The sequence below is a fragment of the Pleurodeles waltl genome, chromosome 7 (assembly GCF_031143425.1).
Source record: "Pleurodeles waltl isolate 20211129_DDA chromosome 7, aPleWal1.hap1.20221129, whole genome shotgun sequence".
Taxonomy (NCBI): domain Eukaryota; kingdom Metazoa; phylum Chordata; class Amphibia; order Caudata; family Salamandridae; genus Pleurodeles; species Pleurodeles waltl.
The window spans coordinates 194111933-194184021 of NC_090446.1; the positions used below are offsets into that span (position 1 = coordinate 194111933).

At 43.3% G+C, this 72089-nt stretch overlaps 1 protein-coding gene across 1 annotated transcript; it reads right to left on the reverse strand.

Annotated features, from left to right (window-relative positions):
- Nucleotides 1-7754: 7754 nt before the first annotated feature.
- On the reverse strand, nucleotides 7755-56759 carry TTPAL (alpha tocopherol transfer protein like). The gene is made up of 5 exons (XM_069243560.1): nucleotides 56560-56759; nucleotides 31647-32099; nucleotides 26930-27123; nucleotides 19904-20014; nucleotides 7755-9183 (listed from the first exon to the last, which is right to left on the reverse strand). The coding sequence occupies exons 2-5, from the start codon at nucleotides 32083-32085 to the stop codon at nucleotides 8908-8910; spliced, it is 1020 nt and encodes a 339-aa protein (XP_069099661.1). The 5' UTR covers nucleotides 32086-32099; nucleotides 56560-56759; the 3' UTR covers nucleotides 7755-8907.
- Nucleotides 56760-72089: the final 15330 nt, after the last annotated feature.

The window sequence follows — 72089 nt, forward strand, 5'->3', positions numbered from 1 at the left end:
GGCAGGTAGCACATTGTGCTTTGCAGCTTGATAATTAACACACTATGCACTACATCATGTGTCAAGATTGTGACTAAAGATACCACAGATGTACCCCTCAAGTGCATTAGCCATCAGAGTTACCATGCTGTTGTAATTATCTACCAAATAAAGCATCTCAGGCCCAAATCAGGTTGAAATTTGGGTTTATGAATCAATTAATTGTAAGACAGGGTGCCTATATTAATGGGTTAAGTCATCTGGTAGTAGATGAGTTCAAACTCAAGTACTCCATCCCGGGTATAGTTAGACCAAGCATTAGATGTTCTGGGGGCCGGGAACTTAGCTCTCAATACTTTTTTTTTTAAAGTATTAATTGTAATACGAAGAAAAAGTCTTTGGCTATGGACAAGGGTTTTTTGGCTGGCAGATCTCGCTCCTGGGTTATAATAAATGAGTATAAAATCATGAAATAGCAGCTGTACCTGGAGTCGGGATGGTCAAAGAAAGAAAAAGATCTATTCATTAAATATCAACTTGGCCTTCTCCCAGGAGGTTCTGCTCCTCCCCCCCCGGGAACGTTCTGGTTTAAATTCCACCTGTATCCTATGTGGGTGTAGAGTTAAGAACCTGTATACACTGGATCTGCATATGTCAAGGTTTAAACCAAGATCGCAGAAGATATCTTAAGGAGGCATTCAACCAAAGAAATATACTTACGTGTAGGGGAAGCGGTAATCACTAGTTTTAAGTCATCCGACATTATTTTTAATGCTAGATTAACAAAATTTTAAGTCGGGTCCCCCCAAAAATGGATGCCCAAAGTAAGATAAATTCAAGCGAGGGTACGGTATGCGGCTGTGGCCTTTTAGTATGTTAACCGATGATGTATAAAATCACATGGCCAAAAGGCAATAAGGTGGTTGCGGCTTGGTAGCTGCCCTTTACAGTATCTGGTCTTAAATTAGTTATTGGACAAGTGTATTTCTTACGAATCAGTATTAGAGGTCAGGTTTTATAGGTATAGGCAAAGCCCGGCTGACTCATATTTATATCCAGAAAGGATTTCGCACTGTAAAAAGTTTAAGTGTTTTTATGTATGTCATCTAGAATGAGGTATTGTAAAAAAACTTTGTGATTTTATGGCTTCTTATGAAATTTGTACAGTGAATTTTATCTTATGGATAGTGTAAATGTTTTGATTAACCATCATGAACTTTAACTAATAAAATAAAATAAAATTGTCTCCTAAAAATGTCCTGAACAGAAAGATCTCTGCATGCTGCTCATATTTCAGATCAGTCTGTCGTGCAGAGAGCGCCCCTTCGACCTCAGTGCCTGGTGCAGCGGCACCAATAGCATCACACTAAAGCCAGCACTGGGTAAGCCCAGGTTCGTCTTGTTATGTTTGTGCTTGGACTTCAACTTTGACTTCCCTGAAGACTTTGAGGAGAACGTGGACCAGTTTTGGGAATGGCCTCATGATTGGGTCCAATTTCGTTTGGGTGCAAACTTATTGCAAAATTTGTGACCGGATCCCAGGCACCAAAGACACACCTCATGCAGATCTGTGACTGACATCTGCTTCCGGCTGGATCTACATGGTTTCAGGCCTCAGTTTTTAGAGGGGACATTGTTCCCTACCACACTACCTATTCATGGTGAGAATAGGTTGGGAGCGGAGCTCCAGATCAGCACTGGAAGGAACCCAAAGGAACTAACATTACTATGCAGATGTGGAACTTAAATGCAGCACCACTCTGCCACTTCTGAGGTCGTATAGAACCGTAGGACCACACCTGCTGGCACATGGGAGCACTGCTGGTGAACCTCTCCAGATTCAGCTTGGCATCTGGGGATATTCAAAACATGCGGAATCTGTGTTTAAAAGTATCCATTAGAAACTTGCCTTTCTAACCGTTTCCCTCTGATTTGAAGAGTGTCCTCTCACACTTCTTGTTTAATCTGTATTTCAAGTAGTGCAAGTCCTCGTAAAGGTGTCATCTGATATTTTGTGTAAGACATTTTGATAGTTCCAGACAATGTGATAATTTTGGCATCCAGTAAACGCAGCTTGTATAAATTGCAGAAAGCCTTTTGATTATTTTCCCACGGGTGGGATGTAGTTTCAAATGCTGCTAAATTCAAGTTTATTATTTCAGGCCAGCCTTAAAAGCATAATTTACAAAGGCAGTTTACAGATTTAAGACAGCCTTCAGTTTGTTGCAAACGAGTCCGACCATTCCCCTAATTTAAGACAATCGTATTAAATATTAGCCATTCTGATTGAAACTGTCGGGGAAAACCCATTGTAAATCAGACCCATCCGTTGATACAAATGCCTTAAGATAGGAAAGGCAGTTTTACTAATCTTACTTTATGCCAGGGCAAAACCTTTTGTTAAAGATGGCCCTCTTTGTAAACAAGCCGTACAGATTGAAAAGCGAGATTAATTACGCAAGAATTACTACCACTTGCTCCCTATTTTGAGCTTCTGTAGTGGTACCATGTAAGGTACGAAAGTTGGGGAAACGTGGTCACAAATAATAGCTTGTTTCAGCGCTGGATCTTGGGGTAAGAGGAGTAACCCCTAATTTATCTGGGTTCAGAGGGAAAGCTGTCAGTCAGCAAGATAAAGGGGAGGTCCTCTGAGGAATCCACATGGTGCCGTCTCGTCAGGTAAGCGAGAAAGTTTCAAAAGCAACTTCATAGGGATTCATATTCTGCTTGAAATATCTTTGACTGTTTCAAACAGAAGCGAGTTCTGGTGTTTGATGAGTTGGAAGATCTGCACCTTTTGTACTCCTTGAAACTCCAGATAAAAACTGATTGAGAATCGGTACACTTTGTTGTGGAATATGAGACCCAAGTCGCTGTGTCTTGGGGCTGGTTTTACTTTCAGGTTGCCAAGGGGCATCCCGTAGGTGAGACTGCACCTATGGAAGCTTGCCATAAGAAAGAGTTGATGGTGAGACTTTAGAGTACGATGAACAAGACTTGCAAAAGTTAATATGCAAATTTATGTTTAACGCCACACCAGAACTGTGATCTGGCCTGCTGAAAACAAAAACACATTCAAACCTTTGTCATTGTTTGTTTTCCTTTTTTAACGAAGGGCATCTGCTCTATTCATAACTTTGTGTACCCTCAGATTCAAGGGGCAGTGGTGCACACCTGCTTAGGTTCACGATGCCTGATAATGTCTGACTCCAGGGAGCTCTAGTAACATACTAAAGTACTGCACCCTGTTGAGGAACCGAGTTCTTTCTGACTCCAGGTACTTCTGGTAACAAACTAAGCACAGCGGCCTTCTTTGCAAAACGTTTTGTGTTTTCATTTCATTGAAAGTGTTTTAATGAGTTGCATCCTTTGACTGCTGAGATCGAAGAACTAATTTTCTTTTTACTCACTGCTGCATCATTTCATTTTTAGCAGGCAGTGTTTCTTATCACTTTCTCTCTATTCCCAACATCCTTTTTGTACACACACAAGTATGTACGGTTAGCTGATATTAGGGTGACTTCTTCCACCACATATCGGAACGTGTTTAGATCCGTGATGATTACTATTATCATAATATTGCATGTGCATATTGATGCAGGACATGAGCAAAAACTGAAAGACTTATGAAAGTGATTAGACACATTTATGTGGAAGCCACAGCGTCTCTGTGATCTGGCCATCTGAACACAAAAACAGTCAATTATTTCGTTTCATCAACCAGACTCACAGGCATCTGCTGTGCTCATAATTCTCTAGTATTTGGGTTCGAAAAGGCGGCGGTGGACACCAGTGAGAACTTGAGTAGTTGCATAAGGTGCTTCACCCTGATCTCTGACTCCAGAGTCCTCTAGCAATTGCCTAAGGTACTTAAAACAACTGTTTCTGACTAAGGGGACCTCTGGTTACAGTTTAAGATACTGCAACCTGCTACGGGCAAGGTTTATTTCCGACAAAAGGGATTTCTCATGAACGTGCTAAGGTACTGCAGGCTGCTTTGTAAAAGGCTTTGTATCCGACTCCAGGGAAGGTGTTCTTAATGGGTTAGTTCGATCCTTTAACTTCTGAAATATTTATTTTTAATTTTGCACACTGCTGTATCGTTTTACCTTTAGCAGATGGTAGAGCACGTTATTTCTGACTTCCGGGACATCAAGTAACGAGTTTGCTACAGGAAATACTCTGTGCCTGACTCTAAAAGTGTTTTGTTTGGTTATGCGACATCTTTCTACTGCCCACATCAAGCAATTGTTTCTCTTTGTGCACATTGATGTATCATATATTTTTTTTCAGACGGCAGTACAAGTTCGTTGGTCCTCATTTCTTTGTGTGCACGGTTGCCAGACTCTCCATTCCCAAGAAGCTCGTTTATACATAACTTGCTGGGGCCCTGAGATGGAAGGGACAGTGGTGGACACCTGTGGGACCTCAGGCAGGACGTTTGGCTGACTTCACTGTCCTCTAGTAATGAGGTACTGCGATGGCTAAGGAAATATTGCTTCTGCCTTCTGTGACCAATGCCTAAGGTGTATTGTGCCTGCTAAGGAAAAGACTGACAACGCAGGCATGACATAACGACCAAAGGCACTGTAGCTTTCTACAGAGGTTTTTTTCCTGACGGTGGACCTCTGGTAAGTACCAGGGTTACTAAGGTAATGTGGCTTGCCACAAAAAGGATGTGTGTCTGACTCCAGGGACAGTGTTTTTATTGCGTGAACTGTGTCTTTTTATTACTGACAACAAAAAATAATTTTTCACATTACATCATCATTCTAGTTTTAGCAGATGCCAGAAACTGCCTGCCAGGACCAAAAGTACAGTAAGGTATTGCAGCCTGATAAGGAGATTTAGTTGTGCTTCATGCCTTTTTCCCTGGTATTTCCTGTCTATTCATCTCACTCTCGCAGATTCTTTCTCACCCATGCTCCTTCCCTATGTCACTGTTTCTTTTCCTTGTCTCTTTGTTCCTTTGGGTGCAAGCAGGGTCCTAAAAAAATAAGGGGCATATTTATATGAGGGTTGCATGACGTTTGCACCTCGCAACATGATCTATGCTTGACGTAAACCTTGAAGTCAGATTTGAGAAGCCATGCAAAGCCATTCTGCGTGGCTCCAAAAATCAAGAGTGAGGCAACACGGCACAAATTGCTGTTGCCTTACTCTGGCAAGGCATACCATGTGCGTTGCATGGGTGTTCCAACGTAACTCCAATGGTTTTTGATGCATTCCTACATTTATAAGAACATGTAAACCTAAACGAGTGTGCGAAAAAGATATGCCTCCCCAGGAAAGGTGTAACAAGGAGAAATCTACTTCTTGTTACTTCCTCTTACTGTGTGTGTGCTGCACAGCACACATAGATAGAGGAAGATGGTTTACAGGATTGGTTTTGTGCAGGAAGGTGCCCCATCCTGCACGAATACAATCCTACATGCAACACAGGCACCCTTGCACCATGGTGCGTTGGCAAAAGGGCGCCAGCAAAGGGGGAAAAGTCATGATAGTGCCGTATGCCTGAAATACAGTGCAGTCCTGCCTTTTCCCAAGTGACATAGTGCAGCACAGCAAGAATTGCTGCAACACATTTTAATAAATCAGCCCTTAACTCTGGGGCGACAAAATTGAGTACTGGTGGTTAGTTTTTAACCACAGCCATGACACGAATTAGTGAAAAGCATGGATGCCAAATGACCAGGAAGGTCTACGATTTGGGAATTTAAATAAGGATGTATTTAAACGTACAATGTATAAGTGTTGGGGATGATTTTGGGCTGCACTAAAATAGATGGTTGAACTGTTCATGCACATTGCAGGCCTTACAACTAAGAGATCCATAAAAACATGATATAACATTGTTTTAAAATACACACTGAAAGTTTAAATTAAGAGCGACCCCGTTTTAAGAAATTATTATTTGAACTTTTTAATAATTTCCAAATAGAATCTGATCCGTATTTTTTTTTTAAATGAACACAATATATGCATATATCTTGCTGTGCAAGCACCAGAGATCTTCAAAACTAACATCTAGACATGATAGCGTTGCGTTTACATGAATAATAAGATGTTGGCCCAACACGATAAAGTGCCCACAGAAATAATCACGTACTTACAACATTTTGCACATAATCCCCTTAACAAAGTAGATAAAATGTTTATAAAAGATTCCAGTTTCCATCAATTACGATTTCCCCTGAAAAGCATTGATTTTTACGAAAACAATAAGTGCCCGTGCTCCCGTTCTCAATGGCAGACTTCAGTTTTTTTCCCTTTAATTGTTCAGGTTTCAGAGCCACAGACACTTTTTCAGAACATAAGGATAACAATCACGTTTGAGGAAATCTTGCTGCGTCTCTTCGCTTGTATTTAACAATATGTGGGAACCTTTTGCCACCTTGTGGCGGCAAGGGAAATTACTGTAGCCAACTCTACAAAACAACCTCTCTGGCTGAGTAGTTATGAAAATGGCACGGTGCCTTGTAACTTACAGGGAGCGCCACGCTGGTGCCAAAAAGTAAAGAAAGTCCATGCGTTGAGGGACCTAGAATTAACTAGTAAGGGCACATCCTTTGCCACCGACCCCTTCTACTCCCAGCTTGTTTGAATAAATTCCTCAGCAGCAAAACCTGAGCATGTGACTGCATGGGCGGCCGCACAAGGAGGCAACAGATGACACCAGAGGCCATCTGCCTAAACTGAACATCTCCTCTCAAGAAAATGAGTTACCCCACTGCGGTCTGAATTAGGCCATGCTTTCGGAATGTAACAAAATCCTCTTTAGGTCCGGTGGAGTTAGGCTGAAGGCCAAGAAGAAAAATATCTGTCACAAAAGAACGAGACCTGGTCTCAATGGATGAAAATAGGCAGCCACAACTTTATATCTCCCCCAGCCAGGGAACAAACTGAAGTACAGTAAAACTTTTGAGACCTCTATTCAGATTATTTAGTCCTTATAAGAACAAGCGAAACCTGTTCAAGAGTCATTTGGCAGGCAGACTGGCTCTTCATATGGACTCCTGAGGAGAAATTCAAGAAGCCTTTGTTGCACTTGCAACTCTGATAACATTAAAGCAATGTATTGGTTTGCGTTACGTAAGAATATTACAAGCAAATCATCTTTACCAAAATAACAATTAAGTATCAACTTCACAGTTTTATCCATGTGGCCCATTCTAGGCTCTGGGTGCGCACTGCGCTAGTGGAGTAGGTTAATATAGTTCACGACCTTTTTGGAGCAGCCTCGATTTACTGGACACTGGTTTCCCCACTAAGACTAAAGATGCACGCCTTACCGGAGACTACTGCAGGCGTTATTGCTGCATTGTGAACCTTCAAACCTTCCAAAGTCAAGCCCTGCAACAGGTGAATGCAAGCCAGTCTTCAGAGCTGCCCTTTCTTAAATTGACAACATGTATTTTAACTGCTTTATTTCGAAAAGTAAAAATATTATGTATTTTAGCGACTACAGCATAAAAAAAAATGCAATTTTTCTTAGTATGGCCCACTCCAGGTGAAAAATCACCTTCAGTATTGTGCTGTAATACTTCTACAAGATAGTCACAATCAAGGTGCCTTGTTAAAAAAAAAAAAAAAAAAAGTATATTACAATTCTTTAAACCCATCACCAACCAGAAATGAATGTAGCACACATTCATACATTCACAACGCTGGACAATGAAAATACAAACGATATATAAATCATTTTTTCAATAGCTGAGCAAATAAACAGATTATCCCACATTGGGAAAAAAGTTATTGTTCTTGAAAAGATCAGCGGTGTTTCATATTGCTGCTAATATTAAAACAAAAACTGAAATCAAAAACGTTCAACACTCTAACCCTGTAATTTCATCTGAGGTATTTGGTACAGGCGGAAAAATACTAGGCTGTCGCTCTGAATAGGTTATTGTGCAATCGTGAATCATCACCATTGGCAAATTCAGGTAGATTTATATTTGTACTTGTGTGAAACTGACATTTTATTGTCAATGTGCTAGGCTGTCGGAATATTCCTTGCTTACATTCAAATAGGCGCGGCAAACCTACTTTCTGCCATTGGACACGTTGATAAAAATTCACATTTTAATTCCCAAGTAATAAAATATACAAACATTGAAACCGTGATGAAATAATATTTTTTTATAACACGAAACACCTTGAGGTTTATTTGTGCAGTGGTTTTTTTTTTTGTTTGACCTTAGGCAGCGCTTATTCATTTGTCCGCAAACCTTGCCTGCAGGTCGCCCTCTGTCCGGATACTTAGTTTCCTGCTGACGTATACAGGTCCTCCGCTTCTGTCTGACACTGTCCCCCATGAAGTGTGTTTGCTGCCTTGAGGAAAATATTCTGCGGTTACTGTTGCAAACAGACAGGAATCCAAGGGTTGCACAATCTTAATTCCAGAAAAAAGAAAAATGTGGTTATAGGTGTTTTCCATCCAAGACCCAGGTAATACTTTGGTATTGATGTCCAAACGAGTTCTCTTCTGTCAATTGCTCGGAAGTGGAAATCCGAGTTAAGCGAGTGGCACTCTAACGTGAGAAGAGCGGCCTTATTTACTACACAGAATAACCTGATTTTAGTAAGCACGAATGGTACTGGAACATGACATTAATGTTTTGGGCCACTCATTTTAGTATTTTATGTAATACTTGAAGGGCTCCAGAAGAGGGCGCCTGTGCCAAGCAGGGTGTATAGACACCTGTTCGATCAGAAGCAATGTAGTTGAAGTGATGGAACTTACATCTAGATGTAACACACTTCTCACATTTATGCTGCTTTTAGTCATTCACTGGTTTGCTTGTTTGTGCTTCTCTGAACAGCGGTCTGAGCAATTTATCACTCGGACTTCAAGGTTTTAAGAATTAAAATTGTCGCTTAAAAAGGTTTATCCTAAAATTGTTCCTGCAAGTTTAATGCCCCATCAAATCAGTAACAGTAATACAGCTGGGATTTCACTCCTCGAAGAGCGTCTTCACACTGTACTTCGGATATCTCGCTCTCGCTTAAAAGCCCACACACAGATGCGTCACCCAGGGGGCTTGGTTGGCAGAACTGTGCAATAAATTCATTTTCCGAGGCCAGCAGGGTCTCGTTCCAGGTGGATATGTCCAGAACCCCGGCAGTTCCGCCGTACAGGGAAGGAAGGATGTCCCGGGGAATGTTTCTGTGAAGGGAGTTCAGGTCCGACCCATGAAGGAAAAACTGGATAAAAAGCCACAGAAAAAGGAAGAAACGTTATTTCTTAATCAAGGGATAAATATACAAAACTGGAAAAAGATGTTCAGAAATGTTAATGGAACAAGGGAATAACTAACAGAAGTATAGAGTAACTATAGAACAAACAACACTAAAAACTCCTGACCTACTAATTACAAACAGCGCAAATGCTTGATCGTTTAACTAAAGATTAAAAATTGACTTTTTTGCACTATTATTTTAATTTAAAGTTTCTTTATTGTTCCCCGGTTTGTGTGCAGTCTTTTGTTTTAAATCAAGCCAGTTTTCACTCCAGTAAGAGCCTCTGCCTAGGAGGTCTATTCTCCTCTTATTTTTTTTCTCCATTTTTGAAATCCTTTCTTATTGTGTTTTACTTTGCAGTGACAGACGGAATTAGAAAAGGCAACATAAGCAAGCACTGGCAAAGCCAATAGTTTTCACCTACGTGAGAGCTATTGCCTTTGCCAATGTCCTTTAGTCATGTTGTAGAGAAGCGTGGAGTGGCTTTGCATGGAATGGCGCATAATGGTGTGGAGCAGTGTGGCCTGGAGTGGTGCAGAGTAGCCCGCAGTGGTGTGGGTTAGAGAGGTATAGAGTGCAGTTCTAAAGACTGAAAATGAGGATGGGGAAAATTTAAACTTGTAAACAAAGTACAAGGAACAACGTGGAGAAAAGCATTACAAAAAACGTGACAAAACCATGTAAGTGTTCAGAGATCCTACTCACACGAGACAGGAAACTGAGCCTTCAATGCAACTGCCAGTGCAGAGAATGATGGGGATATGGACACCACTGGCTCCATAAAGGAACAATATTTAGCAACACAAAAGGATGATGGACGGAGTGATGAACAATGCAAACACTTACCCCCAGTCACAGATTTGGGTTTAATCCATTGTTCTATTGCTCACCATGCCACCCCAGTTTGGACCCAGCCATATGCAAATCAGTCTTGACCCTGTTCCCCCATGGGAACAGTCCAGCCCGAACTGCCAGGCCAGGTCCTCCCTGGACCGCAAACAAGCATCCTGAGACCAGTTTCAGGATATCACCCTAATTAGCCAGGCTAGCTTGAAACTAGTGGCAAAGTGAACACGGTACCCACATCTGGGCATACCCTTCCCACTTAGGGCAACTTTAGCAACTTGAAAGGATGATGGACGAAGTTCTGAACAATGCAAACACTCACCCCCAGTCACAGATCTGGGTTTAATCCATCGTTTTTTTGCTCACCATGCCACCCCATGCTTGAATCCTGTCCAGGGGGGCCTGGATTGGCAGGTCAGGCTGGACTGGTTCTATTGGGAGCAGGGTCAAGACTGGTGTGCATGTAGCTAGGTTCAAACTAGGGTGACGTGGTAAGCAAAATAACAATGGATTAAACCCAGATCTGTGACAGGGGTGAGTGTTTGAAAAGTTTCAACACTCCGTCCATTTTATTTTGTGATATTTTCCATAAAGGAACAATGCATGTTTTAGCTTTACTTTACATGCTGCCCACCAACCCATTTTAATTCCATGGTTGACTCCATATGGGCTTAGATTCTCACTTTTTAGAAGGCCCAAGGTGTGATGCAGAAATGTTTTGTAAGAAAAAAAGGATACTTTGAAAAAATGGCCTGCATAGCTTATATTTGCATTTAAAAATGTTAGACTTTGACCTTGTCTAAACAGATATGGTATTATTTAAAACTGACGTGTTCCAGATTCCCTGCACACAGATGGGAATATTCTATTTTATGACTACTAATGAAGATCCTACAGTAAAGAATAACCATGACTAAAGTGGCCCAAATGCATTGATCCATCCTCAAGAACTGTTTTTTGAGCTAACAGGTTTTAGTTTCATGCCATGAAATGTCCACCTCAGATCACTCAACATTCAGGATGCAGCTCGGTCTGGCTGAGAATACAGAGGTAGAGGGAAGAATAAAACGTGTCTCATTGTATGTGGATAATATTCTATTTATTGTATGTTAATCAAGCACTTTTCCATTTACGCAAACAGAAAACTGCTGTACATCTGACCCAATATAATTGTTAAAATCTGTAATGCTTTCAGTACTATTCAGATAGATGTGGTGATTATCCCCACTGCGATAGGCTCTAAATGGCTTCAAAGGCCTGGCTTTAATATTCGTTGAAGGGCATAGTCTTACAATAGTTGACGATAGAAGAGCACTACCAGTGTATATTTTACCTTGTAATCCCCTGCAAAGCACCTCTACTCAAGAGCCTTGTGCTTTCTGAATACTCGCACATATTTCAGAAATTCCCTTCTAAGGGCTTTGAAATGGAGTGGCTGACCAGCGACACGAAGATGCAATAAGCATTCTAACCCTTTCCCATGAGGAAAATGTCTTACTCTAAGCTAGAATAAAGGTCAATTTGATTAGAAATATTTCAATCATAGAATTGGAACATTGTGTTTATCTAGAGCTGTTGCATTGTTACTGGAGTGTTCATGGCTTTGACTCTCTTGTACCATCCAATTAGGGCTATAAGCATAATTGTTTGTATTGCCTTGTTTGCCATGCATTCACCCATAGCAGTGTGTATTGAGAGCTTCACTGAAGTGCATCATTCACATTGGTTATATAAATAGGTGTGTGGGAAGAAGTTTCTATGAAAGCATTAAATAAAGCCCTCCCTGCGTTTTAAGTGCAAGGGTGTGACTGAAATCTGTATATTGCAAAAACGTTTGCAATATCTAAGCATGAACTGGAGAAATGCATCAACTACACATCATCAGGTTCAATTTCTAGAGTTAGTGATCATCATCGCACCAATCTCCCTAAAAATGTACAAATAATGGCAAAGGGAGAATGGCACTCAAGCTAACTTTAATGATGTCATTAAAGTGTACAGCTTCCTAAAAGCACATACACAACCATTGTGTTTGGAAAAATGTGGAGAAGAGATCAGGACCAAGAGGTAATAGAGGACAATATGGATGAGAGTCTTCAAGCAAACTTGGGCACTATTCACAAATCTATCCCAGAAACAGTTCTGCATTTCAACTTGAGGGTTACTTCACCTTGTGAATATTCCCCCACGCGTCAGACTGGAGCTGGAAATTTTGAGGCAGTTCTCCTGCGGTGTTTGAGTCCTGACACTCCATGCCAACATTGCTGTGCTCTGGATGGGATAAGCAGAGCTGCATTTAAGCACCAATAATGCACGCAGAGATCAGTTCCTTTATTTTCGCTCCTTTAGATGCAGATTAGGAGTTTCTCCTGGATTTTAAAGGCCCAATTTTCATAAAAATATTTTCTAGTGTGCAAGGTAAAATGTCACCCCCTGAAGTGTGTATCGTGTAGGGACTGTTACAAACAAATGTCTGTGATGGACTTCCACAGTGTCTCTTCGGTGCCTACAGTGGAGCATGACTCCGTGATCTGTGGTGACTGCGCCCACATGATCCAAAGGCAATATAAGACATCAAGGCAAAATACAACTTCTCCAAACATAAGACTTCTTCACACAGTGACCAGCTGAAGTCGAAAGAAAAGTCCCATTCATGCTCCCAAAGTAGTTTCCACAGCAGATCATTGTTGCAGTTTTCGGATAAGTTCAACAGCGCACTCTTAGACTCCAGAAGGTGTGAGGGCATCAGAGAGCCTCCAGATCTCACTGTCCATCTCTATTGGAGCGGATTCTGAGTCGGGTTCCAATGCATCCAGAGTTCCCAGCAAGTAGATGCCTTCAAATATGTTGTGCTGCACATTTTTTGGCACCTTATTGGTTCTTTCAGGCATGCCTCTGACCCCAAAGATCCTGTTGGGCCTTCAGTCAGACTTTTGACTTTTCAGCCATCAGTGCCATCTGTGTGTGACACTTGAGCCCACATAGAGTGAAACACTGGTGCTGGTGAGGACTTTAGTTCTAGCACTAACCCCTGTGATGGTTCCCTTTGCATTGATGCAGATGCCAACGGCACCAATGCTACCAACACTGGTGGAAGATTTGGAGCCCATTGTGCTATGTGACTGAGCAGAATCCACCTCAACTGAGCCTGCCTCTGGCCAGCAAGCATCCAACAGGCAATCCTCTTGATTCTGACACTTTGCTCTTACCACGCGACACAGCACTATCATTTTAGCACTGACTCAGACAATGACAATTATGATGATAATATCCCCAAATATGATGAGAGAAACTGGTATGAAGAAATCCAAGATGCCTGTTCCTGTTACTGAGGAAAGCACCTCCTTTGCGCTCGGTATGCAAAATGCAGCAGAAGTCTTATATATACACCTCTCTGCTATGGAGGTGAAGACTAATGTTTTGACTGACATACTTCATCTTGGTAAGACCCTTGCAGATTCTCTATTGCTATTTAATGAGGCCCTCATGGACACCTTTTTGGGCACTTGGGCAAAATTATGTTATGGTCCACCTGTTAATAAACATTTTGCCATGATCCTGCACCAGAACACCAAGCCTTTCCTACACAACATCCAACTCCAGAGAGTTTGGTGGTACAGGCGTCCAATCCATTCCCCCACCTGATTGAAATTCAAAACAAATGGAGATATTTGGCAGACAGATTTTCTCCACTACAAGCCTTGTTATGAGGTCAAGCAACATTAGCTGTCTTATAGGCAGTTAGTCCTTTGAGATAAGGTGGCAAATGTTTTATCAGCTGTTCTGGAAGACCTTCGGGTGTCTCTCAATCAAGCTAGTCAGGGTACTCAAGACGCAGCGAAAACCTTAATACATTCTGGCTTGAATTTGGCTGACTGCTTAAGTCAAGCAATGGATACCAGTGTGGCACTTTGCACCATATCTGGATGAGGTCTATGGGCTTCTAACGGGATGTCCGAGCATCTGTGGTATACATGATATTTGACGGCACTCACATGTTTGGCAACAAAGCTGATTCTGCCTTGGAACCGTTTAAGAATAGCAGGATCTGAGCACAATTCTTAGGTGTTTTGCCACCATCAGACAATTCCACCAATAAATTTGCCAACTCTGTGGCTATGGTTGGTGTTTTTAGTTTTGCCAATGCCAGATACCTCCACCAGCTGACCAGGTCTTTCAATCCTTTCGTAGCCGAGGCTATGGTTTTCAAAGACAACACCTTAGACAGCAGAATCAATGAGCAGATCAGTTCTCCACCCTTCCTCCATCTGGAACTGCAAAACCTTTTTAGCTTGTCCTTGTTGTCACACAGCCACCCTGTTTAAGGAAGGATCCAATATTTCCTCCAAGGGTGGCAAGGCCATTACTTCAGACGAGTGGATCCTTGTTCATTGGGGGTTACACGCTCAGATTTCTTTCCGACCTGCTCCACCTTCCCATCATCACTGCAGCTAACGGAGTACCACCTGCTGTGCATGAAAGGTACAATAGACAGTGTCCTGGCCTTGAATGCAGCAATTAGGTGTTACTCCTGCTACTTCTGTCTGCCATAGAAGGGTGGAGGGCTTTGTCCTACTTTAGATATTCACCCTTTCATTGCTTTCCAGGTAAAGGACAAATTCAATATGTTCATGCTAGTCAAGGTCCCCTCTGCCATAGACCCTGGAGACTAGATGGACCTGCAGGGCACTTGTTTCCATATTCCTATCCTGCAGGCCCACAAGTGCTTTCTGTGGTTCACGGTGGGCAACGAGCAATTTCAGCTCTCAGTTTTCACCATTGCCCATTGGGTGTTCATGAAAGTGATGGTGGAGACTGCAGCACAGGATTGGATGTTGGGGTTGCCAGTCTTCCCCGACCTCGACTGCTGAAGGCGAGCCATCCCGACATTTGTCAACCACCTCCAGACGACAGTCATTGGTATTCACTATCAACATGCTGAAGTCACACCTGACTCCTTTGCAGACGCGCCTGTTTATTGGTGCTTTCCTTTATAAGGTACAGTTTCATGCCTTTCACCTGGCGTGGAGAATCCAGAATATTAAAGCTATGATCCTGATGTTTCAGTCTCTGTCCTGGAGTTCAATACGGGTAGTTGAGCTACTAGGATTGTGGCTTCCTGCATCCTGCTGTTCAAACATACCAAGTGCAGGCTCTCCAGTGGGACCTCAAGTCTCAGTAAAAGTGCACCTAGGGAACATGCCAGATTATATCCAGATTTTCAGAGGAGACTGCAAACTATCTGCGGTAGTGGCTACCGGACCGCAGTTTGGTCAGTGGCAGACCCCTCTACCTCCTAGATGCATCCCTTCTGGGATGGGGTAGCCATCTGGGAGAGGTATCTGGTCTCTCTAGTGGTGACTCAACACCTGATCCATTTGTTGGAGTTGAGAGTGATCTCCTTGTCATTGAAGGCCGTCTTGTCCAACATCAAAGGATTGCTGGTGCACTCAAAAAAACACAACCACCATGGGATACTGCAACAAGCAGGGCGAAGTTTGGTCATGGGTCTTTTGCCAGGAGGCTCTACGCATCTTGAAGAGTTTTCTCTGTTGTTGAACTACCTGGCAGAATGTTTAAATGCCTGGGCAGACAAGCTCAGCTGCCGAAGCTACACAGATCACAAACTGAAGCTGCTCGCTTGCGCCCAGAGGTCGCAAAGGGTGCATTTCAGCAATGGGGAGAACACTGGCTCAATCGTTTTGCTATTGCAAAGAATGTGGAATGTCAGGAGTTTACAAGGCTTCTCATTCTCTGAGATGCTTTACGTCTAAAGTTTAGCTTGGGGCCCCTGTATATATTCCTGCTGCTGCTGCCTCTCCTACCTAGAGTACTGAAGAAGATCAGGAATGACTGGGGCCAAGTCATCCCAGTGGCACGCGATCTGGCTAGTAGGGAGTGGTACCCAGAACTCCTGGGCACCCATGCCTGCACAATTTGCATCTCCTGTACTTTGAGAATGAGATCGAGCAGCAGCAGTCTGTGTCCTTCAACCTCCCCTTGTGGTTATTGATGTCATCTTGGCTGTGAGCTGTCCCTCCACAAAAACTGGTGTGTGACAGACAAATTTGTGGCTTGGTGCAGCACCCAGTACAAGTCAAGCCATCTGAAATTAAGTTGTTTGTCTTTGTCCCTGACCCACCAAGAATTTGCTTCGGCACTGTTAAAGACTAGTTGTCTGCTCTTTCCGCTTTTTAGCAGTTGCTGGTTGAGCCTTCTTTATTTGAATCACCTATCACAGTGAGAATATGAAAAGGGTTCAAAATGCATTTCTGCCAGAACCATTTGTCACACCAATACATGTCAGGCAGGCTATCAACTTTCTGGTAAGCTTTGCCCCATCTAATACCTATAAGGAGAAAGCAAGATTTCATCCTGTGGACTTCAAGCGGGCCCTATGCTTTTATACTGACTGCACCAAAGAACTCTGTGTGGACTCCCAGCAGGTTTCTCCGGGGCATAGAAAGACAAAGCAATACAAAAGCAGACTGTCTCCTGGTGGACTGTGTTCTGCATAAAGATTTGCTATGCATTGGTGAAGAAGCAACCTCAAGAAGGCTTACAGCTCATTCCACCCGAGGCAAAACTGCTCTCACTGCACTGGCAAGTAGAGTGCTTGTCCTGGTTAGTTGTCAAGTGGCTATGTGGGCAACCATACACACATTCACAAAGCCTTTCTACCTAGGCAGTCCTGCAGGACTTTTTGGTCTGATCCAGTTCACAGACCCCCTTCACCACCTGTTGCTATGGTATCCCTCACAAGGTGAGGAACCTGCAGTTAGAAGTATCCATCAGAAGAACAAGTTACTTAATTTTGGTAACGCTCTTTCTGGTGGATACCCTATTTAACTGCAGATTCCTTACCACTCTCCTATCTCCACGTTCTGTGGAATGATCTTCTTTTCAATTTTTTTAAATCTAGAAAGGTCCCAATTTACAGATCGGCACACTGCTCATGCCATTCTGCCTATGGGCTCTGCATCTGAGGACATGGACAGCCTAAGAAATCAACTGAGATCAGCGTGCATAGGTGGTGCTTATATACTGTTCCACTCATCACTTCCGAAGCAAAACGTCATCTGTGCGGAGCCGCATGACGGAACCTACCGTGACACAGGAGGACTACTTAGTTTCTGGGTGCAGCCTGACCCCTTGGGAATATTCACAAGATGTGGAATCTGCAGTTATAATATCCATCAGAAAGACTGCTACCAAAGGTAAATACCTTGATCTACTCGCACCAAACTCTCATGAAACTCAACATCGACTGATCCAAACTAGAAAACTGCTCCTCCAGCTCCACACCATTCAGTAGCTGCTCCCCCATGGCTTGGTGTTGGACCTGGCTTTTTGACAGGGCCATCCCCAAACTTTTTGCCTCCTTCCTCCTATTTTGTCTGACCTGTTGTTGTTGGCTTTTGAACTCTGGGCACTTTACCACTGCTAACCAGTGCTAAAGTGCATATGCTCTCTGTGTAAATTGTACTGTGATTGGTTTATCCATGATTGGCTATTTAATTTACTTGTAAGACCCTAGTAGAGTGCACTATATGTGCCTAGGGCCTGTAGATTAAATGCTACTAGTGGGCCTGCAGCACTGGTTGTGCCACCCACTTCAGTAGCCCCTTAACCTTGTCTCAGGCCTGCCATTGCAAGGCCTGGGTGTGCAGTTTCACTGCCACTTCGACTTGGCATTTAAAAGTACTTGCCAAGCCTAAAACTCCCCTTTTTCTACATATAAGTCACCCCTAATGTGTGCCCTAGGTAACCCCTAGAGAAGGGTGCTGTGTGGGTAAAAGGCAGGACATGTACCTGTGTAGTTTATATGTCCTGGTAGTGTAAAACTCCTAAATTCGTTTTTACACTACTGTGAGGCCTGCTCCCTTCATAGGGTAACATTGGGGCTGCCCTCATACATTGTTGAAGTGGCAGCTGCTGATCGGAAAGGAGCAGGAAGGTCATATTTAGTATGGCCAGAATGGTAATACAAAATCCTGCTGACTGGTGAAGTCGGATTTAATATTACTATTCTAGAAATGCCACTTTTAGAAAGTGAGCATTTCTTTGCACCCAAATCTTTCTGTGCCTTACAATCCACGTCTGGCTAGGTTAAGTTGACAGCTCCTTGTACATTCACTCAGACACACCCCAACCACAGGGTACTCAGCCTCACTTGCATACATCTGCATTTTGAATGGGTCTTCCTGGGCTGGGAGGGTGGAGGGCCTGCCCTCACACTAAGGACTGCCACACCCCCTACTGGGACCCTGGCAGACAGGATTGAACTGAAAGGGGACCTGGTGCATTTCTTAGCCACTCTTTGAAGTCACCCCCACTTCAAAGGCACAATTTAGTATAAAACAGGGCCTCTGCCCTACCTCATCAGACACTTGCTGGAGAAGAAACCAGAACCTACATCCTGCCAAGAAGAACTGCCTGGCTGCTCAAAGGACTCACCTGTCTGCTTTCTACAAAGGACTGCTGTCTTGCTGTTGGCCTGCTGCCTTGCTGAATTCTTGTCTGGCTGTAAAAGTGCCCTCCAAGGGCTTGGATAGAGCTTGCCTCCTGTTCCCTGAAGTCTCAGGACCAAAAAGACTTCTCTTCTTCATTTGGACTCTTCGTGCGCCTAAAATTTTGACGCACAGCTAGTTCCGCGGTGAAAAATTCACCGCACGCCGATCCAGAAAGATGCCGCTCGACGCGACGCCAGCGGTGAGTCCGGAACTTCGACGCACGGCCTCGCATGGACAACGCCGCCCGACTTCCAGAGGGGAAATCGACGCGACGCCTGCCGTGAGAAAGAAAATTCCACGCACAGCCTCCTGGTACGACGCGCAGCCGGATAACAAGCACAAGAATCCCTGCACAGACCCTGGGACATCTGGTAATCCCGTGATCCATAGAAGGAGACGGTCCGTGTGCCGGAAAACGACGCACGTCTTCCACGAGTGAAAAATAACGACGCAAGTCCGTGTGTGAAGGGGCGCAACCGACACACACACCATTTTTCCACGCATCTCCTCTTCTGCGGCCCTCTGCGGAGATTTTCCACTCCAAACCAGGTACTTTGTGCTTGAAAGAGACTTTGTTTACTTTTTAAAGACTTAAGACACTTCATATCACTTTTTAGTGACATCTTTACAAATTCATATTGCATCTTTGATCGTTTTGACCTGCAAATACCCGGATAAATATTATATATTTTTCTAATCACTGTGTGGTGTATTTTTGTGGTGCTATATTATGTTATTGTATGATTTATTGAACAAATGCTTTACACATTGCCTTCTAAGTTAAGCCTGACTGCTCAGTGCCAAGCTACCAGAGGGTGGGCATAGGATAATTTGGATTGTGTGTGACTTACCCTGACTAGAGTGAGGGTTCTTGCTTGAACAGAGGGTAACCTGACTGCCAACCAAAAACCCAATTTCTAACACTTGGGAATCAGCAAAGTTCTAAGACCTCTGGAACAAAGTCAAGTAGATGGAGTCAAAATTAATCCACAGACCAATGGATGAAAATGTATGCTGTATCTGCTGGGTATGGTTCAATTAACACTTTGCTAAGTAGTTCTAGTTTAACTCCTGCTGCTTAAAAAACAAACTGCCACATGCTTGCTAAATACCAGATCTCCCACAAAGTGCTTGAAGTCGATGGAAATCTTGGTCAAATCACATGCATACCTCAAAAACCTAAAACCATCCAGAAGTCTGCAGCAAAGCTGCTCATGCCATGTCCACTGAAGAGCTCAAATGCAGTTGCAGCAGAGACCATAGACAATATACAATCCACAGAACCCCACCCCCACACTCATACAGCATTTAGATAAATGACTTACCCGATTGGCAATCTTCTCTTTTAGAAAGGGTTTGAGGATTGCAAAAATTCCTTTAAATATTATAGGTTCATTTATGATATTGACAGCTTTGATTCTAATCGGAAAACCATCCTGTATCAAAAGAACAAACAACCATTCTCAGTATTTTAGATATGTTAAAGGCTTTGAAAAAAACAACACTAACTCAGCATTTTGTCTGGGGATATCTATTCATCTTGTTTTGTCAATGTTAGTAAATGTTCTATGATTCAGGAGCCAGGCCACAATTCCATTTCTGTTCCCTGAAAATTAAACTAATTTATTTCTTATTTTGTACTGAGTCAGATCACACAGAAATAAGCCAGTATAGGTCATACGCTTTCACATTTTCAGTTTCTTAAAGCCATGTGGTGCAGAATAATTTGTAAGTCCTTAAATACATTTGGGGTGCTGGCCAAACATATCAGGTCTTACTATGCACATTTCTGCAAACGCATATACTTTTTTTTGCACCTTTTTTAAGGAAAAAAAATATTTATTACTTTTCATTTCTTAAACACTGAACATTGCACACACTGCCAGCAAACTTGAGGACAGTCCCACCAAATCTCTTACCCACCACCCTTCCTGACCTGTTGTGTCCAAAACACGTCTAGGAAACTCTTGTGTTGCCTGTGGTAACCTTGTATGGCCCATTTCCCCCTGTTGCGCAAGGCTGGACACGTGCACCCACTGAATCGTCGAAGTAGTCTGTTAGTCCATGATAGGCTCTTCATTTTCACATACCTTAACGAATTTCCTGGGGCAGTCGTAGCTCTCATGTCTCAGTCCTCTTGCATCTGTTCATTCCCTCCCACTAGAGAATAACTAGGAGTTTGATCCTGCCCCTACAATTTAGCCATATCCCTTTTCGCCACTACCAAGCCCAACATTCAAACCTGCAGTTGTTTCCTCAGAATACTTAAATCATTTAAAATACCTGCTGTGGTCGACTGCACTGTTTTAGGTACGGCCACCCCTTTACGGCTTCCAGTGCAGCATGAATGTCAGATGCAAAACTGCATTAGTCTGAGAAATGGGAGAGTAGTCAGAGAATATCACCCAGAGTCAGAGTTCTCGAGATTAGAAGCCAGGTCCACAAACAATTGCTCTGAGACTAGCCACGGAGGAAGAAGCATCCAAACATTAGCATGTATTTAGCATCAAGGCATCATGACATCATGACTGCAGTGATCAGAGAGCAGGCTACCCAATGGCTCTCAAGTATTTGCATATTCAGTTATAAGGCAGACCTGCTGTTCTCAGCTGTAGGTCACCATAAATGCTGAATTTGCATTTCAGCAGTGGCTATGAGGCGGACACAGTGGAGATGCTTGCGATGCCAAAAGTTCATTCCTGGAATGGAAACCTTTAGCGGAACAGTTCTGTGGTTACCCTGTAAATTAATTTGTTTTGATTATAGTTAATTAATGTCTTGTAGAGAAAAAAAAAAAGGGTCGCGCTTAGCATACAATGTAGGTGTGTGATAAAGTGACAATGTGATAATGAAATGCACTTTTCAGAAGCAAAACTTCATTGGAGGCAGAATGTTATACTAAACTCTCTAGGCTGGGGTGTGGGATGATAAAAGATATAATAAACATTTTGGCTAAATAATGGCTGAAGAGTCTGATCCTGACATACCAATGGTTGAGAGGGGCTGGCCCAAATCCAATCTATGTATATTGTAAACAATATATCCTGCAGGCAGCGCAAATGTCAAACCCAACCAACCAAGCACTGTGAAGGGTTGTCTCCTTTTCCTAACTGGAGTGTCCATACCCAGGTGCACATTAAAGAAAGAATTGTTAACATAACGGCAAGTATCAACACAGAAGACGTGAACAGACAAAACTAATTGCAGGAATCTAAGGGGATTGAGTGACAGAAGTCACGTTCACTCTGCGTTGCAGATCAAAGGAAACCAGACAGTAAAGGCCTTATATAGAGAGAACCCCTACAGCAGAGGTCTTCTAACTGGGGGTGGGCCCCCTCCCCTAGAGAGGCCTCAAGTGATTCCGGGTGGGGGCGCCAGACTCTGGCCAAAATAAGCATTATACAGATAACAGGCCTTTGTTTTAATCAGAAGCCTCTTGTTGCATTTAAAAAAAGGTAACAGTACTTAACTTCAATGTTTAAATAGGTCAAGATATATTTAAAGATTGCCATCTTTATAAAATAATTGTGAAAAGTTCTGAGGGGGGGCAATGATTTTTTTTTTTCAACTGGGGGGGGGGGGGGGGGATAGTGTGGCATTAGAAAGTTTGGAGACCACTGCCCTACAGCATTCAGTGAAACAGTTAAAAAACTGTAAAGCATGCCACAGGGAGAAAAGAGAGATTAAAGAAATGCAGTGTTCCTGCCCTGACATGTTTTTTGGAAAGTGCCTAGCTGTGGATTTTGGCCTCTAGGTCAGCTGGCACCTAAAGAAACCTACCAAACCTGTGCATTTTTGAAAACTAGACACCCAGGGGAATCCAAGATGGGGTGATTTGTGGGGCTCTCACCAGGTTCTGTTACCCAGAATCCTTTGCAAACCTCAAAATTTGGCAAAAAAGCATTTTTCCCTCAGATTTCGGTGCTGCAAACTTCTGGAATCTGAGAGGAGCCACAAACTTTCTTTCACCCAGCATTCCCCCAAGTCTCTCAATAAAAACAGTACCTCACTTTTGTAGGTAGGCCTACTGCCCACGACAGGAAATGCCCCAAAACACACGTGGATACATCACATTTACGACAGGAAATGCCCCAAAACACACGTGGATACATCACATTTACCCAAAGAAAACAGACCTGTTTTTTGCAAAGTGCCTAGCTGTGGATTTTGGCCTCTAGACCAGCCGGCACCTAGGGAAACCTAGCAAACGTATATATTTTTGGAAACTAGATACCTAGGGTAATTCAGAATGGGGTGCCTTGTGGGGCTCTCACCAGGTTTTGTTACCCAGAATACTTTACAAACTCAAAATTTGGAAAACAAAAAACACTTTTTCCTCACATTTCGGTGATGGAAAGTTCTGGAATCTGAGAGGAGCCACAAATTCCCTTGCACCAGCATTCCCTCAAGGGTCCTTATAAAAATGGTACCTCACTTGTAATGTTAGGCCTACTGCCCGTGACAGTAAACACCCCAAAATGCAACATGGACATACCAAATTTTTACATTGAAAACTGACATGGTTTTTGGGAAAGTGCCTAGCTGTGGATTTTGGTCTCTAGCTCTGCCGGTACCTGTGAAAACCTACCAAACCAGTGCATTTTGGAAAACTAGATACCTAGGGGAACCCAGGATGGGTTCACTTGTGGCGCTCTCACCAGGTTCTGTTACCCAGAATCCTTTGCAAGCCTCAAAATTTGGCAAAAAAAGCAAACCATTTTTTCCTCACATTTCGGTGATAGAAAGTTGTGGAATCTGACAGGAGCCACAAATTTCCTTCCACCCAGCACTCCCCCAAGCCTCCCGATAAAAATGGACCTCACTTGTGTGGGTAGTTCTAGTGCCCGTGTCAGGAATGGATCACACAATGGTCAATGTTAGTCCTTACATGAGGGCAACTGTTGACCCTGGGGTGATCCATTTCTGATGCAGGCACTAGGTACATGCACTCAAGTGGGGTAGAGTTTTTATCAGGACAGGTGGGGAAACACTGGGTGGTAGGAATTTTGTGGAACCCAGTGTATTCCTGTAGTCTGTATGACGGAAATGCAAGAAAATAGTTTTTATTCAACATTTCACCTTTGCAGGGTATTCTGGGCCAGAAAACTTTGGGGAATCCACAAAAGTCACCTCTGTGGAATTCCCCGGGTGTCTAGTTTCCAGAAATGTCTGGGTTTAATAGGTTTCCCTATATGGCCGCCAAGCCCGGGGCCAAAAACTTAGATGCCTGCCTTAGAAAACCAGGTTGTTTTGTGGTAGATAATTTTGATGTCTCCACAATACGATTTGGGTGGTGGAACTTGTGGCTGAACTAAATTGGGGAGCTCCCAAGAGAGCACTCTCTCTATGCTTGCCACCACATACACCTGCTCTCTGGGTTGGGCTAACCCACTATTGTCTCATTGCACAGACTGTGCTTGCGAAGGGGCAGCAGGACTTTTTGCATCACTGCCCTCAGAATCACTGGAAGAGGAGTTGTCGGATGGGACTCTTCCAACTGAAAAATCACTCCCATAGTATGCACCATTGTCCTATGCCTCAGATGCTGTCTCAGTCCCTGATCCTACTTCACAGCTATCCTCTATGACCCGAGTTAGGGCTTGATCCTACTTCAGAGCTATCCTCTATAACCAGAGTTAGGGCTTGAGCAGCAGTCATCCAACAAGATGCCATTTCTTCTACTGGCTAAACTCTTGCTCTAAAACACTAGCTTACGTAGACAGTCACAAAATTGCTGGTGGGTGTGTGATGCGTGCAACAGTAAAAGGTCAGTCACCTTACCTTCGATTCTTCCCTCAACCAGCACGCTCTCTCAAGACACTCAAAAAAACAAAAAAGACACACTATTCCTTCACCTTGTCACAAGCCAATCGTCACAATCTTTAGCGCCTCTGGTGCCCAGTCCAACAATCATTATTGGCACTCCAATGACCTCCTCCTCGGATTCCCTCAATACCACTCAGCAAAAGTGCCCTTCATCTCTCCATAGTCCCCCGCACATACATTTTATTTGTATAACAGTGCAGGTAATGGCTGGCTTTACTAATCCACTCAGCTATTTACATAAAATACAGATTTGATCTTTTCAGTAGGCATATAAACCTTCTGCGCTAATTTATGGCATCAAAGCTGCCACTAGACAAAAATCAGGTCCTTTTGTAGCAGAAACATAATCACAAGAGTTACTTGACTTTTTTATTGCTGCCTAAAAGCTACAGTTGAAAAGTGTCAGTTGAAGTATGTGCATTGCTTTGAAGACGCAAGCTGCAACTGCAAGACAACTGGTGGCAAATATATAAACATACATACATACATGTAAAAACATCACTTTTATATGTGGTTTTCCCTGGGGCCGATCGCAGCCCTCAGGGAAACCACACACGCATTGACAAAAGTGATTGCTTTATATAAATATATATGTATTATGTATATCTCTATATAGATCTATATAGATAAGTCACAATCCACCAACCCAGGGGGAAATGTACATTTAAAAAAAAAAAAAAAAAAAAAAATTAAAAGGCTGCCGCCATCTCAACGGAGCGGGTGGGAGACACAGAAGCTCTTCTGTGTCTCCCACAGGTATTTAAATGTTAAAAAAAATTCAACCCTCTCCCAGGTGTCGCCCACTGGTTGGGACCCACATCAGGGAGGTAGTGCGTGCATCGGCCAGTGGCATAAAAGAGGCTAAAAGGAGCCGATGAGAGCACAGCCATGACAATAAGGCTGGAGCTTCATAATGAATAAATGTCGAACCTGATTAGATTTATACTTCACACTGAAATGCAACCTGTAACTAACACAGCCAACTGTAACCAGAGACTGATCGAAAATAAGTAACTTACTGGTAATGTAAATAACATTCCACCAACGGGTGCATTGACACGAGGTGGCAAAACCATGGTTGTTGAGTCAGTGAAAATGCCTCATCATGTGTACTTTGTGCATTTTCATGCATACCTTGTAGAAAAGGCAATAAGGGCAACACATGTGCTAATATCCCCATCATTCTATAAAGTAACCTCTCAAGACTGTATATGTATAAGGGTCACCATTTACCTTGGCCACTGTTGCAAACAGACATGCCTGTTTACCCACTCTCTGGTATAGCACGTCAGTGGGGTGGTACAATTCATGCTCAAGTCCTGTGTTTCTTTGCGATCCCTGCTTAGTCTGTCTGCAAGATCATTCTGTTTGCCTGACACTGGGTCTGAAAGAGGATAAAATAGTCTCTGCAAAGCCCCTACCTTCATAGACTTCTTGACAATTGGAAAGAGGTGTCCTTATTTGCCTTTATGGTTATCATATTGTCTAGAAATAGTCAGTTAATGAGTATTGTTTGGAATTCTGTTTCTGCTAAGGCTACTGCCTTCATATGTAGGGGAGCATCATTCGAGGTCATTTGTTAAACACTCTTAACGCTGCTGTGATGCTTCTGTTGTCACCTCCAAATGTGTGTCTGCAGAAATTCTGCTCTTCTCAAGATACTATAAGCTCCACTGCCATGAACGTTTACCATTACTAAGACTAGATTCTCCTGCAGAAGTGGGACAGTAGTGAGGAAAAAAACATGACAGTCCATAGCAACTCAATAGCACAGCATCAGAAGAAGGACGTACATTGCTATCTTAGGCTCGGTTATTCAAATTTATAAAGATGCTTCTGGATGAAGACGATATGTGTTTGCTCATGGTGCAGCAATTCTTGTCAAGTACTTGTTTATGCCTTAGCCATCCACACAAAAACATATGGTGATGCAGTCTCTTCATCGACATAGATGGTATTCTAGCATCACATCGCCACCTGCATGAATTACTCATATTGAAGCATGTACTAAACAAGCGCAGCAGTTCATTACAGATGTAGTTTTTTTGTCTAAACTAGAAAGTACTCACAAGTGAAAAGAACTGTCCCTTACGTAGGTTCTATGACTAAGATACCGATTGTCCATCTGTTCATTCAATTTTGACCCAACCCCATCATCTTCTGTTCCTTACGACCCACCAACTCATCCATCCATATATGATCCGTTTCATTCACTTTCACTTTCCGGCCACTGAATATTTAACTATGTTATCGAATGAGGGATACATTGCTTAGCACAGACAGCTTCTTTGACTTAGAATTTTATTTTATCTATAATTAACAGGATTACACTGGATTTGAAGATATTCTCTTTTCTTGTCAGGCTATAACTGAATGTATGGCAATGAGTGTTTCCAGAAACAAAAGTAAATAAGCAAATGTTTTGTCTGTCAATCTGCATTCGCTCAATCGTTCTCTCATATAGAAACAATGAACTTTATTACACAGGAGGCTGCAAAAACACTTCCCTTGCCGTCATGCCTTACCTGAAGAATTCCAATAGTTTTTTTGGCAAGGAAAGGACCAAAATGAGATGCATGGGATAAACCAACTCCGCTGTAATCAGCAAGGATCACAATTCCATTCACTTGTGTCTCCTCAGATTGAATGAGTTTTTCCAGGGTCAGGTATATGGCACGGATATTCTCAGTTAATGGATAGGTACTTGGTACCCATTTACCTGGATTTTAAAATACAAAGACGTAATGTTAAATAAATCATTTCCACAAAGTCTTTAAAATTATGCTTTGTACATAAATCAGAAGTATTTTACAACGTGATCCTGCTCTCCCACTGCATAATGTAACCTCTTCTAATAATCTGTTAATTAACACACAACACAATTGAGCCACTCCCTAAACTGAGTTAGCCCACAGAAGAGCTAGAGTTGGGAAGCTCAGTTATAAACACAATTAATACAAATGCAAGTAACATGCCTGCAACCCTGATTGCATTAGGGTGATAGTCATTTCTAGAACCACTGTCCCAATATGCTGATGCATTCATGAAACAATTTATACCAAAGACCAACGTTTATATTTGAGACAGTATCGGTTTACAAATATTACTGAAATTCGGTTTTGAGTCCAGCCACAGATATTCTAATGACAAATCATAGGGAGAGCCGCTACACCAATATTCTCTAAGGTTGGCTATAGACGTGATAAAAGAAGCATGAAACAGGAGTCCTAAACTACAATTTGAATGTATTGTTGCTTCTGCCCCTTTGGCACTGAGGAGAAAGTTTCCATTTTCAAATACACATTTTTATTTTTTTTAAAAAGGATGTCCATGGTGCGTTTTTTGCACCAAATTTGTCTAATCTGTTTGTACTCATTTTGAGGACGTATTCGGTTACATAAACTAGTATCCAAAATCCTGTGATATTGAGGAGCTATATCACCAATAATTGTCCAATTTGTAAAGGGCCAAAGGATAATATATGGATGGGAGTTTTAAATGGCTCAGTTAAAAAAAGCGGAGACCTCATATTTACAATGGAACAAAAACTATTTGGGGCATATTTATGATAGCCTTGTACCAAGTTTGCACCATGCAAGGTGATGCATGCTTGATAAGAGGCTCCGAATCAGACTTATGAGGCCATGCAAAACCATACTGCATGGTTTTGAGTGGCCTCATAAGTCTTGAGTATGGGAACGCTGCGTTAATAGCTATGTCACCTGACACAAGGGAGGCGTTCCATGGGTGTTGTGGTGAGTGTTCCCATGCAACTCCCTCGGTTTTTACACATTACCATATTGAGAAAGGACTTACAAACCCAGGAATGTGTCTAAATCTTACGCCTCCCCCAGGAAGGCAACATGAGGAGAAATATCTTCCTCTCTCTATGTGTGTTGCATTCTACAGCATAAGAAGCAGGAGGAAAATGCCTCTATCCATTGTTTCTGTGCAGCACTTCTTCCTGCACTTAAACAATCCTGCTGACAACCAGGCACCCTTGCACCATGGTGCAAAGGTGCCTGCATTGGGGCTAGGCTGCTCAAAAGGTGCCAGTGCAGGAGGAAAGGAAAGGAATGCACCATATTGGATAAATACATTGCATACAGTGCATTCTTGCCCTTTCACTTTGAGGTAGGGCAGTCAGTAAGATGACTTGCTGTGCTGCCCTATGTCAAATCCCCATAAGTTAGAGGCTTAGTTCTTGAGCCTACAAATAATGTATAATGATAATAGTGTACACTTTTATGAACCAAAAGCCCACGGAGGACATTACTGTCTTGCAGTACTTCAGCCACCTACCCACAATCTAAGAGATTATTTACTTTTTGAGTATTCCTCAGATTGAAGAGAAATTGCACTAACAATAATGATTAGTTCTGGGAAGCAATATGCTTCCTCTGAACCTTGAAGAGGCTACCCGACAATCAAAAAAGACAGATCCCAACTTAGGTTTGTGTCAGCACCGTGCACACATTAAGCAACCAAAAAAAGAAACAAATTTGCATCTGCCAGACATACAGCAGTCTTTTCCAATACAGAATCCTCCAGGTGTGGTCAAGAAATCTAAAGATGCACACACACATTTGGTGCATCTCCATAAGGTAGATTATAAAGCTACTAACTTAAGTACATTCATTGAGACTTAAATTGAGATTTAAAAGCTATTAGAGTGCACTCGAAGCAAGAAGTGCAAAAATATGGTAATTTTGAAAAGATTCAAAACCATTACGGACAATGGATATTATGCCAACATACTAACTGCAAATCCCAAACCATAATACACTGTATAAAATGTCACTGCCAATTATAGTTTGTTGGGAAAAGAGCCGAAGAACTAGAAGGATAATATTCCCACACCAAGCAAAAATCTATTGTAATGTCAAAAATACACAATGAGTTGACTTGTAAAAATTTCACGAGCACTCATATATGCTCAAAACCAGCAAAGAGGCAAATCAGTTTGACAAGGTCCTTTCTTGTAAGTCTAAGTACACCCTTAACTCAGTGGAGAAGTGCTTGAATGAATATAATGAATGGTTTCGACTTTGATTTAAATTGAGCCTTTTTTTACTCTTCTTTTCTTCTCGCAGACTTCTAGTCATTAATGGCCTGAGGCTGTATTGCTGCTGCGATCTGTTAGAGACCATTTGCATAAACAAGAGAGTCTCAAGATGGATTCCTATGAGTTCGTTTCTTCCTTGTGAGTGAAAAGTATTACCAAAATATCACCTCATTGTAAAACAGACTAATAAGTTGCCCCTATTGTGTAGCTAGAATAATTTTATTCTTAACAGCAGTACATGTTGTACATCTTGTGTAACATTGCCTAACAAATTGCTTGTAAGCAATCACACATTGAAAGTGTGCAGAAGTGAAAAGTGTTTGTACACAAGAATTAAAATCAATCAAGAACCAACAGCGAAAAATGCCCACTGAAATTTCTAAATGAACAGTACAGTACATAATATTATGTTAGCATCCCCAGATCTCATTGTATGGGGGTAGATGGTGTTTTGACCTGGTAAGACTATTTAGAAAGTCATCATCATCAGGCCTATGTGAATTTGGAGAACATTGATCTTCGTAGAGAAATAAGTGGAACTGTAATACTTAGTTTGGGTGTTTGAGCTTATAGGTAGTAAAGAAAGGTAAACACAGAAAGATTAATAGGGACCTGTGGAGGGAACAATGAAGAATGACTCTAAATCGTGTTGCAGAAGAATCACCACCTACATGAAATTAAGCACAGTATTATTTAAATTTAGCTCCAACCTGCGCTGCTAGAGAGGCACATAAATAAGTAAAAACATATTTGCGATATTCCAAGGGTACCCATATTAAAACTAGGAGCAATGAGTGCTACTGCAATAAGACAAATCCATTAGATGAAAGTGATCCAGAATGTGATTTCTTGGACAGTGCAGCTTGATTTGACATTAAAAATGATATTTCATATTGCTGTACTATGGCTCATGTGTACTAAAAATGCTATTTAAAACCAAAGCCATTAAATCCATTGTACAACCTAACCCCCCCCCCCTTTCTTTTCACAATAAAGAGTAGTTGGACAAAAAAGAAACGGTTAAGTAATTAGTCTAAAAGATAAGCCTCTATGATTATTTTTAGTGTAGAAGATAGTCCACAGAACAGTCGCAATTACTTAGAGCAAATACAATTCCCATAAAGAGGGTGTCGACTTAAAAAGAAAAACCCTCAGTACATTGGTGGGATTGTCAAAACATGCCTTTTTCTAGATTTTAAATTTTAAAGACCAGAAAACACAGTTCATTTTATTATATTTACATTTTAGAAAGTGGAGTTGTTGGGACCACCCATCAATAAGGAGATGTTTTAAAAAAAATGTTATCCACCAGGGAAGTTTTCTGGCTACAGGTGACGTAGTAGGGAATTCCCTCTAAGCAAGAGAGGTCTATAAGGCTTCTACAGAGTTGTTGGAATGTCAAACCGTGATCATAGATTAAGCAAAAAAAAAGAAAGCATGTCTACGAGCTTTATTGGTTAAACTGACTAATTCAAGAGGGATATGATGAATAATCTCTTGTTTAACCAGCAGAATTTTAACAGTATAAGTGATTTATTAAATAACTGTTACATCCTTAAAAGAAACAGTGGCATGGCCGTTTGCTGTGTTATTATAGCATTAATGAGGTCCTAGGAAGCATGACAATCGTGAGTAATGCAGGTATAGTCTCTGAATAGAGCAAGTACCAAATGTATTGCCTAACATTAAGCTGTAAACGTTGCCATCATTTTGTATCACATTATGAGCCACTGACAAACAGACTACTAAGAGTGGCAAGTGATTTCATAAAACATTTTTAAAGACAAGAGAATATTTTAATGGACACATTTATCCACCCTTTAAGGTGCAAGGAGGAAGATCAGACTCAGATTCAGCAGGCAGCTTCTAGACCTCATCAGCTTTGTGCATTTTTGAAGTAGTAAGCAAGTCTTCCCGGAACAGTGAAGTAAAAACATATTTAAATTATTCCAGGTAATCAGAGAGTACTATTAGTTTATGTGGCTGCGGTGGGATTTAGTGGCCACCGATGGTCATTACATCACCAAAAGCGTTTATATGTAGCCTACATCTGAGGGCTGTGCACTTCACGTTTTCTTGTAAAATATGGGTCTGAAAAAAGGAACAAACATTTATGTAGGAATCAACAAATATATTTCTTTATCAACCCCTACTCCTTTTCAAAGGTCTAAGTTTACCTGGACGGATGCAGACAATCTGCTGTCCCTTGGTGTCCGATAGCGGCAGAACGGTTACAAATCCGGAGTCTAGAACAGCTTGGATTGCAGATGGTTTCAAATTGTTGAAAACTTCAGGCCAGCTCCTTCGACACCCGTGATAGTTTACCAGGAGCTGCAGTGCCTTATCATAGTCAAACTTCCTGGCTCGAAGAAATCTCAAAAGAAAAGCATCATCCACACACGTTGGCAGATTTGGATAATCTTTCCGGATCATGTCCCTGAGGGCCTGGGCATCACGTAACCTCCATTCTGGTTTTTCTTGCAGTTCTTCGCGTGCCTTTGCAACAAGTTCTGGAGCCAATGAACACACATAACTTTGGTGTTTTGATACCACTTTATTTTCTGACTCCGTTTCTTCTAAGGTCTCTCTTCCCAGCACACCATTTCCTTCAGCCATCAGACAGTCGAACACTAATGCAAAAAAAAAAAAAAAAAATCATCACTGATACACATCATACAACACCGATAACGTTATTTCTAGTAATTCTCAACATCAAATGTAACCCAAAGTGCCAAATGTAAACAGGAAATGTCGCTCGTGTGCTTTACGTTGAACACTGTCTAAATGATATATAAAGCAATATACAATTTTAAAGATTCTCTTATGAGTTATGAAGAAAAAAAATCTTAAAAACTGTATTGATGAACAAATAAACATGTAAAGGTGTTTGCCAGAAGGTCAAAAGGTCCAAAATAAAATATGCTAAAGAGAAACACTTAAAAAATACATGGTATCCTGACATGAATAAATTCGTTTTAGAAGTATTTTCTCAGAAATAACATTTATTTTATGGACAAGCATACTTTCCAGCAAAGGGCAATTTATATGCTGCATAGATGTGCAACGAGACAGGTCGCTTGGTTTAGTGCCATTTTTCAATGATTTTCTAAACCCAGGAGTAAGGCGGACCTCTGCACCCCTTCAGTAGACGCAGCGGAATGACGGGGTGCACTAATTAAACTTGGGTCTGTGCTGCCTGTGACCAAGTTGGCAAAGTTTAAACCAGGCCCTAATTCTGCTACACCTTGTCTCTCTCGTTATTCAGCCAAATGTGACTCTAGTTCGTGGTATTTCCTTGTTACATATGAAGCTTGTTGCTGTCCATGTGGCAAGATCTTTCCTACACAAATATAATTAATACGTTAATAAACAGATAGATCTCTTAAGTGGCCTAATTGAGTGCTAAGTGCTGACATTTATACTGTATGTCTCAAAGGCTCCCTTCAACATTTAGTAAAGGGAACTAGCTACCTTGTATTGCGCCACTTCGTTCAGGCTAAAATGTATACATTAACATTCAGTTAACAAAGCCATGTTTTTCTTAGATCATATTTTGGAATACACAATCAAATAAAAAAGAATAACCTTACAAAAATTGCAGTAGCGAGCTGGAAAACTAATTATATTTGGTTTGCAAACATCCAGGACATGAACTGTCGTGGAAGATCATGCGTTTCCTGGCATCCAAACATTCATCAAGAGTAAGCCTTTCTGATAGTGGATAAGTATTTCATGATATATGACAACTTCTTGAAAGTATTTCTCTTTTTGGAGGTGAGCCAATGCAGCTGGAAGCGAGTTAATTACGTCTGTGAGATGCATGGTTATCCTGTCTCGGAATGGTTCTCTAAGCCACCAGCTCATCCAGCAGTACTGCCTGTTCCTCAATAAGAGAATTATTTTCAAGACATTATGCATATTCCATAAAATAACTTATGCCCCCGTGCCAGTTTTTTTCAATGATTTGGTTTCCAAACATGTTCCTGTAAGGGATCTTGGATTTTTAAGGGGTGTTTACTATCCCCTCTTAAAATCACGAACATTTGATTGGGTGGTTGGTTAGTTTCTTATTTGGCGACTCACAGGTAGAATGGACTCCCTCCGAGCCTCAGATTGTTCAGCAATTACATGATCTTTAGGGAAACGTCTGAGATTCACACTTTTTTAGTTCAATTGGATAGATAGCTGGTCTAGCATTTGGCCACCTCTAAGTATTTGCATGCTCTTAAAGCAAGTAACATAACAAAATGAAAAAGTTTGAAGACGCTGACTTTCCGATGGAGGAAAATCTGGCTGATTACATTGACCTTTGTACAAATGCATGGGAAACATTATATTATAGGGATATATCTGGTCCTGGTATTTGTACTATGGTATTATGGACCCAATTGTGACAATCCCAGTTGTTTGAATGTAGTAGAACATAATCTGATTCAATCACCTTCCCCATATTTGGTAGAGGGGGATTTCAATGTGGTTTTAGATGAAGAGCTTGATAGAACATGCAGAGCTAAGTATATAAGCATGCATAAGATGAAGGTAAAACTTAAACATCTTAAGTTGGGCCTTGGACTCCCAGATGTATAGCGGGAGCAGGCATATAACTCTAGAGGCTAAACATTCTATAGTGAAAAATATAGTCTTAATTTCAGAATAGATTACTTTCTTGTGGATAGGGCCCTCTCCCGGTATGTTAAACTGATAAAGCATGCTCTGACCATGATTTCTGACCATACGGAAGTACGTCTGGAGAGTGAGTTTCCTGTGATGAAGCCCAGGGGGAATTGGACTTTGGATAGAACCCTACTGCAAGATGATAGAATCTCTGGATTAGTTCAGGAATTTACGATTTTCTTTTTGAAGAATAGCGGGTCGTCCAGAGAACAGATAGTCTGGGATACTTACCAGGCCTTTCTGACGGGGTGTATAATTTAGGCGGCCTATGTATAATACTCAGGCTTCAAAAGCATCCGAGAGAGGTGGAGGTTAAAATTGATCAGAAGCAAAGAGAAATTCACGGCCCAGCTCAGTGCCCCTCTGAACACAACACTAAACTTAGAGTTGAGTTGGAAAAGCTTCAAGATGAGTTTAAGACTATCCTTGAGCAAAGGATACAAGATAGATGGAGTGTGAGTAGTTTACAAAATTTTGAATATGGGGAAAAGAGTAGTGCACTTCTGGCATGGAAAACGAGGAAAGAGTTAGTCAGGACTCTGATAGATGTTTTGATTGACCCAGATAAATGAAGAGAATTGAAGGCTGAGCAAGATGTTAGAGCAGAGCTGTTAAGAACGTTGATCCTGGTATATCAAGAAGATCCAGATCCTTCCCCCAAAAAGATTAAAGGCTGGCAGGCAAGTAAAGAGCTGCTTAGGCAACTCCAGGAACAAAGAGTATTTGCAGGCAGAAATAAGTGAGGTTGAAATCAGGCTTCAAGTGGCAGGGATGAAGAAGGGTAAAGCAGCAGATCCCGAAGGGATCCCCACAGAATTGTATAAAAGCCTCAGTGAAAGCCTGATTCCTATTTGAAAATCTTTGTTTAATCAGATTGATATAGATACCATGGAGGTTCCCTCCTCCTGGTACAAGGCAACAGTGGTTCTGATAAGGAAGCCTGGTAAAGAGCCTATAAAGGCTAAGTCTTATAGGCCTATATCATTGTTGAATTGTGACTATAAAGGTTTTTGCTGGAGTTGTGCCTCACAGAATATCCAAGGTTTTTCATGCACTAGTCAGCTCTGATCAGAAGGGTTTATCCCGGGTATATATCTTTACAAGTTAACACATTTACCAATAGGATTTAGCGGAAACATTTAATTCCCCCTGGCTGTAGTTACGGTTGATGCAGCAAAAGCATTTGATCGTGTAAATTGGACGTATCTATGGGAGGTGCTAGAGGCTTTTGGGTTAACTTCTAACGTGATCAAGACCATCCAGATGTTATATAAGGGGCCAACAGCTAGAGTGTTGGTCAATGGGGAACTTATGTCTTCTTTTCCCCTGATGAAGGGAACCAGACAGGGGTGCCCGCTTTCACCACTACTTTTCAACTCATATATCAAGCCATTTGCACAAGCAATCAGACTAGATAGATCCATACTCCCATTCAGGGATCTTGAGTTTTTGATTGAAGTCACTGTATATGCTGCTGATCTGATTCTTTACACCGCAAACCCAGATATTTCAGTAGCTAGATCAGTGCAACATGCTGAAAGTTTTGGGAAGCTATCAGGATATTTAATCAATAAAGATAAGACAGAGGTGATGGCATGGGCAGCTGCGAGTCAGAGCGTTGCATCGAAAAGTCTGATCATATACCTGGGGGTACAGATTACACATAACACAGAGGTGCTTCCAGGGTATAACCAAGGCGGAAAAACCTACCGCTAGATATATACGGGAGAGTAAATCTCATCAAAAAATGATTCTTCAGAAGGTGACTTTCTTCTTTAATACCATACCATTACAATTTCCGGAACAACAGATAGGGAAGCTGCAAGGCAAGATATCAAGTTTTATATGGGAATTTTAAAAGGCAAGGATTGCCTGGAAGAAGCTAAGGAAGCAGTTAAAGCAGGGGGGGTTAGCTTTGCCAGACTTTCGAAACTACTGTTATGCATTTCAGTTTAAAAATTTCCGCTTCTTAACAAGGATTCCAGATACTAGCTCCTTGGGTCTGTTGCACTCCGCAATACTTCCAGCTTCTGGTCAGGATAACCTTTTGTATCTGTTTGGCGACTCTAAGTTCTTCAAACAGGTTCGGTTGAAGGTGCTATTGTCCATACTTAGGATTTGGATCACTATAAGGAAGTTGATGGGAGTATATTACAACTCAGACTCTGCTCCCATTTGGAATTCTCCTGGCACACCAGACTGGTTAACAGATACTCTTAGCCAACCATTGCAGGAGGTAGGTTTAAAGAACTGGAATGACTTTAGAGTTGGGGGAACAAGGGCTACATAGCAGAATTTATTGGAGCAGGCAGTGGCAAAGTTTAAATATTTGCATTTATGTTTAAGGTGGTCCACACAGGGCTTAACAAGGGAGAGCTTATGGGAACACAAAGCCCTGTTGGGGGAGCCTCAAATCATAAACAAAGAAGTATCACTATGATACTGGGGCATGGTTGCTGCAGAAGACTTGAAAGGTTGGAACCCCGTTGGATCTGGAGGAAATACCTTCCAGGATTAGTATCCCATGAGCTGTGGCAAGTATCTTTTGTGTTACTTTGTAAAACAGTGAAACTGGCCTCATTAAAACAAAACTACATGCTTACGCTCCACAGGGCCTATTGGACTCTAATAAAGATGGCCAAACTTTCACTAAGAACATCTAGGTGCAAGAAGTGTGATGTCGAAAATGCAGACAATAAACATACGTTTGTGAAATGTCAAGCACTGGTCGTCTTCTGGAGCAAGGTCAGTCACACGTTAAATGAAATACTGGGTGTGGAAGACAAGATAAGTCACTCTCCAATACTTTGTGGGATTGAGATACAATATTGAGGCCTTAACAAGTGGCAAATGGGCTGTTGTTTACCCTAATTCTGTTAGCAAGAAGAGAAATTTGTAAGAACTGGGTATCACAGAATCCTTCTCTCCACGAGACTGGGTAGGGCTGCCAGTCTTCACTGCCAACTGGGTGTTGCCTGCAATAGGCGAAGCGCTGAGAGCAGATGGTTTCCATACATGAAATGGTACAATAGAGCCATTATGGTCCGATGATTATCCTGCTAATTGGCTGGGAGAAGCATAGGTACAGAGTGAACAACATTGAGCAATCGGATACGCCAGTGAGGGCCGATGCTGTCCTTTGCCTGACCAACAGAGGGCAAAGTTACTGGCCTGGGAATGAGGACCAAAAAAGAAAAAAAGACAAAAAAACTTTTGTTTAAACGAGTATGTGTGAATATCTGTCTGGAAGGGCCCACCACATTCTCAATAACCCTGCCCTTTCTCTGTAGCCTGTGTATATCCCTGTCCTATCTCTATAGCCTGTAAATATCCTTGTTGTCAAAGCTGCTCTGATGGATTAAAACCTGCCAGGCCTCTGGATGTTCAGCAATTAAGAAATTAATTTCTAAGTCTAAAAATCCACAAATCCTGCCTCCATGCAGGAAACAGCTATGACTGAACCCTGAGTTGGGCATGCAACGATTTGTTTCAAATCAGCAGAATCCAAGATGTGCACAGATTTCCTTCTGTTCGAGATAAAATGGGTGTTGGGTTTCCATCTTGCTTAAGTAATGTATACAATGGGAGGTTCTAAGCTAAATACAGAAAAACTGTCTTCTATTGATGTTGCCTATTTGAGATAGGTGCTGTGATCACTAGTAAACTTTCAAATAATTGGTTCATGATAATTTCATTGAGTGTAACACCCGAGGCTCTGGGCGCCTAGTTGTCTCACCTGCTGAGCCAGGCCAGGAGTCACATGTCCTCATCCGAACCTCACTCACCTCTACTGAGGCAACCCAAAGCTTCTGCGCACTACCTTATTCCTGCGGGGCTGGCCGCATGGAGGAATTCACAGGTCCCCAAGAGGGCTTCTTGAGACAGGCCTCCTGACCTCCCTCCCCGAACCCACTGCCCAAACTCATCCAGAGCAGTCAACAGCTGTTCAGCACCCAGCTGGGGCCTCAGGAGTCCTCCAGTGCAGATCGTCAACCGAGCTTGGCCAGGTCACCAACGGGGGCCACTGACAGCCGCTAACTTTCCATTTTGACTAGGTCACTCCGTGCAGGTCTCACAATGTACTCGGAGGTCCTACAACATCTTTCAAACTGGATTTTGTCAGCCAATATCTACAGGCACCGGAGATGTTGTGTAGGTTGATAGAGGCTCAGTTTTAAACGATCCAGCAAGAGGATTCCTCGGGATTTGCGCAAGAGCTATAAACAGTGCTCGCCATCTTAGCTGCTCAGGCTAAGCCCTCGCAGTCTTACTTTTTATACAATTCAAGTTAGCCGTTTGGGACATTTGAATGAATGGCGTTTTTTAAAACAGTAAAAATCCATGCTGTATAGACCTCAAGCCCTAGTGTCCTTCTTCTAGCTACCTCTCAGATAACACCAGGAGACTGTGCCCAGGACATGCTTCAGCAGTGACTGCCCTGACTTTCAAATCAACAGCAATATAACTGCTCATAAAAAGTGGAGTGCTAACTGTTTATCATGCAAAAAATTGAATTACAAGGTGTAACCCCACTAACCCTCAGAATATGGGTCTACTCCATATCAATTTCCAAAGTGATTCTGTTGGTTAACAAATTTGTGTCTATTAACTCAGAAAAAGGGAGAGCGCAAGGAATCCCCCTCACACTTTATGCATTGACAATCCACAACACTCTATGTAAGAGAATCAAACTGTATCAAGCAATGTAAACCAAACAATACATGACATACGGGGTTCCACAATTAACAAAATGGTGCAATGCTTGTGAAAGTGAAGTCACTATGCAACACATAAACAACATGTACTAATTCAAAGAAATAATTTTTGGGAAGTTGCTCTTCATCCGGACAAAGGGGGGGGGGGGGGGCGTTGGGAGGGGTACTCCTTCAACACCAATACATGGAGGGCAGAAGTACTTGTGGGACCTTCGTCTCGATAGCCCAACCAGGATCCAAAAATTGGTACACATATGGGTCAGGACATCAACACTAGATTTTCTATGAGCTTGATGTGTATGTACTGCCTATTGGCAAAATAGTTAGTTTACTTTTTGCCCTACTGACTGTGTACAGAATATTCTATAAGCTCTTTTCTTGAGTTAATACATATTGGTTATTTGTTTTATTGTGACCTCATCTTCATGTGCATTGCACCATTTTTCACTTTGTGGAACAACCCTAAGTGATGAGTTGTTTGCTTCTCTTACATAGAGTACTTTGGGTGGTCAATGCATAACTCAGGAAGTGGATTCCTTGTGCTCCCATTTTTTTCTGAGTTCAGTAACACACATTTGATTCCTGACAGATTCACTTTGTATCAATCAGCAACAAAAAGTAATGAGTACAGCTGGTCTAATCTGAGCAGAAAGCTGCACTAACCACAGTTACTTGGGTGCGATAATGGGATAACATCTAGTTCTCTGATATGGATGCCATACTTGGCATCATTAGCAAAGTCCTGAGTGCCAGCAACCCGCTAAAATACTTGATAGTAAACACAGTGGTTGAGAAGCTAAACACCTGTTGAAAGATTTATTTTAAACTTATATCTTAATTAATGTATTTGTGTACGGTCTTCAATCACCCAATAGGGAAATAATTAAATGTAACACCAATAGGTACTTATTAAACTTAAGAAGATCATCACCTTAGGCCAGTGGTTCCCAACCTGTGGTTTGCTTGCGTAGAAATACAGGGAGGGGTTGCAAAAAAAGTGGCATTGGGGGAAAGGAATGGGTTTTCCTTTCCCTCGATGTCTCTTTCAGCATTCCTGCTGCCCGATCGCAGAATGCCCACTAAACACCAGGAAATTTGTGTGTGTGTGAGTATATATATGTGTGTGTGTGTATACAGTGTGGGGAAGCGACCCCTTGGGCAATATATTTGTATGCCGTTTCTGGGGGGCAGAAGCCACTAGAAACCAGGGATTGTTTTTGTGTCTTTTTTTGTGTTGGGGGGCGGCCCTTTGGGCAAGGGTTGCCCCTAAGGGGCAAAAAGCACTATTGGGCAGTTCTGTCCCCGTGGGGGCAGATCGGCCCTTTTTTTTTTTTTTTTTTTAGGCCCATCTGCCTCCAAGGGGGGGCAGAATCCACTTAGCGCTAGGGATGATGTGTGTGTGTGTTTATGCTTTGTGTGTGGGGGGGGTGGCCCCTTGGGCAAGGGTCCCCCCCCCAAAGGGGGCAATATAATCTATGCAATTTCTGCCCCCCTTGGGGGCAGACTGGCCTATTTCATTTAGGCCCTTATGCCCCCAGGGAAAGCAGAAGCCATAAAGACGCCAGGGATTTTATTTTTTTCTTTCTTTTGTTTTTTGTGTTGAGGGTACACCCCGTGGCAAGGGTCGCCCGCCAAAGGGGACACAGCACTGTTGGGTAGTTCTGCCCCCTCCCCCCTTTAGGGGCAGAACAGCCTATTTTTTAGGCCCAAGGGGGGCAGAATCCACTTAGCGCCAGGGATCATGTGTGTGTGTGTGTGTTGGGGTGGCCCCTTTGGAAAGGGTCGCCCCCCAAAAGGGGCAATATATTCTGTGCCATTTCTGCCACCCTTTGGGGCAGATTGGCCTATTTTTTTAGGCCCATCTGCCCCGAAGGGGAGGGGGGGGGGGGCAGAGAACACTAGACACCAGGGAAAATTTATAAATGTTTGGTAGCGGGGTGTTTGTCAACTGGCAAAGTATTTGCGATTATAACAGTTTATTTCTCCTTTTTGTTTTACTGCAAAACGTTTGCTTCCTTTGCTGTGGCTTGTTGCGGTTTTGGCAGTGGTTCTGCTGCAGTTTGCGTGTTGCATGTTTTAGGTAAGTAAATAAATTTACTCCAAAGGAGTATTGTTGTCATGCATGAATGACATGTTTGTAGGTGGTGTACTAAATGCAGGCTTGTGTGCGGAATTGTCCTTAGATTTATGCACAATGATATTTGTGTTGTCTTATGTCTAATTTGCTTTTCTTTTTTCTTTTTTAGTGGGATATCACTGGTGATTGCTGTGGCTGTGCAGAGTAGTTGCTGGTGAGTCAAGCGAGCAGTATAGTTTTTGAGTTTATAACTCTTAGTGATGAAGCTACACTTTGTTTATTACTTATCTTACACAGTGCTGGTTGTTGGTGGTGCATTTGTCCAGTTACTTTTTACAGGATCATGGCTAGCCGTAGTATGACCGCTCAGCAGGTTGTTGGTGTGCTTTTTGAGTTGTCTTCTGACCATGATCATGGGACTGATTCTGCATCTGAGGCAGAGAAGGAAGTGCAAGATTCTGGAAGTACATTTCCTGTCAGAGAGGGATCATCTAATGATGAAGCCACTCTCAGTGCTGAAGAAGTGCCTGTTTTAGAGGAGGACACTGATGTGCCAATGGTGCAGCAGCCAGTGGCTGAAAGGCTTCCCATTGGAAAACTTGACACCTGTGTTGCACCAAAAATGGAGCAGCCACTGTTGCCTGCCTTTACTGGTTTCCCAGGGTGTAGAGTAAATACAGACAACATTTTGCCTGTCAACTTCTTTGAGTTGTTTATGGACGATGTATTTTTGGGAAGAGATTGTTGAGCAGACTAATTTGTATGCAGAGCAGTATTTGAGGGACAATGCTGCCAGACTTAGGCCACACTCTAGAGCTAGCTGGTGGATTCCCACAAATCTGGAAGATTTGAAAAAGTTCTTGATTTAACTTTTTTTGATGGGGCTGATAAGGAAGCCATCACTGTCTTCATATTGGTCTACTAGTCCCTTGATGGCAACTGCTATATTTCCTGCAATCATGAGTTGTAACCGGTTTGAGCTTCTTCTTCAGATGCTGCATTTTGTACATAATGCTTTAGCCTTGCCATAAGATCACCCTGATTCTGACCGTCTTTTTAAGATTAGACCTGTCCTTGATCATTTGGTAGATCGGTTATCAGAGATCTATGTTCCAGGTAAAAAATATCTGTAGATGAGTCTTTGGTCCTGTTCAAGGGACGTTTGGTTTTTAGGCAGTACATTCCTAGCAAGAGGGCATGGCATGGAATTAAATTGTATATGCTGTCTGAAATTAGTACAGGATATGTTTATAATTTCGGGGTCTACACTGGTAGGGATTCCAGTATTGACCCCCCCCCCCGGTTGTCCGTTCACTTTTGGAGTTAGTGAGAAATTGTGTGGGAACTTGGTAGACGACTGTTTAACAAAGGTCACCATTTATATAACTTCTACACTGGAGTTCATTTATTCAAGGAATTGTTCAGAGTGGACACTGTCGCTTGTGGCACAATCCACTCTAATCGGAAAGGCTATCCAAGAGAGCTTGTCTGTAAAAATAACTTGAGAAGGGACAGTGCAATGCCTTGCGGACTTATGAGCTGCTAGCTCTGAAATTTGTAGACAGGAGGGATGAGTACATGCTTACTACCATCCATGATGAGAGTACTTCACCTGTGGCTGTTTAGAGTCAAGTTGCTGAAGTGCGCAAACCTGTGTTCATTTTAGACTACAATAAGCACATGGGTGGTGTTGATAGAGCAGATCAGTGGTTGGAACCTTACACTGCTGCTCGTAAGGCTTATGTTTGGTATAAGAAATTAGCGGTTCACCTGTTCCACTTGGCAACTTTTAATGCTTTTGTTGTGTTCAAGGATAGTTCTCCAGAGTCAAGGATGACATTTGTGAAATTTCAGGAGTCTAGCATAGCGAGCCTTGTTGTGCTGGAACAGGCAAGAGTTCCTAGAGAAGCAGTGGTGGAGGATGTGGCTAGATTGAAAGATCGTCACTTTGCTGAGCACATTCCTCCCACGGCCAAAAAAGACTTTTCTGCTAAGTGATGTAGAGTCTGCGCTCGAAGAGGTATCAGGAAGGAGACTAGGATGTACTGCCCTGATTGTCATTCAAAGCCTGGGCTGTGTGTGGGTGGCTGTTTCAGGAGCTACCACACACAGACAAACTATTGGGAAATACCGTGAGCGTAAATTGCTGTTTTATATTTTCATATGTTCAGTTTGACGGTTGGCATTAATGTCATGTATTCAGTTAGAGCTTTTGTGTTTGTAATTTTGTACTTATTTATAATTAGTGGTTTCTTTGTTGTTTAAAAACAAAAAAAAGTGATGGGGTGTGCATGGACTGGCACTTGGCTGGTGGTGTGCGTGGGGTGGCACTTGGCTGGCGGTGTGCGTGGGGTGGCACTTGGCTGGCAGTGTGCGTAGGGTGGCACTTGGCTGGCGGTGTGCGTGGGGTTGCACTTGGCTAGCGGTGTGCGTGGGGTGGCACTTGGCTAGCGGTGTGCGTGGGGTGGCACTTGGCTAGCGGTGTGCGTGGGGTGGCACTTGGCTGGCGGTGTGCGTGGAGTGGCGCTTGGCTGGCGGTGTGCGTGGAGTGGCGCTTGGCTAGCTGTGTGCATGGAGTGGCGCTTGGCTGGCAGAGCCTTCCAAACGCCAGTCCACACACTCCCATTAGCTGGTGTGATTGCTGTATCAGGCATGTGGCGTATGAAAGTGATGGGCCCTTGAATGGCGCTGTCTGTTGATGGGAGTGTTGTAATGTGCTGGGCCCGCGGCTGGCGGCGTGAATGGTCTTGTGCATATCATGTATGAAAGGTGTGTGAATGGACTGTAAAACATTTGGTGCCTTGACGCAGCTTTACAGCTCACGACTCACGAGCTGTGAGTCATTGGTTCAGTTTTTTGGCCTTTCAGTTATTAACAGTGCATTACACTTTTGTGAAATCTCTTGTAAATAAAATTTGATCTACTGAACCATCACTCACCCTCGTGCCAAATCCAACCAGAATGTGTGGTAAAAATCACAAAACCTGCTCCACTGTAATCAGGCGTCGCAGCACACCCATGACACGCTAGGAGTCTCGGGTGGGACCCCAATGATGAAGCATGCCACCAACTTGGTTGGTGGGGGAGGGGTCTTTTTAACATAACCTAAGTGCATTTCTTTTCACAATTTTAGTGTTTGGAACATCACATAAGTACGTGGACACATCAAAATGATCTATTGCAAAACTACCTGTGTTTGGGGGGGGCACCTTTGTTTTGGTCCCGGGTGGTGGCCTTCATCTAGGGAAACCTACCAAACCCAGATATTTTTTTAAACTAGAAACCCCAAGGAGTCCAGGGAGGTATGGCTTGCCTGTATCCCCCAACATTTTCTCACCCAGACTCCTCTGCAAAGCTCAAAATGTATTTAAAAAACGCATATTTTACTTTTCTTTGTAGGATCACTGCTCCGGCACAAATGTCCTACCACCCAGCCTTCCCCTCAGTCACTCAAGTAAAATTATATCTCACTTGTGTGGGTCCTCAAAGCAGAGTCAGCCTAAAGATGTATAAAATAAAAATATGTGCTTATCAACTCATTGTGCTATCCCCTCAATCTCTACAGTTGTTTGACCTTTTTATGTTGCAGGCACCTGGGCCACCCACACAAGTGAGGTATCATTTTTATTGGGAGACTTGAGGGAACGCTGGGTGGAAGGAAATTTGTGGCTCCTCTCAGGTTCCAGAACTTTCTGTCACCGAAATGTGAGGAAAAAGTGTTTTTTTCAGCCAAATATTGAGGTTTGCAAAGGATTCTGGGTGAGAAAACACGGGGGAAATCAACCCAAGTCACATCTCCCTGGACTCCCTCGGTGTCTAGTTTTCAGAAATCTTTTGGTTTGGTAGGTTTCCCTATATGGCTGCTGAGCCCAGGACCAAAAACACAGGTGCCCCCCGTTCTCCCCCCACCCCCCACACAAAACAGTTGTGTATTTGATAGTTTTGATGTGTCCACATAGTGTTTTGGGGCATTTCCTCTCGCAGGCACTAGGCCTACCCACACAAGTGAGGTACCATTTTTATTGGGAGACTTGGGGGAACGCTGGCTGTAAGGACATTTTTGGCTCCTCTCAGATTCCAGAACTTTCTGTCGCCGAAATGTGAGGAAAAAGTGTTTTTTAGCCAAATTTTGGAGGTTTGCACAGGATTCTGGGTAACAGAACCTAGTGAGAGCCCTACAAGTCACCCCATTTTGGATTCCCCTAGGTGTCTACTTTTTAAAAAAATTAACAGGTTTGGTATGTTTCCCTAGGTGCCGGCTGAGCTAGAGGCCAAAATCCACAGCTAGGCACTGTGCAAAAAACAGCTCTGATTTCTTTGCAAAAATGTGATTGGCCAGGTTGTGCTTTGGGGCATTTCCTGTCGAGGGCACTAGGCCTAGCCACACAAGTGAGGTGCCATTTTTATCGGGAGACTTGGGGTAACACTGGGTGGAAGGAAATTTGTGGCTCCTCTCAGATTCCAGAACTTTCTGTCACCAAAATGTGAGGAAAAGGTGTTTTGTTTTTAGCCAACTTTTGAGGTCTGCACAGGATTCTGGATAACAGAACTTGGTGAGAGCCCCACAAGTCACCCCATCTTGGATTCCCCGAGGTGTCTAGTTTTAAAAAAGGCACAGGTTTGGTAGGTTTCCCTAGGTGCTGGCTGAGCTAGAGGCCAAAATCTACAGCTAGGGACTTTGCAAAAAACACATCAGATTTCAATATAAGAATGTGATGTGCCCATGTTGCGTTTCCTGTCCCGAGCATTAGGCCTACCCACGCAAGTCAGGTACCATTTTTATCAGGAGACTTGGGGCAACACAGCATAGCAAAAAAAGTGTTATTGCCCCTTGTCTTTGTCTTACATTTGGAAGGAAAAAATGTAGAGAATGTGTAAAAAAAGATGTCTATTTGAGAAATGCCCTGTAATTCACATGCTAGTATGGGCACCCCGGAATTCACAGATGTGCAAATAACCACTGCTTCACAACATCTTATCTTGTGCCCATTTTGAAAATACAAAGGTTTTTTTTTATACCTATTTTTCACTCTTTATATTTCAGCAAATGAATGGCTGTATACCCGGTACAGAATGAAAACCAATTGCAAGGTGCAGCTCATTTCTTGGCTCTGGGCACCTAAGGTTCTTGATGAACCTACAAGCCCTATATATCCCCGCAACCAGAAAACTCCAGCAGACGTAACGGTATATAGCTTTCTAAAATCTGACACCACAGGAAAAAGTTACAGTCTAAAATGTGGAGAAACATGGCTGTTTTTAATTTATTTTCAAAATGTCTTTATTTCAGCTGTTATTTTCTGTAGGAAAACCTTGTAGGATCTACACTGGTAGCGCCCCTTCACTGAATTCCGAAGATGATCATATATAAAGAAATCATTAGGATTAGCATTGCCACAAAAGCAAAACTGGTCCAAGGAAAAAAGGTGCCAATGAAGTATAGGTGACCATCTCCAGAAGAGTTATCTTCGACAAGGTCTTCTGCACTGTACGTTTGAGTATTTGAACAGTTTAAAGGGCCAGGGAGTGTAGGCAGGATCCACCAGCTTTACAACATAGTGATCTCTAGTCCTAACTGGTGCACGCAACAGTGAGAATTTCCTTCGTGGTTGGGCGGAGGCCACACAGCAGGAGATATGCCAGTGGGATCCCATCCATCTGGGATTGTCCTAGGACAAGGTAGGTAATGCGTGCATTGTGGTGATACTAAAATTTGCAAAGTGTCACTTCCCCACTAAATAACAGATTTCAGGGTCTGGTATCTCAAACACCCCATGTTTGTTTGGTAGGACTAACACGTCACAAGTGATCCGCTGTAGTGTGTTTGTCCACAGCAGCTTCATTACGAGAGACTGTAGCATAATTTTAAAAAACTGCTTATTAAGGGGTATAGGAATATTTGCAAACAGATATAATAATTTGGTGAGAATGACTATTTTAATTACAGCTGTTCTGCACGATAGAAAGAGGGAAATCTGTTCCAGCTGCGTGTGTAGGATAATACCGAGACATTTAATAGAGCCAGTAACAAAAGCTAACAGGGCTTGCTAAGGAGACTGGTGTGGTATTATTGGTGTTGAGAAAGGGGCCCGATTTAGACCAGTTAACAGAGATCTTGGAGTAGGAGCCAAATCGGACCTTCTCATGGATCGACAGGACAAGGTTAGTTTCCAGATTTTTAAATCAGGAGCATATTGTCTGCATGCAAGGAAAACAAGAGACTCCCACACTGGAAAGTAAGGCCACTATGAATATGTTTGTCTTGTTCCTGGTGAATGAGTCCAATATAAGTCGCATAGGGGATAGGGTGTCAGTCCTGCAGCATACCATGTGCCACTGTAGACGGATCGGATGTAAGGCAGTTTGCAGAAACACAAGCAACTAGGTGAGTTTATAAGTGTTGGATGAGAGTAAAAATATTATTAGGTATACCATAATGGCAGAGAGTCTGTATTAGAAGAGGCCACTCGAAGGAGTCAAATGCCCCCATGGAATTGAGCAGAGAAGCAACAGCCTTTATCTCATATTTAATCTGATTAAGCACTGCAAATAGAGTGTGTAGGTTTAATGCAGTTGATCAGTGAGAGACAAATCCAGAGTGCATAGAGGCGAGTAATATGGATAGTCTACTGGAATGGATTTTAGCAAGAATTCTGTTATAATAATTGATTAACAAAGAGAACCTATAAAAGGCACCTGTAACACAAACTTTCCCAGGTTTAGGGGAGAGAGAAATAAGTGCTTCCTGCATCAAGGGGCGGCAATTCTCCAACTTGCAGCGCATCCGCTGTGATGAGGAGAGGGGCAAGGATATGCTTAAACGCTTTATAAAAATCTGTGGTAAGTCCATCTTTGTCTGACCTTTTGAGCCAGACAGAGAATCAATGCCAATTATGACCTCTTCAAGATATATGGGTTGACCCAGAAAATGTCAATGTGGCCATCTTAAAGCCACATAATTTACTTAGGTAGTATGTTCAGATTGGGGCCTGACAACTGCTGTGGCACAGAGTTGGGAGTGATAGTGTCCCAATTGAGAAATAATTATTTTATGTTCAGTGAATATTATTTCACCCCAGTCTTCAAGACTGTCACCATGTGATTGAGTTCTTTCATGCCTTTGGAGCCAGGCCACTGTCTTATCAATCCTTTCCCCCCGCCTAGCTAAACCGTACTTCTGAGGTGGTGTACTTCTCTGTCGGTTAAATATCAGAATGCTGCAAAAGCCGGTTATGCTCTCACAGCTGAGGCCTGGGGGAGTATCATTGAGTCAGTCCTCAAAGGCATGCGAGTCTGACTCTAAGCAGGTGAGTTGCTCCCATATGTCCCTCTGCACTCTAGGTTGCTTCAATAGGACTTGACCCAAGATATAGCCTTTAAAGGCCTCCCAAGATATGGTAAATTTAGAAACCAACCCAAAATGGATCTGAAAGTACTCAAGTGAGGAAGATGGAAAATGCCAGCATGTATTGTGATATTGGGAACAGTGAAGTGATCAGACAAACAGAATCGGCGAGTGGGCTGAGAGTGTGCATGGTAAATATCTAACTTCCAGAACCAAGGAGGCAAGCCAATAGTCAAGACGAGAAAATGAGTTCAACGGTGTGGAGTAAAAACTGAAATCTTTTTCAGGCTAATGGGGTTTCCGCTACAGATCTGAGAACCCAAAGAGATTAATAAAATCAAGCATGGATCCGTAAAATATGCATATGTTGGGATCTTTGAGGCCTGAAGAGTTCATTGTTGGATCGAATGCTAGATTAAAGTTGCCCTACACCCATATACTGCAACAAGCTGTAAACTCTGTAGTCTAATAAATATATCCTGAAGGAACTGGGGTCGTCAGTATTTGGTGCATAGGCATTAACCAACGCTACAGGAGTGTCATTGAGAGTGCCCCTAAGATAAGAAATCTAGCTTCATCATCTTAATGTAGCTGACACAGCTTAAAGGGGACATAGGAGTGAATCAAGATGCATACTACCTTAGAATAGGAGTTATAGCAGGAGAAATAGCAACCGGGGACCATTTGGAAGCAAAGGATTAAGGATGTTTAGGCACAGAAAGCGTTTTTTGCAGGAAAGCAATATCAACACCAAGGTGATCCAGGTACTGCAGTACCCTAGCGGTTTTACATCCATCATTGAGGCCTTGGACATTCCATATCAGCCATTTAAAGCTGTGCCTAAGGGTGGTCATGGGGAAGGGCCAAAGATACTGAATGACCAGGGGAAAGTGTGTAGTTGCCAGCCAAAAAGCCAGACTATGAGTTTGATCCAACTCCAACAAGAATGCCACATAAACATACAACAATCCATTCCCATAAACCTCCTGCACTGTAAACCCCACCATCCAGTGCTGGATCCCCAAATGGAAGTTCTCGTAGAGAATTCAAATGTAAAAAATGGAATACAAACCAAGAAGTGTGACATTGTTCCTAGGAGAGACAAGAAAGAAAGTCATAATATAACAGGGGTGTGTGCATAAGATACTGCCCCCAACAAATCCCCATTCAGCACCAATAGTTCTGAGGAGAGAAGTAGTTTGGGGAGAAAGAACATCATGATTGTCTCATCTCAGCCTGATGGGCTTATGTAGAGATACAATAGAAACTGATTCGTAATGAGGATATTAGAGGCTAGAAGGTCCACAAGAGTGTCAGATCGCGTCTGATTGGAGCGACTCCTGCCGGCCGTCTGGGTTCACTGGTACAGACCTCTGGTAGGAACCCACTGGCAGAATTTCAGGGCCCAGGAGTTGTTGAAAGAAATGGACCTTGCCATAGAATTCCATCCTCAACCTTGCAGAGTACAACATTGCATATTTCATGCCTTGGTCAAGAAACCAATGTTCTGTAAGAACCCAAGAAACCATGTATGTCAGGGCTCCTAAACAGCTGCTGAGAGTCTGGGAAGATGAAGATCGATGAAACCTGATAATGGAGTGGGCCCTTATGTTGGGCCAGTTGGAGAACAGTGTCACAGTCCTGAAAACTGACCAGCCTGCCCATAATGGGCCTCAGGAGAGCCCCAGGGAAGGGGTGAGGAGCAAGCAACCTGTGCATCTTCTTCGCCACGAATGCACCTGAATAGTTCTGGAAGTCAAAATGTGATACATACTGGGGATTCAACATAGAGTGCCATACGACCAGTGTTGGTGGATTCAGCAATACCCATAATGCAGATATTGTTGCGCTAAGAGAGTCCTATGTCATCATTTTTCATATTGATGGTCAAAACATGCTGTTCCCATCTGGCTACTCTCAAGGTCCAATTTCCACTGTTCCGCACCATCAATCTGTGCAGCTTCCCTGTCCATGCGCTCTGTAAGGTGAGCAGTTATGGATTTGATCTTGGTATTTATGGATTACAAACCAGAGCAAAGTTCAAGAAGAATAGTTGTTGTAGAATCAGGGGCTGCATTTGCCCCTTGTAGCCTGTAAGGGGTCAGCGATATTGGTGGGGGAGTCCCTGTGGTGAGGAGTTCTCTTAGACTCAAAGAGGAGCTTCCCATGTCATGGATTTCCCTTGCCCACTGTAATTATAAGGCAGTGCTTCAGGAATGGAGGTCGGCAGCTAAGAACCCCCAAAAAAAGTACAGTCACCCCAATGTGGATAGTCGGTACAGGGACAAACCCAATACCATACAGCTAGGGCCCAGTTCTAAGAAGAGGGGAGGTCAAGCGCACCAGTAATTCAGTAATTAGAAGGCATCGTCAGATCTGGATATAAACCGATGAGACAGAGAGGAGGTCAAGAGGTGCAGGAGAGGTATGTGACACTATGTCAGCCCCAGCAGAGCTCCTCCTATCCTCTTGTAGGAGGAAAGATACTGGATGAATGTTGAGTTATCTCCTCTGAAGCATCTGACAGGGACCGCAAGCTCAGGTCACCAGGCCACTCAGTCTGCTCTGCAGGACACCTAGAGGGTGTCTTTCCACTAACTCCAGTCACTCCAGTAGGGCCAGGATCTCCCTGTCTTTTAAGTAGGAAATCTGTGTGGTGGCATAAAGGGGCCCCTGTGTATCAGATTTGTGGTAATGCCTTCCCAAGCTGTTGCTCCTGTCAAGGCTGCAGGCCCCCAGACAGTGGAAGCAAGTCAACTCTGCGTTATCCGACATGGCAGGTGCACTCTTGGAGCTTCGGTGGATACCCCTTCATGAAAGAATTTCAGGTATTGCATTTTTAAGACACACACTCTTGCCCATCTGTGCAAGATGCCCACTGTGCTCCAGTGGCAATGCCCTCATAAAATAATTTTAGACACACTAAGTTAACGGGGTTTTGATACATATCTGTATTTAACTGGTGTTTTAACCCCATGCAACAGCAATGAACTGACAGCAAAAATATCTACAATCCAAGAATGTAAAATATGCATAGTTTTAATTTTTTCATTCTACCTCTTAAGTAGGCAATCCATCAGGCTGAGAATCTACTAGGAAAGGGGCACATTAGGAAACAAAAGAAAGTTTAGGGAGGTTGCAGAGCTAAGGCTGCTACTATTTTGTATCTTGGAAAATTATAGGAAACCATGTCAAAATGCATGGCAAGAATATATGAAATGTCTGTGCAAAAATGTAGGCATTTTGGACAATTATTAAAACTGAACTTAAAAACAAGCTTTTGCAATGCAATGGAAATAAAAAGTAAAACAGTTGACATAAGCAAGCCAATTCAAAATGCCCCCGTGAGCGTGAAGGAGACACACAAAAGTAAAAAGAAGTTTACTTGCAGCCAAAGTTATCAGCAAACGTGCAATTATCCATGTAACAGGGCCGGTCCCCAAGGCGGTAACAAAACTGCTATTAGGGGGGACAAATGTAAAGCAGTTACCAACTAAAAGAAAGGATTTTTGAAAGTCCAGCCCATGAACATGTGATAGTGATGGGCGTGCGGTGGGTGTGGTTAAAAACCCAGATACATACCAACATGTTGGAAAAGCAGCACTTGCACGTAGCTATGCTCGAACTAATGAGCCATTTCCCATCATTTAATCAAACCTTCTCAGAGTGCGACAATCAATATAACAAAACTCATGAGAATCGGACTCAAAACAGCAATAAGCTATAAGAATATTTTATGAGAATCCCCATAACCAACTGTAAAGTGAACGTACAATCCAATAGACTACTCTTATGTAAATCCTGCAAAAATACCCCAGATCTTGTCCTACTGCCTGTACATAAACATGCTATGTGCACAGGACACAAGTCGGGGTACACGAAGGTAGACAGCATCCACCCTTTATTTTCACAAGGTGGACGCCATCTACCCTGCCAAGAAGTTGGGCTCCACAGAAATGAACTTATCCTAGTGTAATTTTCACACACTGGGACACATTCAGTAGAGCCACCTGCACGTTGTCTACTTTCCTTCTGAGCAGCAATGTGCAGAAGGTGAAGAGGGCTCTGTTATTTGAAATTCTAGCTGGGTCCCAAACTAGGTCCAAATTTAAGGGATCATCGGGCCTCTTTTTGTGAAGAATCCTTGACTTGGTGCTACTTGGAGCCTCATACCATGATACCAATACAATGGAGGGGAAACAAAGGCACACATCTCGTTATATCCTCACAAGTACTTAAGAGATTCATGGTTTGAGTTTATTCAGTCTCTGTATATAAGAAATGTACATGCACTGTAAGAATGTCACATGTGTTGATCTATCCCAGTATCTATACAAATAATGTAAATGGCAAAAATGTGTTTTATTTCTTAATAGCACTACTCATCCCAGTGCAGGATGTTAGAGCACTTTACATCACATGTACACATTTTACATTGGCAATACGTCATGTGTGTGTAAATCAATGTACAGGTTGAATTACATAAGCCAGTAAGGGTTGCAGGGTGTAGGAGTTGCATGTCCTTCATAGTTCACTGTGCTATATTAGAAGGATTACAATGTATGAATTGCAAGTAACAAAAGGATATGTGTTAAAAGCTAACCCAACCCACTTACCTATTCACATAAAATAAAAATCTGTCTTCTGCATGTTACATGATGTGCTTTCCAGGAGACACATTAACCCTCTATACTACTCTGACTCAAAACTGTGACTAGGCCAACACAAATCTGACCAGCAAATCTGTCAACCTCTAGCGTTATCTCACTATTAGCAATATTCCGAGGTTTACAGTGCACACAAAGATCTCTGTAGCAGGAGCCTTAATCCCAGTAGACATTTAAAAATGCAGAATTTGTAACCAGTCTCTGAAGAACAGATTTAATACCATGTTTCTCCTTGTTGCCAATTTCTTTGTGGCAGAATTTTTAACAAATAAATGTATGAAGCCCAGGTTTTGTGTTGTGGTTGCATCACTTTTGGAGTAAACCGGATGCAAAATTTAATTAGTTAAATCTCATGATGTGCTTAAATGTACTCATAACACCCGTTAAACATGTGTAAGGTCTTAAGATCTGATGCCACCTCCCGTGACGTCACTTCTTGTGAGGTCGTGGGGTCACGTGCTATAATGTCACTTGCATACTGCCTAACCTGGTTAGTGCCCCCACTTTTTTTTTTTTAGACTTGTGCCCTGTCCGTAAGTCGATTTGGCCACTAGTTTAATTTTATTTGTATATGCACGCTGCAGTGACAACTCTCCCCTATCTTGCTACCTAAATCAAACCTTTCCATACTCCAGCATGTAATAAGCACATGATCAGGACTTCCAAGTGAGTATATTTATTTTCAGTGTCAGACTGGGAAGGGGTGCAGTCTGGAACTCGGCGATGGGCCAGGGCTTCAGAGTCACATGTGGGCCGGTTTTATTAGGGCCTCAGTTAACCAGCCCACAGAGCCTGATAGTCTTGCCGGTCCTGTGCCAGGCCACTGTAATGTGAAAATATCTCGGCCACGTCATTCCCCCACCCAAACCAGGGTGGGGGCCAGGTGATAAAAATGACCCTTGGTCCAATTTCACCTCTGAGTACCCCACCATGTGTCTGCCCCAGCCCAGCGGCAATTTTTCCCCTGATGCCTCCCCCCTCGGCCACCACATTTTGGCCATGGTGAGCAGGGAATATGCAGAGGCCTTGCTGGGGGCAAGATGCTGTCACCTGGGCCCCAGTGTTTTTTGATCCCTGGAGGGGGTGTGCGCTTGCACAGGTCTGACTGTGGCACCTATCCCAGAGGGAAAAATTGAGGCTGGAAAGTACTTTTGAGTCTCAGCATATTGTGATTGTGGGCAAATGAACCAATTTCCACAGGCCTAAATAAAAATGAGTTTGATCTTGTGCACTGTAACCAGTGCTCATGTAAATCACTCCAATGCCTTTGGGCTGAGTTCACCCTATATAAAACTACATAAACAAAAAATAAATCACCAGATTCTGCAGAGCCCTAAGCCATGATAAATCATGAGAACACTACATAACAACACCCATATTCCTTTTTAAAATTGCTTTTCTGCCTTTGTCTAGGGTCTCACATTTGAAAAGACATTTTAATGTACTTTTGCATTACGTTTGCTTTTAAAGTATGTAATGACCGGAGCTAAAAATATTGGCTTTGGGTGATTTTCTTCATTTTCGTACCAGCTAAGACATTAAAATACTGGTTATGCTGGGGGAAAAAATAAGGCCAGGTCGGCACCTTAGAGAGATATGTAGTTGCGGCCATTTAATTTCATCTCACCGGCCTGGCCAAACTGAAACTGCAGTGCTTCTAGTTTTTACCAACTACCTAATCTATAAGCTTTCAAATGTTTAATTTAACAACTTTTCTCTAAAAATTAGTCCAGTGACACTAAGCAAAAAGCGATCAATGAAAAGGAGGATCCGGGAACGTGGACCACTTTTTTTGGGAGAGTTTGGTCCTAACTGTGATCCCAATCCGATGATTACAGGAATTTGTGTCTGCTAGTGTCACTATAATTGTCCTTTGAAAAAGAGCACCATGCTCTGTGTCCTTAGAATGGTGTCAAATATGAACAAGATAATTGAAGAGGCGAGGCAGTCTCCAATGCAGTTCCAAAAATTCTTGAACTTTAATATTCGTGTCCAAATGCAATCCTTTCAGTTACTCCACAACATAGCCATGAGTCATAGTCTTGATACTCCTTGTTTCAATCAAACGCCACAGCCAACACGTGTTTCGTCCAGGGGAAACCCCATCGACTTCATCAGGGCTGTAAGGCAAATCCGCTGCAAGTCACAATACTTAAGAAAGTATAAACATGAATCCTCATTTAATATAGGAGTTATTGAAGGCGCTCCTCTCCAAAATCACCTCCCCAATCTGGGAAAGAATATCGAACATGCTCTCGTTAGACCAACATTCACATTGTTCGCGGGTACTCTTTCCCAGATTGGGGGAGGTGATTTATACCTTCTTAAGTATTGTGACTTGTGGCGGATTTGCCTTACAGCTTACTAAAGTTCAAGAATTTTTGGAACTGCATTGGAGACTGTCTCGCCACTTCAGTTATCTTGTTCATATTTAACACCATTTTAAGGACACAGAGCACGGAGCTCTTTTTCAAAGGACAATTATAGTGACACTAGCAGACACGAATTCCTTTAATCATTGTTATATATGTGTTCACTTAACGAGTGCCTCTTATCTGTCTATTAACTATTATCTGTTTGGCTAGCCACACAGTTGGGGATCAGGGGTGTGGTCCCCTAAGAGTGCACTGAGTGATAATTCACATCAAGAATCTATACTCACCTCTTTGCCTTGAGCGCCATTCTTTCCCTTAAACAACACCCATTCAGATTGGAAATGTGATCCCAATCCGACCCTGTTTATTTTATACAAATTCATGAGCGGACGAGACAACCTCTCCCAACATTGCTAGTCACAGATGCCCCTTCCAACCTTCTCCCTTGAATCCCTTCCAACATTCTAAACCACAGTCCCCCACCCACCCCCCCGTATGTTCTAGGCCCACATTCTATGTTCTATCAAGAACACAACATAGCATAACCTTCAATTCACATTTGGCTGGTGTTGCTCCTTGGCTCATATTCACCCTCTGACATACAAATTGACTACTGACCCTTCCACAGGGTCACCCTTTTGTGACACCACCCTTCAAAATATGTTTTCTCTCCAGCCACTTTAATGAGATCACCCCGTTATACGTCTGACATCACAGTCACTGTAGACATCAGGATGACAAGTAAGATTCATGTTGTCTTCTCGCTGCTTAGTATTCTGAAGTACAATGCTAACCTTTCCAAATACTCTAGGGCTTACAGTCGGATTGTCGTTTACTGAACCACCTGGAACGAACACCTGCGCCGTGGCTGACAGGAGTGCTTTGTACAGGGCCTCCAATAATTCAATAAACTGTGCCATCGCTACATGGGGCTTAATAGCACCCGATATTACCTCCCCCAACTGAAGAACATCTTCCCTGACCCTCAGAATCGCATGTCCGTCCACAAAGCAGTGATAACCTGGCCTGATGCGAGAGTGAATTTGGAAGTCGTGCAGATACCCTCCTTCTACCACCTGTCCTAACATCCGCAACGGTAGCCAACCCTCGCCCTAGCATCATGTAAGCAACATGTTTGATTATGGATAACTGGTCATCAGCATACATTGCAGTATTCCCGCCACATTCATGCTAACACTCCCAAATGACGCCAGAGGCCACCGAGACAGGGTCTTACCTCCCGCCACCCAACAGAGGACCTTAAAATCCGATTGCCTGTTTTGCGTCGACACAATGATTGAAGGCAATTTGAGGCAATAGGGTGGCTGTACTGCTCTGTTAATTCGGCGATTGGCTAGCAGAAAATGACCCGCCTCCTCTGTAAATGCGGAAGAAATCGCCACTGCCGTGTAGGAAGATACCTTTCTGGTCCGGAAGTGATCGTTTAAAGCACGACACAACCGTTTCAGTCACGTCACGATGATGTTTTTAGGGTGACCTATATATACTTAACTGTCACTGGTGTTCGGTGGCGCACTTACTCTGTTAAACAGGGACTTTGCTAAAAGGGAAAAAGCGGGTATTTACCGGAGCAGGGGCAGCGATGTCCAGTAGAGTGCTACACGATGAGTCAGGCTCATGTTGCTTGGGGATTATCAGACAAGGCATATGTCCCAGTTTCATGAGCTGATGTATCACGGTGATGTGAAAATACCAGCTATTTTAACATACCTTCAACCCAATTTCTTTTGGCCTGTGTCACCGGTTTTTTAATTAGTATATATAAACATAACGCGCTACATGTTTCCATAAACTTCAGTTAGGCGTCGTACTTGCAAACGCGTCACCCTCGAAAGTGTTTTTTTCTTCGTCCTCTTTGATGGAGTTGCCACTATGTCTTCAATGTTTATGAGAGAGTGTTAATCTTCTAAATGACACAAAATAACAATTTTTAACCTCTTAGCTGCTGGGCCTCCCCTCCCCTCAGTGCCGAGCCCTTTTTTGGCTATTTGGGGTAGTTCGCGCTTAGACCTTCATAACTTTTTGTCCACATAAGCTATCCAGTTTGTGGTTTCCCCTGGAGGAGACCAAGAAATTAGCCAAAATACAGCAAATAATGTGTTTTTTTCAAAAAATGGAAAAAGGGCTGCAGAAGAAGGTTTCTGTTTTTTTTTCTCCTGAAAATGGCATCCACAAAGGGTGTGCGGTGCTAAAATCACCAGCTTCCAGGAACAGGCAGACTTGAATCGGAAAACCACATTTTTCAACACAATTTTGGCATTTTACTGAGACATACCCCATTTTTAGTATTTTTTGTGCTTTCAGCCTCCTTCCAGTTAGTGACAGAAATGGGTGTGAAACCAATGCCGGATCCCGCAAAGCTAAATATTTGTGAAAAATAAAATTCTGAATTCAGCAAGGGGTCATTTGTGTAGATCCTAAAAGGCTTTCCTACAGAAAATAACAGCTGAAATAAAAAAATATTGACATTGAGGTGAAGAAATCAGCCATTTTTCTCCATATTTTACTCCGTAACTTTTTCCTGCGATGTCAGATTTTTGAAAGCAATATACTGTAACGTCTGCTGGCCTCTTCTGGTTGTGGGGATATATAGGGCTTGTAGGTTCAGCAAGAACCCTAAGTACCCAGAGCCAATAAATGAGCTGCACCTTGCAATAGGTTTTCATTCTATACGGGTATACAGAAATTCATTTGCTGCAATATAAAGAGTGAAAAATAGGTATCTAGAAAACCTTTGTATTTCCAAAATGGGCACAAGATAAGGTGTTGAGAAGCAGTGGTTATTTGCACATCTGTGAATTCCGGGGTGCCCATACTAGCATGTGAATTACAGGGCATTTCTCAAATAGACGTATTTCTTTTACACACTATTTTACATTTGGAAGGAAAAAATGTAGAGAAAGACAAGGGTCAATAATACTTGTTTTGCTATTCTGTGTTCCCCCAAGTCTTCCGATAAAAATTCTACCTCACTTGTGTGGGTAGGCCTAGTGCCCGCGACAGGAAATGCCCTAAAACACAACGTGGACACATCACATTTTCCCAAAGAAAACAGAGTTGTTTTTTGCAAAGTGCCTAGCTGTGGATTTTAGCCTCTAGCTTAGCCGCCACCTGAGGAAACCAACCAAAACCTGTGCATTTTTGAAAACTAGACACCTAGGGGAATCCAAGATGGGGTGACTTGTGGGGCTCTCACCAGGTTCTGTTACCCAGAATCCTTTGCAAACCGTAATGAAATGCAAGGCAAATGTGTTTGTTAAGCACATTTTATGATTTCAAGGGGATTCTGGGTGAATGAAAACTAGTGAGAGCCACGCAAGTCCTGCACCCTTGGACTCCCCTGGTACTAGTTTGTTAAAGTTAACCACTCACGCTGGTTGGTTTTAGCACCTCCAGAAATTATGGTTTCATAGCATGAATACTTATCAAAGTATCTGAATATTGAAACCAAGCCTTCTGAAGGTGGGCCATAAAGCCGCATCCAGGCACCAACCTGTTTATAGTCCATTCACATGCCATTCACGCACAACAAACAACCATTTCATACCGCCGGCCATAGGCCCAATCCAACCAATCACAGCACTCATTAACCTACTACTGCCAGACATGGACCCATCACATTCACACGCCACAGAAAGGAATACGTTTGACTACATTTTACCACCTGTCAAGTAACCGCCTCCTTCTTCCTTAACATTACCAAATGCATGTGTAACGAACCTTTACTAATGACTCCCATGACAGCCACCTGAGGCTAAGGAAGACAGGTTTTTCATTGCTGTGACTGTAATGCACTTATACAGCAAACTGAACATCTACTAAGTTCTGATGGAGGATGAACACGAAAAGCAGGTCAAACACTGACCTATACATGTCATTGTCCTTCAGTGCTGGGATGGCACCGATGGGTTTGAATCCATAGGTGTAGATGATGTACATCTGTACTACCTTTACAATCTGCCTTCTACCTGTGCAATATCACACCTTCCATAAGCTTTCCTTACCCATTTATGTCTCTGTTCTCATCAGAGTCCTGACTAATCCTGTATACTTGCCAAGTGAACCTATACTAGTTTTTGGATGCAAGTTGGGGGGGTCCAAGTATGCCTTGGGAGGCCTATTCCTCAAAATGAGCGAGCATATTTACTATTGAAACTCAGGCAGACATGCTGGTGAAGAAAGGGTACTCCGTGACAATGTGGCATATGTTCTGTCCACTAGTATATGCTGTAGGGGGAATATAATGCACATTAATTGAACAGAACACCTACCACGTTCTGACGGTGGATTTAGGTCTCAAGTAGGCCATAAGGAAGTCCAAGATGAAGTAGATGAAGTAAAATTCTGTGGCTCCTTGCATAACGAAGCAGTGGCCCATGGACGTTCGGTATCCATGCACTGCCACTGAAAGGATTACCCACCGGCAGCTCAACCTCAGTCGATTTCCCAGAACTTTGCTTTAGTATGATACAACGTAAGGCAAGTAGGGATACAGAGGCCTGGTTGTGATGGACACTGGGGACAGTAATACCGACTCTCCTGCCGCTTTCCATGCTTCAAGCACACTTTACAACGACGACATGGACGATCCTTTTTCAGTGTTTTAGGAATGCGATCAGCAAAGTGTCGCTCCTGCAGCCTTGCCACATCCTCCAGAACATATGAGGTGGAGGCTGCTGCTGCTTCTGTAACAGCAGTGAGGCTTTCAATTACAGACAACTGGAAATCAAGGAAAGTCATGAGTCTTCCTGTGGTTGTCTGACGGTAAACAACATACGCATTGTATGTTGCCTTCTGGATCAGGTGGGTAAAAAGTTTCCTGTACCAAGTGTGAGTTTTACGACACACATTGTATGATTGAAGAACCTGGTCGTTCTTGTCCACTCCGCCAATGTACTTATTATAATCAAGTATACAGATGGGCTTGTGGACTTGGCCCATCAGACCCCAAACCGTGATGGGGGAAGTGCTCTCATCATGAATTGTAGTGAGCACGTATACATCACGCTTATACAAGAACTTGACTGCCAGCAGTTCGTTGGAACGCAATGCAGTACTCTGGGATTTCTGGAGTTTCTTGCAAACAAGCTCCTGCAGGAATCCTTTGTGGTTACAACAAACTGTACCGCAGGCCACAGTGCCAGCTTTGTAGAGCTCACTGAACAGCTCTACTCCTGTATAGAAATTGTCCACATAAAGGTTATAACCTTTGTGAAGAAGTGGCTGGACAAGTTCCCATACAATCTTACCTGCGACCTCTAAGGCGGGAGGGCAACCTACAGGGTTTAGCATAGAATCCTTCCCTGTATGCACTCTCAAGCTGTACACATAGTCAGAAGAGTGCTCACACAGCATGTGCAGCTTTATGCCATAGCAAGCTCTTTTGCTCGCAATGTACTGTCTGAAAAGCAGCCGTCCTTTGTACAGGATCAAGGACTCATCGACTGCCATATTCTTTCCAGGAGTATAGATCTCTGGAAACCTAGCAGACAAATGTTCCACGACAGGCCGAATTTTGAACAACCTGTCATGGTCTGGATGGTCCCGGGGCAATGCAGCAGAAATGTAATTGAAATGCAGCATGCGCTGCAGTAGCAAAAAAACGTTCTCTGCTCATGTATGGTGCGAAGATAGGGGTTACCCAAACCGTTCGTCGGCCTGCAAGGTGGGTTTCTGCACTAACCCCATTTTGAGCGTAAGGCCCCAAAATATCTTCAACTCCGTCAGCGAAGTGGGAGTCCACAGGCATGCCCTAGAACGGGGCCCTAGAGTGCCTCCACGCTCCCTCAGAAATTGGTCTGCACGCAAATTTGTTTGTTGCACAATTTCCTGAAGGAAGTCAACATCCAAAAATAGATGGATGTAGTCGACTGGCAAAAAGTTAGCAGTATCGCTGCGATCCATGGCCAGGAAACAGTGCATGAAGGTATCGATGGAAAGGGGAGACTCTCCTCTTTCCATCAATGCCTCCCTGGCATCTGGGGTGGCTGTTTTGGCCTTTTTTTCCCCACCGGAGTAGGGAGAGGACGCTTAGCTGCTCCTCTGCTACTCCGGTGGGGAAAAATGTGACGTCAGTGCGCCTAGTGGCGCACTGACATCACAGAGGGGTGGGAGGGGGCGGGGGGAGACGTGGAAGTTGTTCCGCATCTCCCAGACAGAAAAAAAAAACCAAATCCTCCAGTGCATTGCACCAGAGGATTTTTTAACCCCCTCCCTGGTGTCGCCCAGTGATCGTGACCCGCACCAGGGAGGTAGTGTGGGCGTCGGCCAGTGGCCGATGCCCGCACTAAACGGGTTAATGAAACGGGTAGCAATTTTTTAAATCAGCAGCTCTCTCAGGGTAAATAAAAGCTTCATGCGGTTGTTTTTTAAAGGGTTAGCTGTTTGATATTCGTCCCTTTGTTTCCTGCTGGAGCGTTTAACCTCCGTAACAGCACAGTTATGTGATATTTCTACATCAACCTGCGTGGCCCATTCGCAAGAAGAACTTACCCTTGGTCTACATCGACCTCGTCACAGTCATTACAAATGAGGTGATGTTACCGCACAACAGGAACAAACCAAGAGAATCCATAACGCTAATCCCATCCACCCAACTTGGGTGCTATAAATGGTGCTCCAGGTTCCTTTTGTATATATCCAAGCCCAGTTTAAGGTCTAAAAGAACGGTGAGTGGGATGTAATGACTGCGTCGAAGTCAAGATGGACCTAGGGTATTTAAGACTACTGGGGCATTACTCCTACGTCTCTCGTCCTTATCCCAGTCATTAAAAGTGAGTATACCAAAGCTGAAGTCCTTTGACCATACAGAAACCCATATTATTGCAACACACCAGATTTTATAAGCAATAAATCAATAAAGTGCACACTACTACCAATTATAAATTGTGTCTTTACCACATATTGAATGTCTATTTAAGATAATATTATATATAATATTTTTTGGGGGACAGCAGACCTCCCCTTTTTAATTACCCTTATGATCCAATGCCTCTACACACCCCTGAACCTAAATAAACACCCTTACCCACTCAATACCTTTACCCATCTCAAACCCTAAAATAACACTTATCATCCAAGCCCTTACCCCAAAACTAAAAAACACCCATACCTTTACCCACCTGAAAAATACCCTCACCATCAATACCCTTACTCGCCACTAAACCCTAAAAACTCTGTAACCTTTGTTTTTTTCAGTGAATTTCTATTGTCTAGGGTTTTATTTATTATTAAGTAAAATGACCATTGCAGTGCCTGTGGGGGTGGGGCTTTGGACGCAGGGCCTGGCCTGACATTGTGCTGCCCTCACCCAAGCTGCTTGCTTCTCCTGTCCCTCCTCCTCCTTGCCATCCATTGTTCAAGTCCATGCCCCTGCTCCCTCATTACAGCCCTGTGTTGTTCTGCCACTGCCCTTTGTGCCTGCCCTGAATGGTTAGCCTGCTGCCCCATCCACCTCCCCCTATATTGTCTGAGTTCATACACCAGCTCTCTCCCTCCTGCCCTGCATGGTCCGATGTCCTGCAACTGCTCCTCCTACCTACCCCGCATGGTCTGTTGTGAAGCCCCTTTCCTTGCCCTTTCTTGTCGGTGCCCAGCCCCTTCCCATCCCTTCTGTCCTCCATGATTGTTGATCGTTTGTGCATGCCCTTGCCCCCTCCGTCTTTCCCACAATGGCCTTTGTGCTGCCACTAACTCTCCCACTTACTGTGCATGGCCTTCTGTGCTGCCACAGCCCCTCCTACCTGCCCTGTGTGATCAGCTTTCTGCCCCTGACCCCCTGCCACCTTCCCTGTGTTGTCTGGGTGTATGCCATTATGGTCTCACTTTTGCTCTTCCTGGTGTATTGTGCTTCCAATGCCCATCCCACCTTCTCTTCATGGGCAGATTGCTGCTCCAGCCTTACCCTCCGCTTTCCATGTGCGGGCCCCTATCCCCTCCCACCTGCCTTGTCAGGTTCATTGTCATTCCCCTGTCCTTCATGGTCCGTTAAGCTGCAACTGTCCCTCCTGTCTGTCCGGTATGGTCAGCTTGCTGCCCTTGCCTCTTTCTCCTCTGCTCTGTGTTATCCATGTGCCTCCCTATTGCTTCCATGGTCCTTTGTGCTGCCCTCCTGATTGCCCTGTGTGTTATATTGTGCTGCTGCAACCCCTAACGCCTGCTCAGTAAGGTCAATTTGGTGCCCTTGCCTCCCTCCAGCTCTCTGTTATCCAATTCCATGTCCCTACTTCATTCTACTTGCCCTCAGTGATCCAATGTACCATACTTGCCAAGATTTTTAACTTGGTAAGAGGGAGATTTTGAAAACAAACCTGGGGAATTGATTTTTCACAATGACTGACATTGAAGAAGAGGAGATTTTAGGCAGGAGACATAAGATGTAGCCCTTTTGGGCTTAAAAACATTGGGAGTCTCTTGCCTGAATCAGATCAGTTAGCAAGTATGGTTGTACTGCCACAACCTCTTCCTTCTGCCCTCAATAGTCTGTTATGTTGCCACAGCCTCTTCCCTGTCCTGCATGGTTGGTTTTTTGCCCCCCCCCCCTTTCCCCTACCCTCCATGGTCCGTTGTGCTGCTACTACCCCTCTCGCCTGCCTGGTGTGGTCAACTTGCTTCCTCTGCACCCTGCGCTCAATTATCTGAGTCCATGCCCCTGACATCTGCCTCCAAACAGTATTCCAATGAACAACTAGATTGCTAATATTCCATATTTATTACAAAAGTGTGGAACGCCTGACATGATCTTGATGTAATTAAAACTGTGATACCTAAATCATTTCCATTAAAAATTATAAATATGAGAGGGTCGTATTTACATAGAAATTATGGTAAGTGCACTATAAAAATAAAGTCAGGACATATTTTCTGAGTTCTCAAATAGCGACAAAGGACTTTTAAACTATTTTCAATCTTTATTTACCAAAATGCATGTGTCCTTGTGTAATGTAACCGATGCTCATGTAAAGCATTTGCCAGAAAGGCTAGATTTTATTAAAGATACAGAGGCGGCTACTATGCAGTCTTTTCTTGCTTAATTTTTACAGCAGCCAAGCAAGAACTACGTTTCCCAGAAAAAACAATGTTAGAACTACAAAGTGATATCATAAAGGAACAACCAATAGGATGCCGTGTATAGTAGTAATTATGTTGACTGTGAACAACAAGTCCTCTTTTCTTGATGCAAGAACTAAAGAGGTGTATAAATGAACAACAAAACAGCATAAAAGGTAATCAACATGGTGAAAAAGTCCATAAAACAGTCATTACACTGAAGAAGAGTTCCAGAACAATTCAGTTGGGAAGATCCATTGAGAAAGGACTCTTGTGTGGATGAAAGTAACCCATTCAAATTAGGAGGAGCCAACACCCTGAGGGGGTTTTGGTACTGCAAATAGAAACACGGGGCAGTCAACATAACAGTGGTGGGATAATACTCACCTCCATTTCTTTAATAAAATCTAGCCTTGTTGACACCAAGGCTAGGGAAAATCTCAATTTTATTACAAGACTGCAGGCTCATATTATGCACGTTCAAAGCATAGAAATAACAGAATCAGAGGCATGTGAAATTGGTTTACAATAAAACGTTGTAAAAGTATTCACATTAGACCAATCTGCAGATTTGAGAATATCCTGTAAGGAAGCTCCAATCCAGAAAGCCCGAAAGGCCATTGCTCCTCTGGCTGAATGGCCTCAGAAGGAATCAATGTGAATTCCCGCTAAGGACATGATCTATCTGAACCAATGGGCTAAGGTGGGGGAGTAAACAGGTTTTTGGAAAGAAATGAGTAATTGGTTAGAAGAGGAGGATCCCAAATCTGCAATGCGAGTCCCATAACTCTTTAAGCAATTTCTAACACACAATTTGGGTTGAGAAGGAGAAAACGGATAATGAATGGAAGCTAAATTAGTCTTGGTACGTCTGCGACCTTGAAAAGAAGCACCCAAAGGAGAGTAATGGAAAGTAGAAACATCTAATGCTTTAACATCTGAAACACTTTTAATATCATCAAACATATAAAAGCATAGTTAACTTTGCAGAAAGTTGTTTATGAGAAAGTAACACATTGTCTGGCCATGTAATGAATAACTTTAACACCAAATTTACATCCACATTATATTGTTTTGTATTTAGGAACTGGAGTATTAATAAATCTTACTTCCTTTAACAGTTGGCAAATTAGAGGATGGTAAAATAGGTCTGCCATTGACCCTGAAATGTTTGGCTGAAATAGCTGATCTATAAGTATTGATAGTGTGATAAGTTTTACCTTGAGAAGCCAATGAAGCAAGGAAATTGACCACCAAAGTTGCATCAGCTGAAAATGTATCTGAATGCCTCTTCATACCAGCTGGACCAGGCGATCCAGACCGACTTGTAGGCCTTTGCCGTGCCAGGGCCTCATGATTGTTGGATGAAGTTGATAGCTTCCTCCAAAATTCCTGCGGTTCTCCAGGAAGACCCGAAATCTCCCATGTGATCAGAAAAAGGGAATTGTTGAGAATCATATAGTGTTGATGACCCGAGGGTCCAGCACTAATTCGGGAAATTGAAGAAGCCAGACAGGACGATACGTTGCCCTCTCCAAAAGAGTTGGATACCAAGGTTGTGCTTGCCAAAATTTTGTTATGAGAATTGGAGAAGATTGTTGTCTGTGTGTTTGAGCAAGGACGTGGGGAATAAGAAGAAATGGAGGAAAAGCATAAAGGAGAGTTTGTGGCCGATGCTGGGAGGAAGGCATCTGTAGCTAGAGCTTGCGGGTCTGGTCTCCAACTGAAAAAGGAAGGAGAAGGAGAATTGAGACGAGTGGCAAAGAGAACTATTGGCGTAGCCAAAGATGGAAGTAAGACGATTGAACACTAAAAGGTGCAGTTTCCAGTCGCTTGAGTCTTGAAGTTGTCTGGAGTACCAATACTCTATCATATTCAGTCTTCCTGGGAGATAAACCACTCTGACTGAGATGTTTTGATGTAAGCAATACTCCCAAAGATGTTTTGCAAGAATTGCTAAGATTTTGGATCTGGTGCCTCCAAGATGGTTAATATATCTGACAGCAGTCAAGTTGTCCATTCTGAGAAGAATGGTGCAGCTTACTCCTTCTTTTATAAAGGATCAGATGGCAAAGGAACCTGCAACCATCTCTAAACTGTTTACGTGCAAGAAGGACTCCTTCTGAGACCATGCGCCTCCAGTCGAGAACTGACCACACCTTGCGCTCCAACCAGTCCGACTTGCATCGAAATCTAGTGCAAGATCTGGGGCGGCAGAGAATATTGTTCTCCTGTTTCAGGGATCTAAGTGGATCAACCACCACAGGAGCTCTTCCCTGGACGCTGGGTTTTGAGACGCTGAGTCAAAGTAGGCAAGGCCTTTGTGAAGATGTCATATTTTTAGTCATTGAAGAACGAGATAATGAAGAGGTCCTGGAGAGATCTCTTGAATTGAAGAAGCGATAAGTCCTACAAGACGGGCTTAAGATCTGAGAGAGGTGTGAGAAAGGGATAATGAATGTCGAATTTCCTATTTAATGAGATTGACCTTGTGTTGAGGAAGTTGAAGGAGAGAGCGAGTAGTGTCTATCAAGGAACCCAGACCTTCCAATTGCTGAGCTAGAACAAGGACAGATTTCTGGACATTAATAAGAAAACCTAAACAGAGGAGAAGATTCTGACAAAGACGTAATTGAGAAAGAAGAAGATTTTTGTCTTGAGCCATAATGAGAAAGTCGTCTGGATAAAGAATTAGACGCACTCCATGGGATCGGAGGAAAGCCGCCACCAGCCTGAGAATTTTGGTGAAACACCAAGGAGCTGAGGAAAGATCGAATTGTAATGATAAAAATAATCTTCTCATTGAAATTGGAGAAATTTCCTGTGGAAAGGATGAATTGGGACAGTAAAGTAAGTGTCTTGATGGTCTAGTCTGACCAACCAATCGTTTGAAATTAAATATCTCTGAGATGTAAAATAATCTCCATCTTGAAATGGCAGTAGACTACAAAGTTGTTGAAACTTTTTAGGTTCAAGACGAGATGAAACTTCTGGTTCTGTTTCTGAAGTAGAAAGATGGTGCTGAGAAAAGCTGAAGAGTCGAACTGGATTTGGTTCTATGGCCTGTTTGATGAGAAGATATTGAATCTTGTTGTGGATGAGTTGATCTTTAGAAAAAAATAAGGGGTTGAGGGATTTGGAATTGTGTCGGAGGTTGGTAAAACTCTGAGGTAAACCTCAATAGCCTGAATCAACCAGGGATCTGTTGTGAGAGGAAACCAAAGCCAAACTGCCTCCTATGGTAGAAAGGCCAGAATTGAAACCCTTACCGGAAAATTGTTCTCCTTTATTGGAATATCCTCTGGATCAGTATTCTCTGGTCCGGCGGGGATAGACACGAGGCTTGTATCCCGAATAGGTGACAACTTGATTTTGCTGGTTGAAGGAGTCTGTGTTGGAGTATTGACCCTTGGAGAAGCAGCTGCCAAAGCAACTCCTACCTTTGCCGGCCCTGGAGAAAAACCTGAGAAGAAAACATTTTCTTTAGGGAAAGTTGGGCTTTGTCCAAGGTTGCAAAAGTAGCCACACATTTGCCTATTTCCTTTATAAAGGAGTCTCCGAATAACAGTCCTTTGGCCAAAGGCCCTTCTTCTTCGGAGGCTAAAGAACCAAGCTTCGGGTCAATCTTGAGTAGGAGACTTTTCCTTCTCTCCTGAGATAAATGTGCGTTAGCGTAGCCTAACCTGCAAATAGCACGCTGGGCCCAATTGGAAAGCATAACAGTGTCTATCACGGAGTCTTCCATCTCAGCTTCTTGTGCCAGATCCAATATTCTAGTGAGAGGATCCAACAGTTTATCCTGGCAATTAGACCAGGGTTTTTCCACTCCTTTTGTAGGGTCTTTGCCGAATTATGTGAAAAACATAAGCATATTTGGATCAATTACTCGGGTAGCCGTGATGTTATTAGGTAAAGAGGGACGGGGATATTCAGATTTTAATTTATTTCTGATAACTTTGTTCATTGTATTACGCAAGTAAAAGGAAACATAGTCTGAAAATGATCTGCAGGAAACCACTCATTTGAATTGGGATGAATGAGAAATTTCCTAGCTATCGTGAAGGAAAGTTTCAATTCTATTAAGGACACGGAGACGAGGATTATGCAGATTTTCTTCACTTTTTATTAATAGCAGGTTCAAAGTTCAATACGAAAAAACCAAAACCACAACTCCCATGAGACCATCGTCATGGCAACCACAGTCCAATGAATATTAATAACACCAACGGTATAAATGCCCAACACAACGTCATCCGCCCTCGACTTCACTGCGAAGAGACGTCCAAGATTCATGTGGCCGTCGCCTCCGGACCTAAGAGAAATCGTACAGAATATCAGATCATGTAAAATAAATGTGAGCATTACAGCCGAAGTAAAAACATGAAGCAATCAAGAGAAATAAGCCATACCAAATAGGATGCACAAATGTAGATTAGAACATGATTAATTTGCTTTCACACCGGGAGAAAAAACCCCCGCAAAGCCCATAGCGGCATATACCGAGAAACATTCTCAGAAAAAACGTAGTAAAATATACCACCTTGGAAACGAGATTCAACCAGTCCACTTCAGGTGGGGAGGAACATATCAAGTGCCGGATGGGATAATCCTCGCCTCCGTGTCCTTAATAGAATTGAAACTTTCCTTCACAATAGCTAGGAAATTTCTCATTCTATAACAGGACCGGAGGCGAGGATTATGCAAGTTCAAAGCTTACTTACCACCAATGAGGTCGCCTCATGAATCGGTTTAAAATAGAATCTTTTGAAAACCGACTCCGAGGACCAATCCGCAGCGTTCATGATGTCCTCCAGCCTACCACCTACCTGTATGGCCTTAGAAGCCATAGCACCCCTAGTCGAGTGCGCACCAAAAACCTGAACGTCCACCCCAGCCTCCGCAAGGATCCATCTGATCCATCTAGCGATGGTGGGCGAGGAAACCGCTCTAAACGTTTTCTTCAGGGAAATGAGTAGCTGGCATTCCCCCGGAGGGCGGAGGGAAGCAGACATCTCCTTGTACGCTTTAAGGCACCGAACCACGCACAACTTAGGAGCGAACGGGAAAGCCGGATATGACACCGATCTGGTATTACATTTAGTCTTACGGGAGATCGTAAAGGTTACTCCCTCAGGAGAAAACACTCTGGCCGAGACGTCCAGAGCTCGAACATCCGACACCCTCTTACAGGAAATGAGGCACAACAGCATGGCTAATTTAGCTGATAACGCTTTACGAGACAGAAAAGAATTGTCCTGCCAAGAAGATAACAACCGCAAAACGAGGTTGACATCCCAAAGTTCTGAATATCTGGGTTGAGGTGGACGGGCTAGACGAATGCCCTTGAGCAGTTTGCACACCCACGGGTGAGCTCCCACTGGGTGGCCCTCTATAGGAGGATGACCCGTCGAAATCGCTGACCTAAAAGAATTCACTGTGCAGTACGACAGACCGGAGGCGGCCATTTTGGCCAGAAAATTTAGCACATCTGTAATGTGGGCCCCCACGGAATCAGTATGCCTGTCCAAACACCAGCGAGACCAGCGAGACCAGGCCGATTTGTATCGCTTACCCGTCCCTGGCGCCCAGGCTTGAGATATGAAGGCTTGAGCGTCTTGTGAAAGTCTGCAATCGAACCAGCGATCCCTGAAATCCTCCAGGCTGCCAGCCGCAGATGACCCTGCAACACCATCGGGTGGCGCTGGCCCCTGGAATCTCGAAGGATTGCTGGATAAGAAGGAAGGCGAATAGGAAGATCGCACAACAGTTCCAGAAGGGTCGGGAACCACGCCTGAGAGCGCCAAAGGGGAGTTACCAGAATAATCGTGGCTTGCTGACGACGCACTTGAGACAGAACCCTCGGAATCAACAAAAACGGGGGAAAAGCATACCCCAGGAACTGACTCCAGGTCTGCTGAAAAGCATCCACAGCCTCCGCCCCCGGGTCCGGCGCCAACTGAAATAGTGCGGGAGCTGCGCATTCCACCGGGATGCAAAGAGGTCCACCGCGCAAGGGCCCCAATATGACATGAGAGCCTGAAAAACCGTGGGATCCAGCTGCCAGTCGCTGGAATCCGTCAGATACCTGGAATTCCAGTCCGCCGTGGCATTCTGGATGCCTGGGAGATACTCCGCCGAGACCGATATTTGGTGATCCAGGCAAAAATGCCAGAAATCCTTCGCTAGTTCCGCCAGAGCCCGAGACCGGGTGCCCCCCAGGCGGTTGATGTATTGAACCGCTGATACATTGTCCATCCGTAGGAGCACAACACAAGAGACCCTGTCCCGAGTCAGGGACTTGATCGCAAACGAACCCGCTAGGAGTTCCAAGCAATTGATAAGCAAGTTGAGTTCCTGGGGAGTCCAGCGACCGCCGAATGAAAGATCCCCGCATCGGGCTCCCCAACCTTGCAAACTGGCATCCGACTCTATGACCAGATCGGGAGAAGAACCGAAGATGGCCCTGCCGTTCCAAGCCTCCATGTGGTCTAGCCACCATTGAATCTCCGTCCTGGCCTCCAAGTTGAGAGCGACTCTTTCGGAGTAAATCAACCCCCGACGAAGATGATGCGCTTTGAGGCGTTGGAGAGCCCTGTAGTGAAGTGGGCCTGGAAAAATGGCCTGAATCGATGAGGACAGTAAACCCACTACTCTGGCAAATTGGCGGAGTGAGATTTTGTCCCTCCTCAATACAATCCTCAGTTCCGTCTTCTGGGACGGAAGGCTCAGAGTGGCCGTCCGGGAGTCTATTAGGAAACCCAAAAAGGTCATTGACTGGGATGGGATCAGATCGGACTTCTGGAAATTGATCACGAACCCCAGATCCTGCAACAAGGCAATAGTCATGTTCGCTTTGGATATGAGATGAGTCCTGGACTGATCCATCAAAAGGATATCGTCCAGATAAATAATGAGGCGGAGACCCCGCGACCGGAGGAATTCCACCACCGGCTTGAGTAGCTTGGTAAAGCACCAAGGGGCCGAAGAGAGTCCGAAAGGAAGAGAAGTGAACTCGAAAATCTGTTGTCGCCATTGAAATTGCAGGAACCTGCGGTGAGGAGGGAAAATGGGGACCGCGAGGTACGCGTCCTTGAGATCTAGACGAACCATCCAGTCTCCCTGGAGTAGGATGTCCCACAATAGGTGAATACCCTCCATTTTGAAGTGGCGGTAGACCACCCACTCGTTGAAAGAACAAAGATTGATCACGGGCCGGTAACCTTTGTCTTTCTTTTCTACAAGGAAAAGATTGCTGACGAAGCCCCGTGGATGGATTAACGCCGGGCAAATAGCGTCTTTGAGTAATAACTCTTGAACCTCCGCGTCTATGAGGTTGGAGTCTGACTCTGAAAACATCATAGGCCTGGGAATCACTTCCTGAACCGGAGTCCCCCAGTACTCTATGTGGAAGCCTGAGACTGTTTGTAATACCCATGCGTCCGAGGTAAGGCGCTCCTAGTTGCGTTTGAACAAACGAAGTCTTCCCCCCAGATCTCGAGGGAAAAAAGGGGTAATCCTTACCCGAGGTTCCTCCTAGGGCATTGGCTGCTGCACGGGCTCCTCTGCCGGCTTTGCTTCTTCCTTTACCCCTGTTGGGGAAGAATGTCCCTTGGCGTCCGTCCCGCCAACCGAACTGTCGGACATTGGTTCCAGGGCCTTGGTGGAATTGGCGGCCGGAAGAGCGACCCCTTCCTCGTC

Excerpts from the sequence above, each read along its gene's own strand:
- TTPAL (XM_069243560.1), bottom strand. The coding sequence starts at position 32,085 with ATGGCTGAAGGAAATGGTGTGCTGGGAAGAGAGACCTTAGAAGAAACG. Across the intron at positions 27,124-31,646 it reads GATTGTCTGCATCCGTCCAG|GTAAATGGGTACCAAGTACC; the intron begins GTAAACTTAGAC and ends TTTAAAATCCAG. Across the intron at positions 20,015-26,929 it reads AAACTATTGGAATTCTTCAG|GATGGTTTTCCGATTAGAAT; the intron begins GTAAGGCATGAC and ends CTTTTGATACAG.